General features: G+C 46.3%; 3 protein-coding genes across 10 annotated transcripts in view; all 3 read right to left on the bottom strand.

Annotated features, from left to right (window-relative positions):
- The window catches only part of HMOX1 (heme oxygenase 1), a 5,992-nt gene extending 350 nt beyond the window's left edge, over nt 1–5,642 (bottom strand). The window contains exons 1-5 of the mRNA XM_064654937.1: nt 5,596–5,642; nt 5,151–5,271; nt 2,323–2,814; nt 1,604–1,712; nt 1–379 (exon numbers count right to left, since the gene is read on the bottom strand). The exon at nt 1–379 is cut by the window's left edge and continues 350 nt beyond it. Of these exons, the coding sequence (XP_064511007.1) occupies nt 243–379; nt 1,604–1,712; nt 2,323–2,814; nt 5,151–5,271; nt 5,596–5,627 (891 nt within the window). The 5' untranslated portion in view covers nt 5,628–5,642 and the 3' untranslated portion in view covers nt 1–242. The remainder of the gene's footprint in view (nt 380–1,603; nt 1,713–2,322; nt 2,815–5,150; nt 5,272–5,595) is intronic.
- An 11,221-nt stretch (nt 5,643–16,863) lies between these two features.
- Nucleotides 16,864–38,099, bottom strand: TOM1 (target of myb1 membrane trafficking protein). Of its 2 annotated transcripts, none has more exons than XM_064654935.1 (15): nt 37,972–38,099; nt 30,480–30,564; nt 28,601–28,679; nt 28,292–28,441; nt 28,046–28,180; nt 27,678–27,824; nt 26,525–26,641; nt 25,951–26,084; nt 25,278–25,311; nt 24,597–24,705; nt 23,440–23,560; nt 20,965–21,040; nt 18,731–18,790; nt 18,369–18,405; nt 16,864–18,273 (listed from the first exon to the last, which is right to left on the bottom strand). In XM_064654935.1, the coding sequence occupies exons 1-15, from the start codon at nt 38,021–38,023 to the stop codon at nt 18,125–18,127; spliced, it is 1,485 nt and encodes a 494-aa protein (XP_064511005.1). In that variant the 5' UTR covers nt 38,024–38,099; the 3' UTR covers nt 16,864–18,124. The 2 variants fall into 2 exon arrangements, with proteins under 2 accessions (XP_064511005.1, XP_064511006.1); XM_064654936.1 differs by lacking the exon at nt 37,972–38,099 and adding an exon at nt 37,569–37,587.
- Nucleotides 38,100–39,120: 1,021 nt separating this feature from the next.
- HMGXB4 (HMG-box containing 4) lies at nt 39,121–53,815 on the bottom strand. 7 transcript variants are annotated; one of them, XM_064654927.1, is made up of 11 exons: nt 53,631–53,815; nt 51,515–51,620; nt 50,807–50,922; nt 49,409–49,484; nt 47,335–48,584; nt 46,088–46,169; nt 45,324–45,388; nt 44,922–45,027; nt 44,213–44,382; nt 43,157–43,279; nt 39,121–41,409 (listed from the first exon to the last, which is right to left on the bottom strand). In XM_064654927.1, exons 2-11 carry the CDS (start codon nt 51,543–51,545, stop codon nt 41,365–41,367), a joined length of 2,064 nt encoding a protein of 687 aa, XP_064510997.1. In that variant the 5' UTR covers nt 51,546–51,620; nt 53,631–53,815; the 3' UTR covers nt 39,121–41,364. The 7 variants fall into 7 exon arrangements, with proteins under 7 accessions (XP_064510997.1, XP_064510998.1, XP_064511000.1 ...); XM_064654928.1 differs by having other exon boundaries at nt 46,088–46,163; XM_064654930.1 differs by lacking the exon at nt 53,631–53,815 and adding an exon at nt 53,242–53,356.
- Nucleotides 53,816–69,703: the final 15,888 nt, after the last annotated feature.

Here is a 69,703-nt window from a genome sequence, read left to right as displayed (position 1 = left end):
TGTCGTAGTTTTTGGTGATAAAGTTAGTCTCTGAGAAGAGCTCACACCAAGCACAGGATAGACTTTGCCTGAACCCCCTTACAGCACTCTCTTTGATTTCTGGGGAGAAAAGTCTCCTAATATTAGTGGCAGAGCCAAGATCACAGTACCCAGTCAGGGAAAATTTCTCTCAAAAGGACTGGAGAAGGTGGATTAGTTCAGGGTGAGGGAAGGCACAAAGAGAAGGTGAAGGTCCTGCTCTTTCACATGGCAAATAAGCCCACAGCCACTGTCATGGCTAGGAAGCTGAGTGCCAGGATCCACCGCACCAGGGAAGTGGTGGGTGTCAGGTTTGTGTTTTTCCTGTTTGTCCTCTCAGTTTCTTTCCCGTGTGCTGGACCTAGATCAAATAGAGAGAAAAAGAAAATAAAGGCAAGTGAGAAGAGGTTGAGGCAAGAAGCTGCTGGCATGGCACACTTGCTCTCCACAGTGCCAGAGCAGACCTTGCTGGGGTTGTCAAGGGAAGAAGGAGTTCTTCCCTTAGGCCAGGAGAAACAGTGGCAGCAAGTTCTACTCTCCTGGTGAAGAAGGGAAGAAACAGACTTGACCTGGGAATCACAAGGGCTCACAACCCCTCTGCCTGAATGTGAGTACCAGCCTCTTCCTTTGACTCCTTACAGGCTTATAAACGCACTGCCCAGATCCATCAGACTCCTGATGTGTGCAGAGGACAACCAAATACTTAAGCCAGAATTTTAAAAGGCATTTTGTCTCCTACTTCTCATTAATTAATTAGGTGTCTAATAACCTTAAAGAGTCCTCAGCACTCCAGACAATTTTCCCAGTACAATTTCAGGATGAGATTCCTCATTCAATAGCAAACTTTTCTAAAAATTCTACTTTTATGACTGTGCTGGGAAAAGAACAGAGAACTTTTAGTGCCTTTCCCAAAAAAGTTGCTTTAAGCTTCATTATCTGGAAATGTACAAGGTGAGGTTTGCTTTTCATTCTTTGCTATGGGAAAACTGTGGTTCAATCCAGCGTGCACTGAAAAAAATCTCTCTCTTAGTTTCAGAATGGGTAGATAATAAGGGATTTTTTTATTTGACTTGCATGTCATCAGGGAAACCACTCTCCTCTGTAAACATCTGAGCTCGCTCCTTACTCAGTTACAAGCCTGACTTACAAGCTGATTGCATTTCACCATCCAGAACAATGCTCACTAGAAACCCAGCACACTCTCTGGAGGGTTTTCAGCAAATACTTCTGTGAGTATCACTGAACCACAGCTGATCTCCTGGGCCCAAAATTGATGCCTTTGCTTCTGTGAATTCAAGGACAGCTTTCCCTGTGGTGAATGAACCTTACATTTGTTAAAGTCTAAGAGGTGGAGAGGGGAGTCATTTTTTCTCTTTTTGGAGAGCCCACATGTGTCATCCTTGCTCTGTTATGTCTAGAAGAAGCTTTGCACATACCAGTGCCTCTCCTTCCACTACCTGCTGATGGCTGGAGGAGGCATGGGGCAAGCACCTCATGCTCATTTATCAGTGGCTTTTACAAACAGAGGAAGGGAGCCAAAGGAAATGAAGGAGCAATGTTAAGCACCTGCCCTTAAGTGTCTTACCGTGCTCATGTGATTTGTTGACATTCCTCGTGCGAAGAAGCTCTGCCTTTGGCTGCACAGGATGGCCATTCTGGCCCTTAGACACCAGCTCCTGCAGCGCCTCAAACACCTGAGAATAAGAAACACTGTCTCATTATGTGGCCTCCTCTTCTTCTTTCATGGACCCCTTGCCCCTTCCCCAGGCATTTTATGGACTAGAGGAAGACACAAGCCTTTGGTCCCAGTCTCCTGACACATTTTGCATAGAAAATAAGCTTCTTGTGGGGTCAAATCATGTCTTTCAAGCTCCGTGTTCGTATTACAGGTTCTCCCTGAAGCTTTCAGCTAAGGATAAGGTGATTGCCCATCTTCTGATGGGAAGGAAAGCAAGGTACCTGTGTGCCTGGTCAGTGTCCACAGGGGACCTGTGGAACTTTACTACATTGGTAGGACAGATAGGTGGTGATCCCTACTCCCAGTATCAGCCCTCATTCATATCTGGATACTGGCACATGGAAGAGGCTGGATTCAAACACTAAGGGAGGGAGAAGAGCTTTTCAGAGACCATACTTTTACTTGGCTCCCAGTAAAGCATGGCCATCCAGCTCTGACTAGCTTGCCCTAATTCACAACTTCTCATAAGCTCCCCAGAAGAAATACTGGCTTTGCATTTCCCCTCTAGCTATTTTATTGTTTGAGAGAGGGTGTGGGCTGGCAGGGCTGGATGGTTTTGTACGCACCTGTATATTTAGCAGGAATGCTTTCTTGGCCTCCTCCATGACTCTTTTCTTAGTGGCAAGGTCCATCTCGAGAGCATTCATGCGGGAGCGATAGAGCTGCTTGAACTTGGTGGCATTGGAGACTCCATCGAAGGTGAAAAAAGCCAGCCCTTCTCCAGTGCTGGGCAACTGGAGGGCCTTTTGGGCAATTTTTTTCAGCACTTGCCCCCCAGATAGGTCTCCCAAATACCGGGTGTAGGCATGGGCCACCAGGAGCTCTGGGTGGTTCTTGCCTACGTAGTGGAGCCTCTCGACATATTTCTGAGTAGCCTCGGGACATGGGATCTCTTCCCTCCAGTTGCTGCCATAGAAGTACTCCAAGTCTTCCTCCAGGGCAGCTTTCCGGTGCAGCTCCGCCGGAAAATACACAGGAGCATAAACTGGATTGTTCTTGTTACGTTCAATCTCTTCCTCCAGAGCAGAGTAGATGAAGTACAAGGATGCTGTAACCAGCTGAAAGAGAAGAAAGAGGATTAGCTACAGGTGCATCTATCTGTCTCCTTCAAGTCTATGGGACAAATCCTGCTAACAAAAAGGTACTCATGGGCACACCCAATGTGAGTCATGCACATATGTGATGTTGCAGATTTCCCATTTGGAAAACAGAGTTGCAAGGTGCAGGAAGCCACTGTTTAGCCCTTCCCCTTCTGCTTGAGGCAGCAATCAGGTAAGCCCTTTCTGGCAGATATTGGTCTTACTTGCTCTCAAAGTCACTGCCTTTGCCTTCACATTAAAGACCTTGCAGCTTGATGTAATGTAAACTGAGCCCTGTTTAATCATTTCTGGTCTATTCTCAGTCCCTTAGTCAATAGAGAGGGTATTCCCAAAGGTACATTTTCTGGTGCATTGTTCAAATTTGAATGCTTCAAAATGTGGCTTCCCTTTGTGGGGCCTTGTGAGACGATGACACACACTGTTTATTTTTCACCATATTCATCCTGTTGGCATCCTACCATCCTGGGAACTGAGGCACCACCACTCTGCTCATTCAGGCATGCAAGTGGGGTTGCCTCCTCGGTTGTCCCAGGGAGACAAGATAAAAGGGAGCTGGAAACACGGCCTGCCTCTGAAAGATGCCTTTGTGAAGGAATGCTGTGAGCCTGTGTTCTCCCCTCTATTTTGAAACCATTGTTATTGTTGTTTTTCCCAGCTTATGTGATACTTTCTTCTATCTGCCAGCTTTTCCACGTGGTCTAAGACAATCTAGCTGTGTTCTTTCCTTCCCAGGCATTCTGTTTTCAGAGGCTGTTACACCTACACCACCCCTTCCTTACACTGGGATCCCTTGCCAGCAGCAAAGGGTAAAAGATGAAGGTATTGCAGTACAAATGAGTCAGGTTGGATAGGGAGGATTACACTGCTTACAGGAGGGAAAGCAGTTTACTCTCTCAGAAAGCAGTCAGTTCTGCAGGGAGTTTCTATTTCAACTTTTCCCCACTGTGCCAGCAAATAGGACTTTGATAAGCACATGGGCAGTGACTTAGTTGTGGAAACAAATATTCACCATCTGGAGAGTCAGGTAGCAGGGCAGATACATGGGTTTGCCAAGAGAGTAAACAAAAATAGAGGTTTTTAAACAATAACCTGCTACCCAGCTTACTGGAAAAGAAACAAAATATGAGACCATTGCCTAACAAAGTAGGCAAAAATATAGGTCAACTGGTTGTTTTCAGAGGCAGGTAGTGGTTTAATGAGAAACATGGCTTTTGAAAACTGTCGTTAATTTTTAAAACCCATGTCCTATCTCACTTCCCCAACAACATATAAAACTCTTCTGAGAAACCAAGCTGTATTCCTGAAGGTCTGACTTTTTACAGTCTTGCCAGCCTGTCTCAAAGTTCACTGCCTAACCAATGCCACATTTCTAACAGCAGGGAGTCAGCACCTGAGATTAAATTTATGCTTGACTAAGTATTCTGAATGTCACCTGTCAGAAATAAGTAGTCTTTTTCCTACTCTTGTGGATTTATTTGCCAAGAAACAATTCAACAACAAAGTAATTAAGCCACAGGTCGGATCGCTAGCTGTTATTTGCAAGCCCATGCGTCACATCCTATAGCCTCTCAGGAATTTCTTGCCCAGGTGCTTGCTTTGGTTTTGCTCACGGCTTTGTTACGTGGCTCAGATCCCAGGAATTGTATCTAGCCAGGTTAGGCTAATATGTGGAAATGTTTCTCTTTTATCTTGAAAGAAGCAACAGGCTCCTGCCTGTTAGCAGACTTGGATTGCTCAAACTCAGTCTGCTTTTGAGTTATTGTTCATGATTTCAGCGCTGGTAGAACTCAAGTGACAATGCAAAGTTTAGTGCCAGAGATGATCCCACATCTTCACTTTCTCACCATTCCCTCATTATTTCTAGCTCTGCCTACAGTATTGCAAATATCATATGGTCTCTCTTTTTGGCATTTTGGCTGCTCAAGTATTTGCACAGTATCTCTATTAAACATCATTGCCAATAATTAACATGCAGGCATTTATGAAGAAAGAGAAAAGCAATTGCACTAATCCCATCAACCTCTTTGTCTTTTTTCTCCTGTTTCAGTTTGGCTGCCCATCCTGATATGCACAGTCCTGCCCTGCCTTCTGTGAGAGAAGCCAGTAAGATCTTAGGGTACTGGAGTTTGATGAAAAGCATGTTTTGCGTAGGAGATGCTGATACCAAACAGCTGTACTGTCCCCATTTTCCTTACCTATACTGTTCCCATCTTCCCCCCTTTAGTCCCCATTCAGCCCGTCTGATCTAACTGGTGAGGAAATCCCATCCCCAAGCAAATGCTGCTATGAAGTACCTTAAACTCATGGAGTGACACCTGCCCCTTTTGGAAATTCTTCATGAACGGTGTATTCTCTGCCTGCTCATGCACCTCCTTGGTAGCTTCCTTCAACAGTTCTGACAGGTCCTTGGACATGCTGGGAAAGAACACCAAAACAGATATTAATGCCGTCTCTCTCCTCTGGCAAAATGGATCTTAGCTCGCTAGGAAAAACGAGGGAGCCTGGGATGACAGAAAACGGAGCAGAGCATTCCCGAGAGCTGCGTATGGGAACCAGGGAGCACCAGCTTTCCAAACGCAGTCCCGGGCGAGGAAGACTGACAGACTCCATCCAGAGGTGAAAGCAGCAGCATGCCGTTCCCTGCAGAGCAGGAACAGGAACAGCATGCCTAAAAGCAACGGGAGAAACACAATATTCTTCTGGCAAAACATTTCCCTCTCGTTCCCGTCCCGCTCTCACCTTTCGGAGCTGTGTGTCTGGGAAGTTTCCATGTTTCTCCAGGTCGTTTCACTCCTCCCCTTCCCTGTTGTTGCTCGTGCTTCCCTCCTTCCCTTCTGCCCCCAGGACACTGAAGCTCTGAGCTGGGCAGCCCGGCTCCCGCATCCAGCTTTATACTGCCTGGCCACGTGAGCAGCTGAACGCTGACCTCAGTGTGAGTACAAACTTCTTGCAACACAACAGCACTTCCCTTCCCAGCCTGGCTGTCACCCTCTCCTGGCCTGCAGCCCCAAGGGACCAGAAGGAAGTCACCTGATGCATGCTGATAACTAAGCACAAAAGAAGGGGTTATCCAGCAACTTCTCCTTCGAGGGTGCCTGGCTCTGTAACCCTTTCAGTGCATTGCCCATGGCAGGCAGAGCCTGGGTGCAGCAAAAGGTGCTCATTGTCCTGGAGGCAGTGGGGTTGGACAAGGAGGGTGGATTTACAAGGCTGGGGCAGGGAGGGCAACCTTCTCACCCTACACCCCAATCTATCTGCTGGCTGCATCCTGCCTGGAGAGCTAATCCAGCACCCACCCTCATCTGCTCTAGCACAACTCGGGTATAAGCATCTTATTTCCTGTGGCTGTGCACATCTTCAGAGAGTCTTTCAGGTAACACAGCTGGCTGTGGGCCATGGGATGGGGAGCTCAGCACTACAGATTGGGGAGCACAGCAGGGACCCTGGGGGGACGTACCAGTCATGGACACCTGGGGTAGTCTGGGTGCTGTGGCACATGCATGCACCAGCTCTGGTCTGCAGGTGCCAGAACTGCCCTTGTGCGGTGCTGGGCACTAGGGAATAAACCCTGTCACTTTGCACGGGGCCAGCACAGGTGTGCCAGCACTGACGCACAGCGAAATTGGTTCCATGCTCTCTTGCTCATGGAAACAATACCGTCTGTTTTGTTTCACAACTGGGTCCTGTTGTCACCACAGCAGTGTGCAGGGCAATTTAGGGGAATAGCACTCCATCTCCTAGATACCCAGAAGGCTGAGGTAGCTGGTGGGCTGAAAAGATATCATACAAGGCTTGGGGGAAACTGAGGAAGTCTGATCTGCAGAGACTTTGAAAGGCAAATCATTTTCCCTGATCTGAAAAGAGAGAGTTGGACAAGGTGCTTCTGCCAGTAGCTGTCTGCTCTGCTGTTTTTTACTGATGGTCAGCGAAGCAACCAACAGATAAAGCTGGGCTCTCCTTTTCCACCTGTAGCTATGCTGGAAGCAGGGCTATCTGGGACAGGGCTAGCTATAGTTTGGAAAAGCACACATTTTGTGCTCAACCCAGAGAGCAAGGCACTTAGAGCCACCATTCCCCTTCTGCTGTGGGTGTGAGAAAGTCCTTGTTACAGTTGTGCAGGGGGTGGTGGGGAGGCAGAGCCTGGGCTGGAGGGAGAAGGACTGTGGCATCTGCTGTCCATCTGCCCTGTCTAGCCAGTCCTCTCTGTGGCTTTGCTGGTGGGTGCTGCCATTCAAGCCACACACCTCACCTGTCTCCCTGTCACTGCACCTATACCAGGTCACAGCAGGACTGGGTGCTGTAGGTTAAAAAGCTGTCCTGGAGAAAATATGCTTCCATGCTTTTTTTTTTTTTTTTACTCTGGCAGACATCTGGCATGCAGCGTTCAGGAAGGATTTCTCAGCATTTCCATCCTGACTCAGCCAGACTTTTCCTGTCTTGCTTTTGTCTTTTAAAGCAACAGTGCATACGAGCAAATGCTGTCCTGTCACGTTCCACTCTTACCCCCATGCCGTTGCAGACAACTTGTTGCTGACTTGCTTCTTTTCTCTAAGGTAAAATAAATGTATCAGGATGTCTAAATCTTTGAAGCAATTAGTGACAAAGCTCCAGAGAGAGGGCTCTTTTGTGGATTCCACGTGCAGAGCGTAGAGCAGCATGGCCAGTCTCTCCTGAAAATGTTGATGCCATTTTGCCACAGGGACAGCCCCAAAACAAATGTTTCCCTCTGGCATAACTTCTTAAAGCCACATTTTCTGTCCTTTTCAGTGAGTCCTATTCTGACGTGGGAAGCAGGAGTACAAATTGAACCTGTAGTTCTAATGCAGGAAAGTAGGAAATACATGAGAATTATATGAGAATAAGAATTATATTATGAGAATATATTATTCATTTTATGAAATACCATGAAAAAAATCCAACCCTCAAGCCCTGCCCCTCCTTTCACCTCTGTTCTGCAGCTCAGGTAATGCACCTAGTTCTTCCCTAAGAACTTTCTGGGTGCTGAAAGCCAATGTTTTTGTCCCCTGCCTGCCTGCCTGCCTTCTTCCAAGAGGTTGGATGCTTGGAGGCCTTATTAAAGGGTGTAGCCAAAGTCCTTCTCCCTTTCATCCAGGATTGTGTTAGGTGTGAATAAGAGTGGGGGAAGAAAGAGAGGGTGTCTAATCATGTTTTTGCCATTCCAGGTAGGTTTCCTGTCTTGTAACCATACTGCCCCAGGATGTGGAGCCAATGTACCTCCTCTGGATCTTGGGGCTTTACCTTTCCCTGGGTTAGTCACAAGAGATGCAGCTCACCTCTGCCATAAGCTTTTGCAAAGGTGCAGGCAAGAAAGCCATGCTACATAACTGATTTATGCTGTCTGATCTCTCACTGATCTGGGTTTCTTGGGATGGAACAGTTGCGAGACTGGGCCTAGCTCTCTGGAAAGGCCCAGATATCCTGCAGCAAGATGGAAGGAGAACTGAAAGTGGGGTATCATCATCTTTGCAAGTTGCTGCCCTGAGGCATTCCTGGCCCCATCCAGTGCTCTGCGACGTATTCTTCTGCTCTGCTGCTGTTTTGTGGTGGGGGAAGGTCAATGACATGGAGTGGGCCAATGTGCTAGCAGGGGTTTGCAAGGGACTGTCTCTTCCTCAAAGAGAACTTTGGAAGTCAACATGGAAGCGATGAACGGGGAAGGAGGTGTGTGCTTTTAGTGGAAGGAACAGAGTGGCTCCCAGATCACAGTGGGCAATGGGAAAGCAGAGGCCAGCCCATATTCAGGTGACTAGAAGATTTTGCTTAATATCACTGAAATGTCAGGGCTGTGGTCTCCATCATGCCTGGCATTAGTCCTGTCATCTGTTCTTCCAGTGAGCTGTGGCTGGGTGGTGCCAGGGCTACTCCTTGTGAGAGCACTACTGAAACTTCTCAGGAGATTTTTAACAAAGATGAATAAACTAACCTCAGGCAAAATATTTGTAATAGTTCCTACTGGACTTAAAAGCCTCTGTCTTCACATTCCAGGGCCTGAGGAAATGCTTAATCAAGAGATGGTAGATGAATGGTTAACAGCAACAGAAAGTTATTGAGGGATCAATGTTTCCATCTGGGATAGGGAACTGGGAATTTTCTCCTCTTTGTATATTAACAGCCTGTTCTGCCAGTAGATTTATGGTCAGAAATGCCTAGTTACACAGGCAGTCACGAGGTACAAAGTCATCTCTCCTCAGTCCCTTGTGGGTAGTGCTGGCAGGCAGCTCCCAGCAGCTCAGCTCAGCTCAGCTCAGCTTGGGTTCTGTGGGGAAAACCAGCCTTTGCCAACTCAGAAGGGTTAATGGGCTTTTTCAAACCGTGACACAGCAAAATGCAGCTGCCTGGCTTGCACTTGGAAAGCTGACTCAGACATCGGGATTTGCTGTGTCATGGCAGGGAAAAAAACTTGCTGGAGAAGGGAGTCAGTGCTGGAGTATTCAGGGATATTCTGTGGGTTAATTTGTGTTTGCCAAAGGGAGATTGCCTTTCTCAACCCTGCCCTGGCAGAACTGACTGTGCTCACTGCTGTTGGCATCCAAAATTCCCATCTAGATCAAAGACACAGGTGGAAAAAAGGAGATCAGGAGTCCAATGCACTGGAAATGCCCATGGAGAGCTCAGGCACTGCAGCTGTCCATGGGGCTGGCACTGCTAGTACCTTTGGAGGGTCCTATAGACAGGCATGGCTGTGCTGGGCAAAACCCACACATGGGAACCCCAGAGACCAACATAGTGGGAGATGGAGGTGCAGGCAGGTTTTTCAGGATAAATGAACCAGCATGATAAAAATAGGAAATGCAGATTACAGTACATATTTTTATAGATGTATGGATATATGTGTGCTGCATCACATGGGTGTCTCCAGCACATGGCTTTGAACAAGGAGAGAGCTCTAGGCTGTCAGGAAACAGAGTGGGGAGGAGGTGGAGGGAGAAAAGAGCAAGCCCCCTGCAAGGCATGTGCCTGACCAGAGTCAGGCAGCGACCTGAAGCATGCAGCAGGTCTCCAGGTTATGGGTACACTGGGCTGAAATTCTGGGGGAGGATGCATAGAGCCCACCACGCTTCTTAAAGTCTTGTGCCCTGCTTCACTGACCCTGTGCCCTGCTGGGTGTGTGCTTTGGGAGCCAAAAGGAGGTGTGGAAGGGAGCGGAGCAGAGTTAGCAAATAAAAATCCCATTTATGCAAATGTTTCAGTCAGTGCTGCCTCCTTTGTTTCAGTGCTACAACCATGTAAAACAAAGTGTGCCCTCACTGCGAGACAGAACAAACTGTGAAACTTTGGATTTGAAAAATCACACGTCGGCAGCAAGGAGGACCTTGTACCACACTGCTCCCATCCCTTTCTCAGGAAAGGGAGGAACTGGAGCTGGGAGCCAAGTTTGGCACAGAGAGTGACACCCAAACACCCCCCCACCAAGGTTACCAAACCACTCCTATGTGGTTCCCTACCCCTGAATACAGGAGGAGACATGTTGGACCACAGAGAGCTGAGACTGTTTCTGGAGATTTCTCCAATTGTCCCGAGAAGCAGGATCAGAGCCAAGAGCAGCAGCTGCAATCTCAGGGCGGCGCACAGGAACTGCCTGTAATAAACAGCCTCACGTGGACCCTGTTCCACTGTGACTCAGCAAAAGAGCCCCTCCGCCACAGCCCAAAACCTTTACTCAGCATTATGTGGTGTCCCAGCCTGACCCTGACTCAGCAGGACGCCCACACTGGGGAAAGGGCAAGTCAGCATTAGCGGGAGGAAGGCTGCGGGTTTGGGGGCTCATGCGAGAGTGAGGATTCCTGACGGAACATGGGGTGTCATCGGCAGCCACAAAATGTTTCCCTTTCAGATGTGCTTCCCAGAGCTGCTCCGGGTAGGCTGGGAAAGGTTGGAAAAGCAGGTGTCCCAGGCTGGGAAAGCTGCACGCTCTCTCTGACCTGGGGACATGGAGGATGGTGTGGCCATCTGCTCTGGGACCAGAAGAGTTCCTGCTCCATACAGGGGGGAATCAAGGCATGGGAACACTGTTCTCTGGGGTGCTGGATGGGCACCCAGCTTTTGCCTATGCTGGTGGAAAACAGCAAAACCAGGAACAATGTGTGGGAATGAGTTTATTTTAGAGGTTGGCATGTAGGATGTGCCAAATTTAAGTGACATATTCACGGCCACATAGGGTGTCTGTGGCATAGCCTGTGTCCCCTCCTTCCCTCTACCTTTTCCTTCACTCATTACCAAAGATTGCTCCAGAGCAGGCAAGCAGGACTGTATTTACCCCACTGAGCTGCTGTCAGTTTTGAGAGGGTTACAGCTACATGAGAACAAGGGAAAATAAGCCAAAGAAGGGTTAGAAAGGGGAGATATTTCTTCAAAGCCCTTAGTTTAGGGGAAGAGTGGGCTCAGCATTGGAGGTTGCTGTGCACCACAGACTGCAGCTGCTACTGCAAAAGAACAAGAACATTCCCCTTTTTGTGGAGGCCTTCCCTAGCATCTCAGGCACCAAGGAGTCAGGGCTGTTGGCTCTGCTGGGCAGAGATCCCTTTCTCCTGAGCAGTGTTTGGCATAGCCCGACCTCAGGGCTGTAGATGCAGCTCTTTAGCTAAAAAAACATTAACAAGAGCACAAGAGGCAACTTAGGGGTTGAATTTAAGTGTTCAGCTGCCTGGTGTGGTCTGGTGGAGGCTGGGAGGGACCAAAGGTGCTTGGCAAGTGGTGAGATTGAAGGTGCCTGTGATGGGGTGAGCCACCCCCTTATTGCTCTGCTGGAGCTGGTGGTTGATAGTGTGCATCGCTGCACAAAACATGTCCCTGCCCAGAGAGAGCGGAGATGAGCAGAGGGGCACTACTGGCAGAAGGTCACCCACACTCTGGCTATTTTTCTTTTCTCTCCTTTTTTTTTTTTCTTCCTATTTGGACTAAAGCTCTGCAAAAGAGCTCAGAGAAATTGGCACCTATCTCCCACTGAGACTGATCTGGTATTTAAGCTCTTTTTTTCTTTGGTCAAGGAGCTAAAAATACCACTGAAGTACCTCGCAGCAATTTTCTAAATACAGATTTTCCTACCACTCTGTGCTGGTGAAGGAGACTCCCCTAAAGCCGCAGGAAAGCCGTGTCCTTGCCTCACCCCACTGTCAAATTTGCTTTGTGCCTGATCCACAACTTTCTGTTAAGATTGGCCAGGAAAACACTGTGCCTGAATACCGGCACATGCAGCTTTTCTGTGCTGGGAGGGAATTACTGATCCCCCTGAGAAGATCCCTACTCTCTGGGGGTTTCCTTGCCAGGGCTGAGCTCCCAGCCTCATTATTGCAGAGTAAAACACCCCCCCACACCCTGACCAGGGGCTCCCGGCAAGGACCAAGTTCCAGCCCCACAGAATGGCTGCTGGAGACAGCACTGCAGAAAAACTGTACTCATGGGGAGTGATCCTGTCCACCCTCACCTGCCTCCATCCCTCTGATTGCTGGCAACCTGGCTGGGAAGGGTAAGAAAATCTGTCCCCTCATGCAGTCCCAAGCCCACTGTGTGCGCCACCACACAAGATTTTGCAACAATGGTGGTGGATAAAGAAGAGGAAGCTATTGCTTGGGAGCCTGTGCCACAGAGTCCCTATTCCCTTGCCCAGGTTTTGCTGGTCAGTGACACAAAGCAACAAGGACACTTGTTCACCCAACACGTGTCAGAGCTCTGGGCACCAGGCAGGATGCTCTGGGTACACTAAAAGCCAGGGGAGAGCAGGCGAGTCAATGAGAAATCTCCTCAGGGCTACCAAACACCCTGGTATCACCTTGGTTCAAGAGGCCACCTCTGTCTTCATGGTTTTTGAAGTATCTTCAGGAGAAACAGACTGGCTGCAGTACAACTCCTTGTGTTGCACTGGTGACCACTGGTCAATGACCACCTCCATTCCCTTGCTGGGGAGGAAGGAGCAGTGGAGCACATATTTTCCCTCTATATGTTTACAGTTTTTCGTATCCTTCTTCCTCCCCCCTTTTTTTTTTTCCAGCTCTTTTGTCTCTTCTTGTGCTTTCATTTGCTTATGCCCACTACACAGATAAAAATGAGTTACCTACAGAAATGTTTTCCTTCCTCACAACCCACCTCTCTGATGCCCACTGGGCTCCCAGCATAAGTCCTTTCTCAACATCTTCATCTGCCCTAAGCAGCACCACTAACAGTAATCTGAAGGGAAGAGGAAGTGGCTTTATTCTCATTTTGTGAAGGAAGGGGGAGTTTTGTTATCCAAAATAAGATTTGAGGAAGTTTTGACATGGCAGAGCAACATGAAAGTCCTGTGGAATGGAGAACAACCTTCCCAGTGTACTAGCTCGGGACACTTCTGTGGTGACTTGTGAGACAATGCTATGGGAAAACAGGATACATTTTTGTTAACTGCCTTTTAAAAAGAATCATATAGTATTTGGAGGTTAGTGGTTGGTAAAAGAGAAGCATGCAAGTTTTTGCCTCGATGAATGCAATGCTGGTATGGCAGATATCACAGTACCCAAACATCATGGAAATTCTCATTGACATTTAGCATATATTTACTTTTCAGAGATGTGGAGCCACTCTGGCCCAGTACAAGGAAGTTATGGCCTTCTTCACCTGGCATAGCAACAACTCTTCTGGGTCGTGCAAAATATCTGTCCAGGTCAAGATCCTTTCCAGTGTGGTTATTAATGGATGCTTAGACAGAGCATAAGCACTCCTTCCTGTCCCCCATGCAGCTGCAGCATGTGAGTGCCTGTTCTGGAGCAATCACTCTGTGAGTCCTCACTGGGCTGACAGTTGCAGCATAACACTTAAAATAAGGAAAAACTTCGTTTTGTTTTTGTTCCCAGGGGTGGTAGAGCCTGCTAAGCAGGTCACTGAGAAGGGAGAGGTTGTTCTCTGAATTTGGGAAGCCCAGGCTGGGTGTGCAAGGGACCACAGCCATCTGGTGGTCAGAGTGAGCAGGCAGCGCTGTTCTTTTTAAAATAGCAACATTAGAAAACACTTTTAAACAGGGAAAAGCATTTAAAGGTATTCTTTATACTGCTGTCATTTTATTTTTTTCAATCATAAGCAGTTTTGGCCAATGCAAAATGCCCAGCCTCTACTTAAAATGATCCCTTGCAGAACTAGCAGGTTTTTTTCCCCAAGTTCCTCCTCAAAAGAAACCTTGCAAAATAATTTGAGCTATTACTGGTGTAATCTATAAGAAGTACGACTGTACTAGTTTGGAATCTTTCTATGTCCTCATCCCCATTCTTCAAATTTTCAATTGCTTAAAAAAGAGATACATCATCCCTGTCAGATAAATCTCTGTGCTGGATGAAAAGCACCACAGTGGAAAGCGCCATGACTATGGCTGGCTGCATGGTGGGGAGAGGGCAGGCTCACCCAGAGGGCCACAAGCAGCCATCTAAATTTTCACCTGTTGGTCACTGATTCAAACTGACCCCACTTGACAGCCACCAAAAACCCTTCCCACCTGTTTGCCCTGTGATGAAAATAGCAGCGAGCCAATTTTCCCACATTCAAGTCTTCCTCAGGGATGATTCCCTCTTGACTTTGCCAGGTCCTGTGTCCACTTTCTAGGGAGCTAAAATCAAGGTCATGGTGGAAGAAAGAGTCTTTATCCTGAGGTGGGCTCAGGATATCCCAGAGGCAGTTTGGAGGAGCTTGAACTCCCCACACTCGGGATATACATTCAGGGATGTCTTAATTTCTCTTTTCAAGGAAGCTGCAAGCAATGCCCCCTACACAGAGGGAGCTGGAGGCACTGAGGGCTTTAAGCACTAGTTGAGGCATGAACCAGTGTTCAAAACAACACTGGTGTGAACAGGCCACTATCCTGCACAAATGTTGACTGGGCACCAGAAACCCTTTCTTCCCAGAAGGGCCTGGCAGCCTGAGTCCAGGCACTGGCAAGAGGGTTTGGACATCAGGGCGTTTGCTTCCTCTGGAGGCCTTTCTGGCCCTACAGTTATGAAACTCACCAGCCTGGGCTCCATCATAGCCCTGCTCTTACTTCCTCTCCTGCAGGTGCTCCAGCGGGAGAAGCTCAGTATTTTCCTCTTTTGCCTTTCTTCCTAGCTTGCATTTCCATTAACACAGGAGGGAAGCTGCAGGGGCTCTCAGACTCTCACATCTCAGCTCAGCCTTGTCTTGCAGGAGGGACCCGCCCTCGCAAGTCTCCAGCACTACGGGAATGCTGCACTGGCCTGTAGCTCATGGGCTCTCATTGAATCATAGAATGGTTTGTGTTAGAAGAGACCTTAAAGATCATCTCATTCCAACCCCCTGCCATGGACGGGGACACCTTCCACAAAACAAGTTTGATCAAAGCTCTATCCAACCTGGCTTTGAACATTTTCCGGGGATGGGGCACCCACAACTTCTCTGCGCAACCTGTTCCAGTGCCTTGCCACTCTCAGAGTAAAGAAATTCTTCCAAATATCCAATTGTAACTTACTCTCTTTAAATTTAAAGCCATTCCCCTTTGTCCTATCACTCACGGTCCCTTGACTTCGACTGTCCTCCAGAGGGCCACCCTCCCAGCACAGAGCCTTCAGTACAAGCTCTGTGTGCACTGACTGGGGTGGGGAGGGAGGTGCTTTCCAAGGATCTGAATTCAGCAAGGGTGACATCAGAGGCCAGACCCAGTGCTGCGTGGGTAAATTCAGCCTCTCCACACATATTTCACTACTAACATCTGCTGTGACAAGGATGATTTGTAGATTAAAAAAAAGAAAGGATACTTCAGGAAGCCTTGAGTGTGGTTAAAAAGGGACTAAAAATGCTAGAGGACTGCAGCTTTGCCAATCCCGTGTTTACCCTTGTCTGCCACATGAAACCCTCATGTAGTTGGTAAGGCATAAGCCTGTGTCTCTTCAGCTGTGCTCTTCAGAGAGAAAATGCTTTGTACACTTTGTTCAATCCAAGCTCTTCTTAGGTGTGGAGCATGGGGTCCTGGGCACGATGAAGTGCTGCTACAGAACTGGCTGAGGAAGGGAGAGTAGCTCAGAAGTGAAGCCACAACCATTCAGCTTCAGGCAGCCCCCAGCAGAGCCACTCGTGGACTCAGCAGCAAGATGGGGCAGGACAAGCAGCTTTCAGGCTCAGTAGGCTGGGCTTTCCGCTCCCCAATACCCAGAAGATAGCATGCACACCCTGGTTTGAGGACTGCTGCTCAAAGAGAGCTATATTAAATATGTAATAACACCTGGTTCAAAAAGGAGGAAGAGCTCTCCTGGGTCCTGCCAGAGGCATTGGGAATGCAATGGAATTGAAAATGGTGATTTGTTTTTCCAAGGGACAAACTATCCAAAGATAGTATGTGCTGTCTGTCTTGGAAAGATGAAAGAAGACACAAAGCCTCCTCTCGTCCCACAGCTGCTTACAGAGGAGGAAAAACAGCACCCTGATTATTCCGGCTGCAGCCCAGCTTCCTTGCAGCTCTGACCCTCAAGGCTCTGCCTGAGCTTGGTACAGCTGAAACTGAAGAGCAGGGATGGGGAGAGGGAGGTGCTGAGGTTTGGACAACTTCAGCTAATTTAACTCCTTCCCACAAGTATAGGGCTCAGATGACACTTTCAACCCATTCAACCTCCTTTTAAGAATGCGTCCCTCAGCTTCCACTCAGCTGCATGCTGGGGGATGGCATGGGGACAACTGAGAACGCCCTGTGGATACCAGAGGGCCCTTTCGTAGCAACTGTATTTCTTGCATGTCCTTATAAATGACTTATAGGCTGCAAGGTGGGTATTCAGATCAAGGCAGAGGGGGAAAGGAGAGGAGGTATCTCACCCTCTGGCTATTGTGAGATGGGCTGTAGTCACCGACCCAGGAGACTGTGGTAAAAAGCAGCAAGCACCTGCCATGGCTCCCAGCACCCTTGGTGCCTCCTCTCAGCATGAGTGTCCTTGCCTTTTCAAGGAAAGCAAATGTGGCTGCATGGTTTCACTCCTCCCCACAGGATCCTCCCCTCCCCACGCCGGCACTGACAGCACACACCATATCTTCAAGGGAGGCTCAAATCTTTGCTCCTTTAATGTGCAGTAAAAAAAGGCAACTCTCCCACGCTCAACAAGAAATCCCACGAGCAGGAGCCCTGGGCTTGGCACCCTCCTCCCTGGTTTTCATTTACAATCGGGCACCAGGTGTGGTTTGCTCTGAAGGGTTTTGCTCCCCATGTGCAAAGGAGCTCCTGGCTGCTCCAGGACTGCTTGGCTGGCATGGGATGATGGATGTCTCGCTTTGCCCCTGTTCTCACCAGCTGAGCAAGCTACTGCAGCAACAGCATGTTCCCCCCAGTGGTGTAACAGTGCCAATGTAAGGGCCTCCTGCTTTAGGGAACCCAGCTCTGCGATCCCAGAACACACAGCTACTCTGAAGGAGTCTATATGGAGAGACTCCCCACACCACGGCACGATGTGGTGGAAGGCATCAGTGGAAGTGAGAGAGGGGGGTAGGATCACATCGGGAGAAAAGTATAATAATGGGAGAATTAAATTAACTGCAGATGGTTTGCTGAAGGCACATCCTACCCCACGGGAGACAGCTCCTTCAGCCTGGGGTACCGCTCGCAGCTCAAGCCTTGTGTGCTGCCAAGGGCCTGGGTAACTGGCTGTCTTGCAATGGAAACGTCTGGACTGTGGGTAGGATTCTGGATAAACTGATGGGGAGGGGGAGGAAAGGAAGAGAAGGGGTTGTGAGTGGGAAGGTGTTGCATACCACAAGCACTTGTGCAAGAGAGATTAGAGCAACAGGTTCCCTCTATCAATAGTGTTCTTCCTTGGCCACCAGTAATGCTTCACATCCCTGTGCTTTCCAGTCTAATTCTGCCGAGCAGAGGGCTGGATATCCATTCTAGGGAAGGGGGGAGGGAAGAGGCAGGCAGGAATGATTTCAGCAGCAGACTGCAGCCTCTCCTTTTTCTTGGGCAAGATCTCTAACTATGTCATCGGAGAGTAGGATGGGGAGCTTCTTCCAGAGCTTCTTCTGCTTTGCCCACACTGTACCAAAAAGAGAAAAGCCCACTGAACTCCCACATTCTCTAGCAGCTTTGAAACCCCCCTTCACAAGTCTATTGTGTGATATCCCTAAACACAACAAAGATTATCTGAAGTCTGAAAGCAGCTTAATAATAAAAACAACTCAAAGGTAAAAGAGGAAGAGAATGGAGGAAGGGGACAGAGTCCTTCCTCTGCTGGCCCCTGGTTGGAGGCAAGCAAAACCGCACACACAGCCTCTTGCTCCACAGCACACCGGTCCATAGCATTCACAAAGCAAACATAGCATCATCTTCCTTTGCTTGCTTCCGATGATGGCTGGCAGTTGGAGGGGAGACAGATGTCCCTGCTGAGGAGCTGGACAAAGTGGGTAGGCGGTCCGCAACTTTCGCTCGCTCTTCCAGAAATTTGTCAAACTCTACAGAAAGAGAAGAGCAGAGCATTAGTAAAGAATGGAAGAGCCAACATGCTGCCAGGAACAGTTAGAGAAAAGGGATAGCTGGCATATCTTACCTTCACTGGTGACACCTTTTGCATCCTCTGATTCTCCCTAGAGAAGAATGAGAAGGGCACGGTTACAAGGAAGGTAGATAAAGATGTCTCACAGATGTGATTCTTTGCACAGAGAGAGACAAGGTAGTTCTCCCCCCACTTCTGCAGTACAGATATGTTAGAGTGGCCCTGATCCTCAGTTCATTTGCTATACCTTCCAGAAGGCTAATTATACTGTTGCCCTGTGTCCTTGGCTTCTCCTTCCCTCCTCTCTCTGAGCAGCCTGTGCCACACGTTCAGCAATGTTGTCCACCACCTGAAGTCCAGCCCTGCAGACAACTCTGTCAGGACAGCTGGCTCCAGGAAAGCAGCCCCTCACTTACCACATCAGTAGAGAGCCACTTTTCTATGTCTTCCATGAAATTGGCTTGAGGAACTGGCACCTAGGACAGAAGGAAAAAGGATGATGAGGCCAAGAAAAGAGAGGATGTTCCAGGAAATCCACTATGCAAAATGAAAGCCCAACCCAGAGGCTCACCCTCTCACTCCACTGTTCAGTCAGCTGAGGCCCTTCCAAATCCAGCCAGTGCCACTGCAAAGCTCTCCCAGCTACCAGTGTCACTGCTCACCTGCTTCCTGTCCCCCATCCATGGCCAGACATGCATAGTTTCCAGGGTACATGCCATTAAAAGCCTCTGTGGTTTGGCAGTTGGCTTTGGGGTATTAGGACCACACCAGACTTTCCATTTTGGTGAGGTCTCACTAGGTGGAAGTTGACTGCTTTTGTTATGCAGCCAGAGGACAAGAGATGTGTGTTTCTCCACACCTCTTCCCTTCTAAAAACTAGTGACAGTCTGATGTCAAAGTCTGCAATGCTGAAGATATCGTACGTGCCAGGTTTGGCACCACAATAAGGGGGAAAGAATCCTGCCAAGAACTGATTCCCTGGTAGGATCATGAAGCATAGCAGGATTTGGCATCACACCAAACTACTGAGAGAGATTCATCAAAGAGAGAGTCATCTCCAATAAAAGTAAATTTTACTTTCAGTAGGGATGAGGTTATCTGAGAATAATTCATGTCCCTGGTCAATTTAAGCAGCAAAGAGACATATTACTAGTGGACAATGATAACCTGGAAGGAAAACAAGTCTGATCCTTTTCTCCATTCAGGAGCTCCCGAACAAAGCTGAGCAAGAAGCAGCCCTTGCTAAAGGCTCCACAAGCAGAAGCATGAGAGTATTTGTGGTAACTTATTTATTAGTCTTCTAATATGTACAGCTCCCTTGCCCTCTGGAAAACACCAAGACCAAGAAAAAGAACACCACCTTCTTACCAAGGACAGGCCGATTTCCCTAAACCAGGGAGCAAGTGCAGATAGTTACCACAGCTAGCAGATGGATAAATGGGGATGGAAGAGGATGTGTGAGATTAGGGAAGTTTCGAAGTGAACTGGCTTTGCCTACCCAGAGAGAAACTCTTTGGAGTAGAAGTGCATTCAAGCCAAGGGGACAGCATGTGGGGAAACTTCTTAAAGCAGACATCAGTCTGGGCAGTGCCCATTACAGGAAGACAGGCTAAGAAGCTTCAGACCTGGGAGCTGTCAAAGCCTCCATGTGCCTGAGGGAATGTAATTGTAGGAATTCCTGCTACTAAAAGACCAAATTCAACAGCCTGAAAGCTCAAACACTCAAGCTACAGGAGGAGGCCTTGAACAGTAAAAGTCACAAGTGTTTTCCTCCAAATGGGGCAGCTCCTGCTAAGCAGGAGAGGCTACAAGGGGAATGAATGGCAGTAGCCTCCCTCATGATGCCACCAGCTAGTGCCTCTGCCCCAGATACCCACCTCAAAACAGACCATCCTCTAGCTCAGAGTGGCACGTGCTCTCTTGGCCTCAGAGCTCCTAGGATTTTTTCCTACAGACATGTTTACTTGAGGCTGACACTCTGCCTGCTTCCTTCCCAACTCTGGTCTCCACCACTGGCCCAGGCCAGGGTTGCCCCATTTCAGTTTGCAATCTCTGCTGATGTCTGCTGTGCATCCTCATGTGCTGTGCCAGCACCACTTCTACTTCAGCAGCCCCAGCCTCCTTCCTCCCTGCTGGCCCTCCACGATCTCAGATCTCACCATTCCTTGCCGCATCATCCATTTAGTCAGCTGGGCTCCATCACTAGAGGCACCAGACTCCCCCTGGATGAGAGAGAGCCTGCATTGCAGAGTATGAAGGAGAGGGGAGGCAGTGGGTTTAGGGTGGGGGAAAGAACACATTGTACTGGTGGCCTACTTCTCTGATTGCAGAGAGAGGGCAACTGGACTTGGACACCTGCTTAAGATGAATAAAACATACATTTCCAGGTGGGAATTTCCCTGCAGATATAGGGAGGACATCCTGTGACTGACTGAGTCAACCCTAGACTTTCCATAGTTTCCCACCTCAGGGGTTTAAAGAATGAGGTATGTAGCCCAGGTAGGACATGCAGGTTGGTGGAGACTGAACGTTATCATTGGTAATGTAAAACACTTGATTTTTTCCAAACAGACAGAACATTTATTGCATTGGTGAGCAAGGAGGATACTCTTATTCCTGGCAATACACTAAAAGCTCTGTGGCCACTTACTGTTCCTGTGTTCTGCTGCCGGGCATCCAGGGCACCAGCGAGTCCTTTGGTGGCTTGGGGATCTTCGTACTTTACCCTGAAAGCATGAAATTAGATAACACAGAGGCCATTGAGATGCCTGAGAGTGAAGAGCAGAAACTCCTAAACATATATTCAGTTCTTCTGACGGCACAGCTTTTCATCTCTTGCCATTCTGCTCCCAAGAGCTTCTAGAAAGGTGAGCAAAACCCCTATTAAAGGTATAGCTCACCACAAAACAGACTAATCTACTCACTGCAACATTATTATGGGATACCACAGGACAACTGTGGCACATGACAGGAGGATGACAAGGTATTATATGAAACCAAGATACAGACTTACAGAGGTAGGTGCATCAACCACAATGCTTACCTTCTTTGGGGTTGACTATAAAGAGAGAAAACTAACACAGACTGACCAGAATATTACAGCTACTTTAGAAAGGATTTGAGCAACAAGCCCCTACATACTCACCTACCTTCATAGACACAAACACAGCTCAAAAACATCTCTTTAACTGATACAACTCAAGAACTGATGGTGGCAGAGGCTCACTGACCCATGCTACATAGGTGAGACTGGATGATCAGAAGATCCTAGTATTGCTTCATGGTCTCCAAGTGCACCATTACAGCAACCTCTTTCCACATGCAGATACTCCTCACCCATAAACTCCCTCATTCCATTTCTCTAGGCTGCCAGCACACATGATAATGCCACATGTCCCCATTTGATCCATGCAGAGTGGGGAAAATGCTCCATCCATGCTAGGAGAATGGAACCTTTCACAGAAACTCTCCACAAGTCACCTCTGCAGCTGCTCCTGGGCCCCTTTCCGCAGATCCAGCAGACCATCAAGTGGAGCTGTTTTTGTTGGGGGCCAGGGGCTTGGGCCACCGCTGCTCAAATTTCTCAAAGAAGTGCTCATCTGTGAAGGGGCCGCTGTGGACAATGGCATCCAGGATGAAGTACAGTGCTGCTATCATGCCGCTGATGAGGAAGAATGGCAGGAAAGGCTTGAAGTGTTTCAAGCACTGCTTCACTGAGGCACACATGAAGCATGGGGGGTCAGGAACAAACCCCAATGGCTTTGCGTATGTCTCCTGCCAGCATGTCCTGTTTGGGAGCTGTAGGGCAATGGGTCTGTTCAGGTGGAGGGAGGCACTGAGAGCTGATGCTGATGAGCGAAATGTGAAGCCTGAGCTAGTAGAGATTACTTGGCAGGAGTGCAAGTGCAGGCAGATGAAGGGCAGTGAGGAATAAATAGAAGATGTCTTGTTAGTTGTGCCTCAGCCTGTTAAGGATTGCGCCACAGCAAAGAGGATACAATTTCACCCCTGTGCAGATCTCCCCCAGCCTCCAGCACTCAGCACATGCCAGTGGCTCAGATTTCAGCCCCAGATCAGGTGCTGTTGGCACGATTGTTTTTGTGCTGTACTGCCTCTGCCCTCAGGCAGCACATCCCACCATAAAAGTGATGGGGAAACCCATGGACAAAACACATGAAGTCATGTGTAGGCCACAGGTTTCCCCACCACTTTTATCAGAAGCAGTATGAAGCAGAGGAATAGAAGGAGATGTCCTTAAGAGACCTTGACATGTATATAAGAGACCTTAACTTGCTACTGCCCAGCTGCAGAACAAGGCACCCCAGTGGGTGCAGGAATGCAGGAGCACAGGTCTTTGAGGGCTGGAGACAGCCATTTGCCTGTGGGCTCTACTGCTTGGTAGCTGATGGAGAGCAGGGAATGACTGACAGGAAAGCAGTGTGAGATCAGCTAGTCTCTCAAACCCAAGGGATCTGGTCAGCACAGCCATTGTCAGCTCCTCCAGAACAAGGATTCAGGAATACATTTTGCAGTGGAGAACACCACTTCAGCCAGTACTATGGAGACCCAGCTCTTAGTGCTTTATACCAGGAGGTCTCTAACATACTATGGTGGAAGAAACATCAGTCACACTTGCCAACAGGGAAGCTGAGGCACAGAGCAGTGCCCTGCCCTGCCACAACTGACCGCATTCTTCCCGCACTCCAGTTCAATACTCTGCCTGTTAGGCTGCATTGGTATTTAGCAATTCCCAAATTCAACATCACCCCAGTCAGGGCACATGAGTTCAGAGACAGACATGAAAACTCAGCCAGTCCCACTCCACACCTTCATCTCCAGACACTGAATCTCCTGAGAACATGTGGAACCACAGTGCTCATATATAGGGACCACTTCCTTCTCTCCATACCCAGGAGGATACTGTGAAGGAGAGATGATGTAGCAGAAAAAAGGACTGGGAGCACAGAGCTCATCCTACAAACACCGTGCATCCAAAGAGTGCATTTCTGTTGCATCCTACTGTCTCCCAGGAACTGCTGTTGGTTGGGGTCATGGCCCCAGTTGCCTTGAGTCCTCCTTCCTTTACAAGAAGGCAGGACAGGACAGAGTGGGCTGCTGCACTCACCCTCGGCGCTGCTCAGCCAGCGAGCTGCCACGGGTCAGGGCAAACATGTCAAAGTCTTCTTCCAGCTTGCCAGAGGTGTCGAGGGAGTGCAGCCCCGCACTTACGCTGCTCGAGCCCAGGTCTGTGGGAGAAAGAAGGGTGAACAGGCAGCTCAGAGCAGTAAATGAAGGGCTGTGGGCTTGGATAGTGCTAGATGGAAAGCTGTCATCAGAACAGGTTAAGCTGTTCTAGGTCCACTCCTCTATCCTGCCCCTCAGCTACAGCACAGGCTACGTGTGCATGTAGTGTTGTGAGTGAAGTAAAAGCAGCAGTTTCTTTGCCGGCTCAGTAGACATTTTTGGCTCAGTCTCAGGCAGAAGCATCATCATCAATTTACTGAACTGATGCTGAAGGCTAGATGTTCCCAATCATTTTAGACAGCTTGGGAGGGAATTGCTCCATAACCTGTGGAAGACCTGTGCTTCTGGGCAAGCACCTCTGAGACAGATGAGTGGATTTTCATGATTCAGGCATCATCTGAAAAAAACCTGACTTGAAAAATATCTCAACTGGCTTGTCTGTAAAAACGGTGTTGCCAATTTTCGGTAGCTGCATCCAAGCTGTATTGAATGTGCTCCCAGGCAATGAGAGCTTCAGGCAGTGTTATGTAGGCTGTTGGTATATCTTGAAGAACCCTCAGGACCTCTAAGGCTTTTTGAGTAAACAATCTGTCAAATCCTGAGTCCTGAGCCCAAGATGCTCATGGCTGCCTTCACAGCATAGTTTCAGCTGATTTTCTTCTTCTAGACCTTAGAGGTCAACCTGACACCACACAGCATGAGAGGCAACTAGGAAATGCTGCCAGGCATGCAGAAGGGGCAATTTCATTCCCTACCCTGCTGGAAGGCCTAGTCCTTAGCCACAGACTAATGCTGAGGTCCTTCTTAAGTCATGTCTACCTCCTGCACAATGTGAGGTGTGGATGCCAAGACATATGCTTGAGTGCCTTGGGGCATATACAAGTTTCTTCATGGGTTTATTAGTTGAAAACACACACCATTTCCCTAGGTTACTCTGTGAATATGATTATATAATTCTGGGAGATGATTCAAGGGTAGGAAGGGATTCCCAGTGCAGCAGAGGAGAAAGACTGAGGGGAAAAGTGCATGGAAACATACTCATTCCAGCCAGCTGAGAGGAAAGGTTGTTGGTGACTTCAGCCTGTTTTAATGCAGAAGGAGTACTGGGTCCCAGATCAATCAGGCTGTTCTCTGTCTCATTTGGTGCCTTTGAAGGAAGAAAAAAGAAAATGGTGGAGAGTTTCTGAAGCTTGGACACCCTGGCCCTACAATCCTAGCTCATTAATACTGGAGAGGAAAGCCCTTCTATACCCATCGAAAGATGCCAGTTGTGAAGCCTTTGCTTGTGAGAAGGGGGACAGTGATCAGAGAACTGGCTGGGAATAGTGTCCCAGGGCTGGCCTCAGTAGCCAGCCCTGGGACACATCCCAGCTCTGCTGGATGTCAGTAAGTAGGGTAGATGCTGGTTCAGAGGACAGGGCAGTGCTCAGAGAAGGCTCATATAGGAATTGGTCCTCCCAAAACTCAGTACTGGAAAACCATAACTGCTGTTGCTCTGCTCTTGGTCTTTGGGTGAGGGGAAGACTCCCATGGGCAGGGAGGGCAAGGCTAGCAGTGGGAACCAGAGTGTCCTGCACACCAGGGGGTCTGGTGCAGCTTGGCTGGGAGAGCAAAGCCAGTCTGGGGGGCCAGACTGAACCTCTCTCCAATTCAGCAGGACCTGGCTGGACCTGTGGGATGCAGTCCAAGCTGCACAGAGGGGAAGTTGCTCTGAGTTACCTTGACAGGCTGTCCTGTCCGGAGGCGCTCAAACCTGCAAGAAAAATGACAGGATGCATTTCAATAGCATGTGCTTATTCACCCACAGATTTCTTATAAGGCTTGGCACAGCCTCTCCCTTCCTGCATAATAGGAAGAGGGCAACATGGTTCAGGGCCTAATTTCCTCTCAAGACTGAAGACCCACACAGTTGATGTCTTCTGAGAGAGAAAGCTCCTTGTGATCTTCCAGAGCTACTCCTAACCAAAATGCTTTAAACATAGCTCTCCATACAGACACAGGGCCTAAATTCCCTAGACTTCATCCTAGCAAAGAGATGTGTTTGATAAAATGGTAGGGAAAAAAATGGGGTGCTGATCCCACCTGGGTAATTTCTGTCCCCATCTGCCTCAGAGCCAGAAAACCAGCTCTTTCCATGCAGTTCCTTCTTCTTCTTCTGGGTTATGCCACCAGGGCATCTTTATATCCCATGAGTAACTTACACAGCAGTCTTGAAGGGACAGGAATTAGTCAGAAAAACTGAGAACTGGCTTTGTTATCAAAGAGGGAAGATACAGACTGATACATCTTGAGTATTATACTTATGGGCAGATCAAAAGGGTGGGATAGGCAGCCTTCAAGGGGCAGTAAACTCTTGTGGGAGAGCAGGGCAGAGAAGGGAGGAGAGAGGTACCTTTCATGGCGCAGAAACACGTTATTGAGGTTGTCATTGATGAGAAGCAGCTCCTCAGTGAGTTGCTCATGGAGGACACGGGGAATCAGCTCCAGTACACGCTGCTGCATGGCTCTGCATGTCCGATTCAGCTCCTGTTCAAAGCAAGGGGAAGTCACCACACAGCTCACGCTAAGGCTGAGCACTCACAGGTTTGGGAGTCTGACTGGAACAGACAGACTCCAGAGGCTACTGGGGATCTATCAGGAACTGTTTGTTGATGGGCAACAAATATTGGTGTGAGAGGTAAATTGAGTCTGGGCTCTACATGGAATAATTGTATGCTTTTTATATAACACATTGCCCAGAAAGAAAGGCCCTCAGGGACAAGTCCCCATGTGAGATGATTCCAGCCTCAGTAGTGCTATTTCCCTCCACCTACCCTGTGTCTCCCTTATCCCATTACTCCCTGATAAGCCCCACATTAAATTGTCCAGTTGTTCCCCATGCCTGGCAGGCATCATGCCTCAGTCCATCAAGTCATTGCTAAATTTTGCTGCATGTGCCAGCCCTCCCCCCTGCCAGCGTTCCTTACTTGCAGCAGCTCCAGGTCAGAAGGCTCAGCCTGGGATGGCACCAGCTCCGTCAACATCTCTGACATGACTTTTGTGTTCCCATTCACCACTTCCAGCTCACTGCGCAGCTTCCCGATCTGCAAAAGGAAGTGAAGTGACAGCTCCACCTGGGAAGACTGGGGAGGTAGCTGAGGTAACTCTGAATGGCAGTAAATAGCACCATGTTTGTACGTGTGTTCACAGAGCCGAAGGGAACAGCCACTGGAGAATTCATTTGTCACCACTGTCGCCACTCAGTTAAGCTCTCGGGAGCTCCCAGCAGAAAGAATCTCCATTACTTACCATTGAGTTCATTTGCTGGTAACAGATGCCAGGCCTTCACCTGGCACCTTTGGCTACTAGCCCAGCCTTGACTTTTAGTAGCCAACACAGGCTGCTGTTGTGATTCAAATCTCTCTCCAGCTAGCAGCTCCTGTGTGGCAGCCACTTAAATGGTTTAATTTCCAAAGCAGTGTAAGAGAGGGAAAAAATTAATTCCCATTCAACAGGAGAGCCTCAGCTAAGTGTGCAGTTGAAGCTTTATCCCTCTGGTTTCACAAGCTGCTAATGAGCCTCTTTAGAAGAGTTTCTACCCTCTGTTCTGCAAGAGAATGCAACACACTGACAGCTGGAGGTTTGGTGCTGAACATGGTGTCATATGAAGTCAGAGTGAGGAAGGAGAAAAGAGGATGGGGAAACAAGTGAGGAAGCCCTAGCCTTCAGAAACCACAGAGCCAGACAAGGTTGATTTGTATAAAGTAAGCAGTGAGGCAAAATAAACAAAGATGATAAGGAGATATCTACTGAGCAAGCTTTTGCTGAACTGCATTATAAAGACTTCACTCTAAACCTCAATATCTCTAGTCCCCACTTCCCTATAGCCAGAACTTCCCTCTACCTGCAGGCAGCCCTGTCTTTGGAAAACATAACCACTCCATGATTGTGGTGTCCCAGCTCATCGATGTGACCACAGTGGAGCTCTGGGGAGTTCTTGAGAGTCTGTGCTTTAGAAGAACGGCTCTTGAAGACAGAGGCTGGGGAAGGACCAGGACAGCAGTCCCAGAATAGTGTTTGTGAAACAGCCCCCAAACACAGGGAGAGTCAGGAATGTCACAGGGCTTGTGTCCAACTCACCTGCTCTGGTGTGGGTGTGATGGGTGCGTCGCTGGATGAGCCTCTTCCAGTGGGCAAGGTGACAGGGTGGAGGATGGACTCTATCTGCTGAGGGGAGTTGACTGCAGGTGAGTTCTGTCCGGATTGGGAGTCAGTGCTATACACAGTCTACAGACAGAGGTGGGAAAAGTGACAGAGAACATGTTAGACACTCACACCTGACATTAGAGGAGAAATGTTGATGGCATCTGCTTTCAACAGTTCTTGGCTGTCCTGGAGATTCTCACTCTCCAAAAGCCCTCTAAATGCAAGACAGAGTCCTTAAAGCCCCCTCATAGCTCCAGAATGGCAGCTGCCCAACATTCTTCTCTTCAGCAATGCTCCCATACCCTCTGTGGTGTGTGGATGGGTGACAGCATGTCCAGATCAGTCATGGGGAACTCTAGGCCCTTCCGTCTCAGGTCTTCATAGACAGCAACGACACCAGTCAAGTCTGGTGAGCTACGGAAGGCATCTGCCCAGGACTGGGGAGAAGGAGACAGCACAGCCCATCATCAATACAATACTCTTCTGTACAAAAACCTAAAGACAAACACTCTCTGAACTGGTGCAGATGCTCACAGTTCTTGGCTCACCTGTATGAGGGTCAGCACCTTGTCGTGCACTATGGCAGGTGGGTTGTTCTTCGGCAGGATTGTTCTCACCAGGACACCTTCTACAAAATCCTGGCTGGACACAAGGACATGGAAGCGATGGCCGCAGTTTTTGACACATGTCTCCAGGACCTTCAAAGGCAATGAATCAGTTGCTATAGCCTTCTCTGCCTACATGTGTTTATTTGCCTTGTTGGCTTTAGGTACACGTGTCTTTTCAGTACATGTGCTAAAGCTCGTGTTCAGCACTCAGCTTTACAGCAGAGCCGAGAAAGAGCCCTGACCACTCACCGTCAAAGCCAGCATAACTTCATGGAAGTTCTTGTTCCCTACAATTCTCTTCTTAATGGCTCGGAAGGCATCTTTGGGCCTGAGGGAGAAATGAGATGAAGAAAGATCATCAGAAGGTTGAGCCCCACCTACAGCAAGGCCAAGCAAAACAGCCAGTGGCTCTGGATGCCTCATACTATGCAGGTGTCCTTCCCCATCAGGTTTTCAGGGTGGCTTGAAGCAATGACTGGTAAAGCAGCTTAAACTGGTAAACCCATGCCTGTGGTTCTGCAAGAGTAGTGGGGCCCTGCTAATCATGAAATCATTTAGGTTGGAAAAGACCTTTTAAGATCATCGAGTCCAACAGCAAACCTAACATTGCCAAGTCCATCACTAAACCATGTCCCTGAGTGCTGTACCTGAAATTGGAGGCCTCTGTGCTGATGTCTGCAACAACTCAAGGTGCTCAGGACACAACAGAGAACAGAGTAAAAGCAATGCTAGAAACACACAGCTTGGGGATAGAGCAAAATCCCATGGCAGAGAGACTGAAAAGGAGAATGTCACTGAAAAGCTTGGCATGGGTTAGAAACAGGAAGGAGCGAGCAAGCTACAGCAATTCCTCTGTTGCTCAGAGAGAAGCTGTTTAACAACATTTCCCTGGAGAAAAGGAGACTAAAAAGCTGCAGGGGAGATTCAGTGGCAAAATCTTGCCTATATTGCAGGTGGGAAAGAGAGCAGCAGCACAGCAGGGCCCCCTTAACCATTCTCAGAGGGGAGAAACACCATGGTCTCAGACCACTCATCTTGAGAGGGCACAAATGAATCAATATGCTCTAGTAGAGCACAGGAAGTGAGGCTGAGCTGGAAGAGCAGCACTGCTAGGGAGAAGAGTGGCGGGGAGACACTGAGGCAGTGAGGAGGGAAGGAGTGTATTGGCCCATGGGGCAGCATGGTGTCAATGGATGGGCATTAGCAGAGCAGTGGGAGAGCCTGTCATCTCAGAAGGATGCAGCTGTGTTATCAGGTGCCAAAACCTGAAAAAAGTGGCCACAGTTCAGGACTGAAAACTGTGGACAGAGACAGGTGTATTTGCACCATGGGAATAGCATGAAAAAGAAGTGGTGACAGATCTGTGAGTAGAGATGTTTGACTTTGTTTTCATACAACTGTGAAGCTGAAAACTGGGCTTGCTAATCCTCTGTCAACATCACTGTGGGGTAGGACAGCAGGAGTGAAACCTACATGTTTTATTCCATGTAGCACCTTCTTTTTTACATGCTGCTCTTGACATCTCCACTGTGAGAAGGAGCAGTCTCCCTTGAATTCATTGCCAAATCCCCAGGTCCAGAGTTAACAAGTCTGGCAGATTTATGAACATCTCCCTGCAGGGAGAGGGAGACAAGGGCTCCCCCACCCACTTTGTGTGAGTCTGAGTGACTGTACATGAAAATACCTGAGCAGCAAACCCCAGCAGGACTTGCACAGTGAGAGGACTGAAGAGCAGCTCTTCTCCTCAGTCACCAGCCTGCAGATTTTTGCATTCCCAGAGGAAAGAAAGAGAGCGGTATGAAGAAGGAATAAACCAAAGTGGAAGAATTACAAATATGCCTTTGGGACATGGGAGACAGCCTGGATTGAATCAAGATTCTCTGGGGACCCTGAAGGCCTGTTTGAATGGCTCCCAGCACTCACTAAGATTATACAGAAGCATCTAACAAATGCTGTGGCAGATTGGCTGTGTCTCTAGGCCTCCTAGCAGAGTCTTGTCTAAGGGACTGTTGGGAAGCCTAGCTTATTATCTCCACCAAGGTATGCTACCACTGCAGCCTAGGCATGTAGTGTTACAGGGTGTGCTGGGACCGGCTGCTGGATATGGACCCTTGCCAGCTCTCCTTACCCTTCTTCAGTCTCGTTAATGATGTCACAGATCTCCATGTTGAGAGCCCAGTCCTCGCTCCGCAGGGACCCATCGGTAGCTCTCTCTGGAAAACAGAAACCAGAACAGGGTAGGGCTAAGAGCAGCTCTGGCACTCTCACGGGCTGCTGTTAAGCTCTCTCCGCAGATCCTGGCCTCTTCCTCGCTGGATTCCACTACAATATGCAAGGAGGCAAACCCAGCTGCAAATCCCGAGTCACCAAGTGCTGCCCACTAGATGTCAGCACCGCAGAGCACATGGCTGGCTGGTGCTGGAATGGGTGGGTGCACCCGTGCCACCCATGCTACCGACACACACATTGTGTGATCCCTGGAGAGAAGGGAAGAGGCTCAGCATGACTTCAGCTCCACAGCTGGGGAAAAGGGAGCTTATTTGCTTTGTTACTGCAAGGCCAGAAACTGTCAGTTTGGTTCATTCACACTGTCATGGCTCTAAAGTCACTCTTGGTTTGTACCACTTAAGGAGACAAAAGAATCAACCCCCCCTTTTTTTTTTTGTACACCAGGCCTATAAAAATAAATAAGCAAACATAAACAACCAAAGCAGGGCTCTCTCTTGTTTAACATTTACACCTCTCCCCTGAACTTCTGGCCTCTGGGGAGTGTGGGCAGAAGCAAACTGCAGGCTGAAGTCAAAGCAATATTGTTTCAGCTTTGATTGTGTTCCCTTTAATTAGGAATTCCTTAGTCAGCCTTGATGTTATTTATTCAAGGCAGAGATTTGGGAAATGAGCAGCTATTACTGAGAGCACCAGTGTCTCCACCCTGTAATCAGCCATGTCTCCGTCCTGGCCACGCCACTGACTGATGCCTTCAGGGACACCACCAGCGGCTGGGGGAAAGAGAACTGCCAGCAGGGCCAGCAGGACCCAGGCACTCTCAAGACCACGGGGAAACACAGAGACGCAGCAAATGGCAAGCAGAGGACAAGAACCATCCTTCCCAGCTCTCCCATCCTACAAAACACTTGACTTAGAGAACTAAAACTGGCCAGACTGGTTTAGCACTTACCAAGTGCTCTTCAAGAGAGCTCAGACCCAACAGAAGTGCTTGCATTTTCAAAACTGCTGTCCCTGCAAAATCTGGGGTTGTCCCTTGCTGCTGTGGGTCCTCTATCCCTTTGGAGAGCCCTTTTCTCTGCAGAGCTGCCTTTTTCTCCTTTTGACCCAGAAGCTAATGATCCCTGTGCAGGAATGAAATTAAATGCCCATTCACACAGTAATGAGATAAGGCCATCACACAGGAAGACTTTTTTTAACTCCTGCCAGGGTAAGCACATCCATCATGTTTTGCGATGTCCTGTTTCTTAAGGGTCAGGCTCAGAGCTATTCGCAGCACTGTGCAAGGCAGCCTCTTATACATGTGAACCTCCCACAGATTGCACACCACAGTGTGAAGTTATCTGCACATTATCACTATGCAGCCACCACCTTTTCTGTTGGCTGCAGAATGTATTGATTACACTGTGATTATGCTGATTACATTGTGGCCGTAGCCAGATGGAAAAGGGCAGACAAGGGAAGGAGAGTGGCAGAATGTTCTTGATGTTCTTCCACCTTTCTGAAGGTCTGGCTACTACTGTAATATGCATGAGGCTCCTTGATTCAGGTGATCTTTTGTCACTTTGAGTACTAATTTTACATAGGAATCCTGATCTCTGGCAGATCCAAGCTTCCTCAGTGAGGCATAGGAGGTAGCATCACATTGGGTGATTTGGTAGAGAATATATCCAGGGCAATGGGCATGTCTGGTGCACCAGGGCATATACCAGTCAATAGGTGAAGCTGTGGTAACATGTGGGGGAAAATATTTTCCATTGGGGCATCTTTAGGATCAGGACTCAGTAATATCAGAGCTCCAGGTTTCCTCCTGCCCTGGGACACCACAAAGCCAGCCTTGCCGGCAGGCAGATTCCAGCTTAGGTCAGTCTGATGGTTTTGGCACACATGGTCACAAAGCCACCCTTCACTTGTGCTCTCCTCTGGCGTTCCCTGCTCACAACACACCGTGGTTTGAACAAGCCAGAAGTTTCTCTGTACTGTTTGCTGCTGCTGGCAATGAATCACACAAATCCATCATATAGGGGTTGCTCTGCTGAAAGGGAAGTCTACATCCTCTCTTCTCACAATCTTCTCACTGCACATGGAAGGAAAGACCCACAACTCAGGAACAGGGCTGAGCCTGCTTGGAAGCTCTGAGCTACAGAAGAAACCAAGGACAAAATAAAAACTGCCTTTAACCATCAAGTCCTTGCTGTTCAAATCTCCCCAGCACTCCTCATTCTCACTGGCATTGTACATAAACATGAACTGAATCTGCAAACACCTTTCCCTTGCTTCCCAATGTTTGGTGGCACTCTGTAACCTGCTCCCCACCACTCCTTTTCCTCTAAACACACCAATCCTGCCAAGGTCGAGCAGTAGGTTTGCTTTTCAGACACGAATGCAAATAAACCATGCATGCTCTGGCCACTTATGACAAAACTTGGTTTCCTCAGAAGTGACACACACTGCCTTGCTGTTGGTTCACAATGCTGTGGTCATCCTGCTACCATCCCCCTTGTTCATACAGTCATCAAGGAAGAACTGCAGGAAAGCAGTAAACCTGTTATAAATGCAATTTGGCTTATAAAATAAAAAGCTGGAAGAGCAGTATTAGGGTATATGGAAAACAAGAATGTGACCCTGAGGCAATTCCATGGACAAAGTACTTGAATTCACCCAGTACAGATAAGGTCTGGCCTATCTGGCCTTGGGAGAGCTGGAGCTAATGCCCTTTTAATCCTCCTTGCTCTCTTCCAAGCTCTAAGGGACTGCCCAAGCCTAATAAGATATGCTGGGGTTTTCTCTGAAATCCTGAACTTTATCCTTTTCCTAAAGCCTGCAGAAGGGAAGGAAACAAAGTCTAATTCATTAGTCACATGAAGGATCAGAGTGGCTGGCCCCATTTCATGAGCTGTAATTAGCACATGAGCTGTCTGCCCCTCATGAAATCTGAGACCTGGATGGCTGAGGGCAGCGACAAGTCCCTAAAAACAGGGAGCACAGGAGGCAGGCCACAAGCACATGCCCAGCACTTTGCCTGGTGGGACTCATCAGGTAGCATCTCCTTCTGTGTGCTAACAGCTGAGCCTGACCTGCAGCGGAGAATTCCCCCTGGCAGAGATTATCTATGAATGCTGTCTCCCTCCAAGCCCCAAACCAACTGGCTGTTGAATGTACAGGAGGCCCCTTCACGGGGCTGCTTCAAAGCCACATTGTTTTGGCAGCCAGTCCAGTTCCCTGGGTGTGACAGCATTAGGGTTTGTCTGATTCCAGTCTGCTGCCTCACAAATTACTCAGAATGACCCAGCACCACTGAGGACTGTGGTACGGGTTGAGCCAGAGCATCGACTCTTTTCCTGCCTGGCATTTGATGTGCTCCTACTGATTGCAACTGGGTTATAAAAGCTATTTGGAATCATCAGATAGAAAAGAACTCTGAGCTAAATATAACTGACCACCTTGCTTTGTGCCATGAGTAAATTTCACAACTTTGTTTCTTTTCAAGTTTATTGTCTCTGCCTTCATGCATGGCAGGGGAGAGCCCATTGTTAAGTCTGGCAATCCCACCCAACCGTCCCTGCAGCAGCATACCATCACTGCAGTCCATAGTGTGGGGAAGTACAGGAGCCAGGGACAGAAGATTCTGCGTGGGCTCCTGTCCCCTTTGCTCCCCATCCCAGATCTGAAGCACCCATAACCAAACAGGCGCCGTTCAGAAACCCTTTCCCTGTGATATGCTTTGCCATAGCAGGTCAGAAACTGTGTGCCTCTCCAAGTCAAGCTCTTAAATAGTGCTCCCTACAGTCATCAGTCTTGCTGGCTTTAAGTTCCTCAGCAAAGCATCAAGCACCTTCTCACCCATTTCAACAGGCATTTGAGGGCACCAACATTCTGTTGCACAAGACAGCATAGGTTCAACATAAAGCAACACAACAGTCCTTTCTCCCAACCTCCCTTCAGTTCATAAAGCCCCTGGCCCAAATCAGTACCCTGTACAAAGTGTCCTTGCTAAGCCTCATGCTTTCACTTCCCTTGAGGGAACTTCAGCTCTGTCAGGACTCCACCATTTAGCTGTATCACTCCTCCAAAGACTGAGGGGACAAAATGCTTTCTAGAGAGAACAGAGATACGGCTCCAAACCAAACTCCAGGACAGTGATGGACACAGACTATGCTGACACAGAGCTGTGGGTTTTTGGGTCTCTGAACTCCTGCTCCTTTCCTGCGAATCAGCTCAAACTCTCAGGGATCAACTGACTCTTCAACTGCTGCCTTTTCCCCTTCTCCACACAAAGGGGGCACAGAAGACAAGGTAACGCTTTTTTGAGAAGCACAGCCTTGCAGGGCCCCACCTGGCTCCAACAGGAGACTGTTACTGACAACAGCTCCCAAGGCCCCAACTCACAGAGGGGTGCAGGGACACCTGCAAGGTGGGATCCAAATGGCTGTGGAGATTTTTCTAGCATATTATGTTGTATCTGCCCTTCTTCCTCACCCATGAGCCTCTCTTACTTTACACTCTCAACTTTTACTGATTCTCATGCTTAAAACGACTTCCAACCACAAAAAAATCCTTTTCATCTCCGTGCTACACCGTTACTCCTCTCCCTTGCCTGCCCTCACGCACTGAAATAACCTGTCTCTGTCCCTTTCAGTATTGCTATAATTACTAGTTATTTCAAACTTCGAGGTGAGGAGAGAGCATTGATGGTTTCCTCTCCACTCTCTCACTCAGAGGGAATTCACCTGCTTGAAATTAGATTTTCCATTCTGAAAGTGAAAAAAAGCTTCTCTTAGTTCTTAGATGGAGGTGCAGTGGATTTCCCTTTTGAGGGGGGATTCCAAACTACAATCCTTCATCACTCTGGAAAATTTCCCACTGGTCAGAAGTACTGTGTTTAAAAACCCACTCATAAAACAAAAACAAATAATGAAAAAACAAACAAGCAAGTCTGTATTCCTCTTACTTGGGAAGAGACATCACAAACAAAAACAGGACAGAGGCAACTTTTGTGACTAAATCTCAGAACTGTGAGTAAGAAACTAGAAAACCTACTCCTCTGCAACTGACTCATTCTGTGACACATCACTGAGATTATCTCAGCACTGGATTCCTAGTCAGCAAAATAAGTAGGTCTTACTAGATTAACATTAATGAAGGAATTTGAGAACGTCGCTGCAGTGTGCCACAGAGGATTTTTTTATATTCCTTAGCCTTCATCTAAAGCTATTTTAGACCTCATAAGCTATATCAAGCGTACATGACTTTGCCTAAGTAATTTACAAGGACGCAGCATTAGCTTTTTGCAGACAGCCCAAAGCAGCAGCACTATGCAGGTTTGGTGATCAGGCTCATGGGTTGGACACAAAGCTGCCACGGACCTACCAAACAAGTTTGGGTAAGTCATGTTCGCGTCTCAAATTAAACAGGGCAGATAGCATTTATCCATGTCCCCAGGATGTTGATAGGCAATGTTCAAAAGGAGAAAACATTCATATTTTCAGCCACCAGCCCTTTCAAGTCCTTCAGCCTGAGTTCCTTACACATATGCTGTAATTCCTCCAACCCTTTGGACTCAGATAACCCCAAACCCCAGTAACTAAGATCTCCTTACTATCGTACCTCTGCTACTAAGGATTCTCAACTCTTCTTTGACAACACTCTTGAAATACCTTTTTTCCTTCTTATTGGCTGTTGGTTTGTTGCTTGGGAATCCCTTCTTTAATTGAAGCAAAGCCCAGAGGGACCACAATCTGGTTACTATACTGACGAGAAGATCTGGAGGGCAACAAGGGATCTGTGACATCTTCAGATTGCCTCTACCCAAGCACAAGGACATATTTGATACAGTCACTGAGAGAACAAAGAGCATTTATTTGGGAAAGGGCAGGAGACAGCTTTTCCTGGAACGCGTGATGGAACATGTGACGTTCTTCTGGGGAGATGCTGAAGATCTTCTGGAGGTTTTTGATAACAGAATGATCCCTGATGATCCTTCCCCCATCTTGCTGTAGCACATCTCACATACGTGTCCCAACACCAGAGCGGCACATCGCAGTGCCGCCACCCCACTTTTGGGCAGCGCTTAGGGCAGCCTCTAAAATAAGCAGTGCCTACAAAAGCATTACTTAGGAGCAGCTGCTTGCTCCCTTCCTGCCCCAGCCACAACAGCCCATTCACCCATGTGAGCTCACCAAAAACAACTGAACCCAGGACCAGATGTTCACAGTGAAGAGCAAAGGTCTGAAGGGTGACAAACAGCAAGAATGGAAGTGCATAAACTGACAAATGGAGAGTTTAGTTGGGCATCAATGTTCAAGTGCAAATTGAAGGCCCTTAGGCAATACAGCATGGGAGGAATGGGAGGAATAATTCATTCTAATTATTTTAAGAACTGCTCAAAGAACTGATTTTAAGAATCTCTGTTCCAACGCCAGTGCAGCTGTTGATGGTCTTGTTCTAACTGTGGCATCGCTGCTCCGCTTTCTCAGACCACATCCTTCTCCCACGTTCCCCGAGCTGCCCTGAGTGCAGGGACTGCGGGAGACCGGAGGTCACAGCGTGGGCGCCGTGTTAATTGCCAGAGTTGGTGCTCAGTGCCCTGAGCCGGCCCGTGCCGCAGGGACCTGCTCTCCACAGCCATGACGCTTGTCCCACAACTCAGCGCGGGGAGGCTCGGGGCAGCCGCCCTGGGTGCCCAGCGCGCATGACCTTTGAGTGCAGGACGCTGGTCCAAGTGGGTGAGCCGCACGTCACAGGGACAGCCCAACCTGGAGCTGCTGTCCCTGCAGCCCCCTCTGTCCCCTCTGTCCCCTCTGTCCTCACTGTCCCCTCTGTCCCCACTGTCCCCTCTGTCCTCACTGTCCCCTCTGTCCTCACTGTTCCCTCTGTCCCTTCAGCCCCCGAGGGCGACCCTCGCGCCACGGCGGGTCACGCGCCCCTTCCCGTCCGGGCCGCGATAGGCCGCCGCAGCTGGAGCCCAGCCAATCAGCGGCTCCCACCGTACCCCCGGCGTGGCCCCGCCCCTGCTGCGAAGCCCCCGAAGAGGCGCGGGCGGGAATGGCCCCGAGCCAATCACGGGCCTTGGCGGCCCCGGGGGGCGTGGTCCGGACCCCCGGCTCGCGGCCCCTTTAAGCGAGCAAACTTCACCCCGAGACCCCCTTGCGCCCGGATTGGCTGGCGGGGCCCCCGGCGGAGCCGCCTCGGGCTGTGCGCTCGCTATTGGCCGGCAGTGCCCGTCAGTCAGAGAGGAGATCTGCTCTGATTGGTCAGTGCCGGCTCGGTCCCGCCGCGGGGGCGGGGCCCGGCGCTTCCCCGAGGAAGGGTCGGTCGGGCGCCCCCGGGGCGGCGGGGGCGGGCGGGGCCGCGGGGCCGCGCGGGGGCTCGGGGGGCGCGGGCGCGAGTCTCACCGATGCGCTGCCCCACGGGGGAGCTGAAGGGGTTCCCCAGCAGAAAGTCCATCGCCGCCGCCGCCGCGCCGCGATCAGCTGACGCCGCCGCCGCCGCCGCTCACGTGACCCGCGCGCCGGCCGGGGCGGGCCCGCTGGGCCCCGCTGTGACGCCGCCGCCCGGGAGGGGCCCCGGGCCGGCCCCGCCGAGCTACGGGCTGAGCGAGGCACGGAGCCACCGTGCGGAGGGGCGGCGGCTGCCAGGACAGGGGTCCTGCCGGCCCGTAGCCTCGGCCCGCGGGAACCGAGGGGCTCCCGCCGCCGGCAGCCTCCGCGGGCTGCAGCCTCCGTGGCCTCTGCAGCCACACCGAGTTCGTGCAGAACACCCAGAGCGGTGCCCGAGTCGTGGAACGCCTGTAGCGATGGGGTTTTAGTTTTCCACGGCCTGGTGTGGGAGCACACTCGTAGGAATTGGGAAGAAACTCTTTACTGTGAGGGTGGGGAGGCACTGGGAACAGGTTGCTCAGGAAAGTGGTGGATGCCCTATCCCTGGAACTGTTCAAGGTTGGATGGGGCTTTGAGCAGCCTGGTTTAGTGGAAGGTGTCCCTGCCCATGGCAGGGTGCTGGAATGATGACCTTTAAGGTCCCTTGCAACTCAAACCATCCTGTGGCCCCGTAGATGTTGGTTAGTAAGGCACAGTGTTCTGTGACCTGCTCCTGGCCTAATACCGCACCCTGCCCAAGCCGCGGCTGCAATCAACCAACACCCATACCCGGAAAATGAGGACATGTTAACAACCAGCACAAATCCTGCTCTAACGCTGCCACACCTGACATCCCATGGAACACACTCAAGTCCCAGGTATTGGTCTCATCTGACACTACAAACCTGAATGGAGGTGAGGCAGCAGGGAAGAGGAATGCCCCAATGCTATCCGTGGTACTCAATGGCTTGTCTCCCTTCAGAAAGAAGGGCCAAATGGCCGGGGTCTTTCAGCGATGATTAGGGTGACCTGTGCTGCTGCAAACAGTACAGCTTGCCTGCAAACTGAGTGAGCTTAGCAAGGATAGGGTTGGATGTGCTTTGCTGGGAAACACTAGATACGAGTAGTAACAACAGCTGCAGAAAGCAGTGCATGCCAGAAATGAACGACAATACTCCAAATGTTAAAAAAAATTATATTGTAAGTACAGTACAAAAAAAGTTTCTGCGTATAATTGTAATGTAATCGGGACCAAACAGCAAAGAAATAACAAAAATATAAAAACTGCTAAGTCTTGCCAAAGTTTTCCCTATAGTACCAAATACCACAAGATACAGATTATACAAAGTGTACAAATTTTAATAAAAATACAATACACCAGGGTTGTGTGTGTTTTTCACTCTTCAAGAGTTTTTCGTTGTACAGACAACAAAGCTAAAGCTATCCCCTTCTGTTTCTTCGAGAGCAGATCTATCCCTTCACCACAATGCTCTCAACTGTAAAGGGCTGGAAAAAAAGTTATTTTGTGCCGCTCCCAGCAGCAGATGGTTCTGTATGGGCTAGGATCCCTCCTGGGACCTTCCTAATTCTAGGCTCACTGGGATTTGTCATATGTTGCTAAAACGTGTGTTCTGGTCCAGTGGTCTGAGAACCTTTTGCCTCCTCCACTAACTGACTGACAAAACCTCTCACTGCGCTGAGAAAAACTCTGTAAGAGAGAGACTACCTTGTACACAGGCACATCTGGGGAATACATAGTGAAGAGGTATTGGGAGAAAAACCCTCCTGCACACCCAAGGATTTAATTTACTTCCGATTTGGGGCTCAGCCAGAATGAGGGACAGTTCACTTTCAACTATCCTGAAAAACAGAAGCTAGACTTACTTGGATGTAAAAAATGGCTGTTCTGTAATTTTAAAACTTTCTTGTTACAGAGGTGGAAAGGTTTGAGTCAAACATTTCAGTTTTTCTACCTTCTTTCACAAGATGGCCTGTTTTTACAAACACTTAGAATCTTCCTGGTGTTTTCCCACATATAGCTGATTCCTGCAGGAACAGGTGAGGCAAAGTTGATTCCTATTTTCCACACACTGTTGGCTGAGGGAGGGATTTTTGCTTTTAAATTATGTATATATATATATACACACACACACACAGAAATATACAGGATAAATTAAAATCTGTTACAGATATCGGTAAAAGTTAAATACATGTGATATGAACACCACATAAACATACAAGACAGACAAAAGTCTAAACAGGAATCAAGTCGTCTTCTGCATCTCCTCTTCTACAGGAGCAGAAAACCAAACTCCAAGTATGTGTCTGGAAGGAAGAGGAACCGGTCCAATCAACCCACATGTGCCTTACTCAGCCGTAGCTGCTTCAAACTGGTCAGCAGTCACTGCCTTGCAGCAGCACCACAGCTCTTTCAATAGTGCTGGTGAAAGGGATGGGGGGTGAGCAATCTCATAAAACAGGTGCAAGATGGGCAGAAGCAATCCAAGTTTTTCCCATCTGCTTCTGCGCTCCTCTCCATCAGAGCAGGCTGACCATGCCCTGGAAAAAGCCAGCAAGAGGTTCATTCTCTCAAGCAAATGCAGTTGGTTGATACATTGTGCTAATGATGATTTGGGTATGAGTCCACAAGAAAAAATTAAACTTGTTGACATCTTCTACTTCCCTTCAAATGCCAGCTACCAGACCAGCCAGCTGACACTGACAACTTTCAGTTATTATTGACTGAGGAGCGAGGGTTGGAGGAAGCGACCAAGAGGCAAAGACCTCTGTATCTTTAATCAGCTATCCAGCTTTCCCCTCAAGCAGTGGATTTTAAACTGAAAAAGAGTTACAAATACGGCTGGTGAAGAATTCAGTTCTATTCCTTGGTCCAAAATATATTATCATCTCTATCTGCCCATAGAATATCAGAATACTTTAGGCTGGCAGGGGTATCAGGAGGTCATCTGGTCCATCTCCCTGCTTAAAGAAAGTCCAGCTAGAGGAAGCTGCTCATTCAATTTTTGAAATCCTCAAGAATGGAGAGTCAAGAACCCCTCTGGGCCAACTGTTTCAATGACCTTTCTCATGGTGACAGCTTTCTTCTTTACATCGAGAAGTCCATTCTCTGCCTGCTTCCCCCACTAAAGGATCTGAAATTAAGGCAAGTATCTCAAAAGTGCTCTGAATTCTTCATACAAAGTACTTTCAGACTGGAGGACGTTTCACCCACTGACACAAAAGGGTTTTCTCAGCTTAATTTCACAACTTTTCATAAAATAGAAGTCAAATAGTTACAATCCTATGTATATACTATACACATATAAAACTTAAAAAGCCTCCACATGGAGCCCTTCAGGAGCGCCGCGTAGTGCATATGTACACAAATCAGTTACGCAGAGGTTGAGTACATCCCAGGATCCTTTCCCATCAAAGTCCAGGCATGATGTAGGCAATGTTGTCTAGTGTGTTTGACTGGGAAAAGAAATTCAGTATTTTTTTAGTGTCAGGCAATAACTCCAAATCCTTAAAAATTACACGGATGAGGGTAATAAGCATATTCACTTGTCTTACAAGTTATCATATGATTGGACAACCAAATCTGCCTATCGACCACTAGGCTTATTTTCACATTTTTGGAAATGGAGGTTAACTAAACATAAAGGTAGCCTCAGTGTTTTTAAGCACCTGGAAACACTGAAAATGCTTGAGGCTTTCCCCAAGTGACTTCCTCCTTATGGATTCCATACTCTTATCTCTGCAAGCCACAGTAACCACATCACATCAACCATAGAAAAACCAGTGATGAAGGACTTGAGCAAGGTGATCAAAGTTGTAGCATACAGAAAAAAATTACTTGACTTTACAGTCATAATTTCTCTATGAAATTCTGTAGTGTAAAAGTAAAGAGAAAAAGCCTTAAACGCACCCCAAAAAGGGTGTCAGATGGGGAAAAAAAGTGCTCATCAGTTTTTCTTGCAAAACATAACACAATTCTCAGAGTAAGAATCTTTCCATGCACCTCAGAAAAAAAGTCCCCAGCTCTATGTTTCTTCAAGTGCAGTATTTCAGTAAGCTCAAGCCTGTGGCTGGATAGCTGAAGGCCTTGGAACACCACCTTTTAATTGGAGGAGCTAGAGCTGTACCAGTTGTGATTCTAGAAGTTAACAATGCCACCTACTGCCTGAAAGATAAAATGCATTCTACACGCAACACAACTGCTGAATTTTATCCATTTTTGTTATGAATCTGACAGTAAAAATCAGAATTATTTATTTATTATCAACTCCTGAACACCAGTTTTCAGAATTGAAGGGTAGGTGCTTTAATTCACCTAAAGCTCCACTGCTCCTTATAACAATAAGTTGATCACGTTTCCAATAGACCCACCATTAGTCACGTGGTGTCGTTGCACTTGGCAAGCAAGAAGGAAAAAAGCATATGATTTTTCCATGGCTTAGGATGGGAACATCCCACTGATTCAGCTTTTGTGCAGAGAGCCAGTTTGTGGGAGCTCACAGCCTAAGCTGTCAACTTTGTTCCTGTTGTTAACAGTCTGCTCTCAGAATGAATCAATGTTTAGGCTGCCCTATTATGACATGCCAATTCATAACCCATTTTTGTTGTTCTCTCTGCCAGATTTGTTTTTAGTCTCTCAACTTTTGCAGACTGTATATTTTTGATCTTTGCTTCTATCCTTTGCTGCTTTATTCATGTCTCCTGTTGGGGATATGACTCCCGATTCCTTTATGCTGCTGCCATCTGAATCTGTCACATCAGGCTACATAGATGCCACAAGCTGTTGCTAAATCAGGGCTCAATACTAAGTGCAATTTAAAGTGGAAAAGAACTTGTAGCTATGCAGTTCCTTAAAACAGGGACTATTTTTCTTTCCTCAGAGAAGGTTTCAGCCACATGTAAAAGACCCTACACCATCAGATGGGGAATACTGACATCACAAACTATTTTTTATGCTTCTAAAGGAAAAATAGCTTGTGTGATACAGAGCAGCTAGAAGGGGGGGTTTACGTTTACAGAAAATCAAAACTTTGAAAAATACTGGTATATGTACTGGCACTTTGATTCACACGGATTGACTCATCACTAAAACAGAACCTACCCACGCTGCAATTAATGCTACAAATATTAGGTCAGTTGCCAGTGGTAGATAAAAAGTTACACAGTATCATACAATGGTAACATATAACCACAGGGAACTCACCAAAACGTGCCTCGGGCAGCCATTCAGCTCAGGCAGTTGTGTGGTCAGACATGCCAATGGGCCCAAAGCACAGATGATTGAATCTAGAAGTACTGACAAACTTCCTGAAACAGCCACCATTCCCTGGTAGTAAAGAAAAAAAATTGGATGGGGATGAGTGGTGGAACTGATGGTTTTCTCAACAGTATCAATCCTCATGCAGATACAGTATCTTCAGCTCCTCTAGTCCACTTTCACTATTTACACAGTAACAAAACTGTGCCTTGTGCTTCACAGGGAGACTGCTGGGTCAAAAAATTTAAGTATTCAGTAGGCAACATATTGATAAAAGAAAAAGGTAGGGAACAAAAGAAAAGGTCAGAAGGTTGTGAGTTGCATAAAACACTGAATTCCCCAAATTTTTGTAATGAACTCTGCCATTTCATACCATCTATTTTGTTAACCACATGAGTCCTAATGACAAAAATTTTTGATTTATGAAGTTTAAAGAAATGCTATGTCTGTAACAAATGCTTTAGTCATTGATATACTTTCAGGAAGGGGAATTTTGTGCCTTTCTGTACTCTGGTTGTTCCTCTGAAAATTACCTCAGTCATCTCAAAAACAAAATGCTTGTTTTTATCAGCAGTGAAATAAATGTTCTTGCAAGCACAGTGCGATGAGATGATCACGCTACCCATAAAATTCAGTGGTATTATTTGAGACAAATATGTGTTCTGCTTAGAGTCTGGGCTGAGTTCTGAAAGTGCATGTGTGTATGCGCATTCATGGAATCACTATGATTTACCAGTAGGAAACCATTAAAATATGACATCTTCTATGTTACTAGGTAAGTTGAAACAATAGTAGCCCCTGTCCAAAGCACTGGCAATATGATACTGCCAGAAAACTACCATAAACAGCAATGCATCAAAAAAACATGGCACACCACCTCCAGTTTCTCTTCCTAAATGAAAATCATTGGTTAAACTTCTAAATTAAATAAAATAATCATCCCCCACAATCCAATGTGTAGATCACAGGACATCACGGTGACACTGCTGGTTACAGACTCACCTCTGTTTCCTGCAGTCTGTGTCCAATGAGGCTCAGGGATTCACCCAGCAGCTGTAAGTGTGCAGCTACATCAATAGGATCTGTCTCAGGGGCTTTGGCTGGTGAGGAAGGCACCACCACGGTGCTTGTGGGGGATTTCTTATGAGGGGAAATCACTCCTGTTGGAGAAGCTGGAAACATGCAAATTAAAATTCCATATTCATTTCTTTCACTGTTTTACTTACAAGCCTATTTACTTAGTAAAGTTCAAATCTCAAAGGCATGAGATGCTTAAAGAGTTCTGTGGACCCAATCCTGTGGTATTTGGAGTCAAAGCTTTTTTTTCACATGTACAAAGCATCTACCTCAGCTGAATGCCATTGGGGAGATTTGGTATCAGTGATGCCAAACCAAGAACAATCAATTTTCCTCTAGCAGCAAAATTAATCCCACTACAACTTCCTTTCTGCCTTTTCTTATTTTACATTTCAATCCCTATAGTGCTAAAAACAATGCCGTTCTATGAATTAGACAAGGAAATCTGTATGAAAAATCATTCTCGCTCTCACAAAAAAATTGATTTGAGTAGTATGGTGATTTAAAGGTCAAACCTTGTGAGAAAGCTGATAGGGATGTGAAGCAGGTAAGGACGTTTGCTCCTTATTCCACTGGTAACACTATCTTCCCTGACCAAGAAAAACGATGAGGGCAAATAAAGTGCAACAATTACCTTTCATTTTTGGTGCACCATCTGAAGATGATGCCTTTCTCTTCACAGTAGTGGCCTCTGCTTTATTCTGCTTGTGTTGGAGATACTGAGCTTTCTGTTTCCAGATCTGTAGTTATCGTGGTAAGAAAAGAGAGATTCATAACATTAGGTAATTCTGCTACCTGATGCCAGGACCTGGAGGCAGAATGATGTCATGTAGCTAACAGGTGAAGCAATACCATGAGATGAAAATGAAGGCTTTCATGTTTGCAAGGACAAGGTTTCCATACTTTCCATCTTTACATACTTTGGGGACATAGGTAGCATATTTCAAGGTATGGTGGCAATGGTGCCAGCACATTCTGATCTAAGCACCTAGTTTACAGAAATCATTTTACAGAAACATCTCACACACACACCCACCAGTTTGTCCTTCTCAGGTAGCTGCTTCCACACTTCTGCCAGTTTTTTACTTAGCTCTCCAAAATCTGGCAGAAAGAAAGAAGAAAAATGTTTAAAACAAATTAGATCGTAAAATCAAGGAGAGAACATAGGAAACTTACAGGCCCATCCATACACATTTAGGAAGCAAGCCACTGCACAACTGGAACTCTCCACGCTGTCCTGAAAATGAGTGCCAGTGTGCATTCCCATTAGTGTTTAAAATCAAAAAAAAAAGCTGATACCAGGAATATGAAGTGACAGTGTATTTGCAGGACAGTGACACAATAAAGGTAACTCTCTAAGTAAAGAAAGAAAGAGCTAGCAATTTCTTTATCCAGACTCACAGCTTGGTTAAAATGTAATTATAATACAATCACAAAATCTTTTAGGAAGACATTTTTTACAGACATTTGGAATGGGCTGCCCAGGGAGGTGGTGGAGTCACCATCCCTGGAGGTTTTTAAGATAAGACTGGATGTGGCACTTAGTGCCATGATCTAGTAACTATGGTGGTGTTGGATCAAGGGTTGGACTTGATGATCTCTGAGGTCTTTTCCAACCCGGCTGATTCTATGATTCTATGAAAATCCACTCCTGTCCCCTTTTCCACCTCTTACTCTAAGTTGACAGATTCTTTGCATTGTCAAAAGTAAGGGGTTGGTCTGAAACACAGATGATATGTTCTCCTAATTAATCCGACTGGTGTATAAGCAAGAGAAGAGAAGGCTCAATTATTTTCTTACCTATTCCAGGGTGCTCAGACACAATAGTTGTACGATACTCTTTACAAAACACTTGATAGGCAGACATGTTTTTCTTCTTTGGCTAGTCAGAAGAAGAAAGGAAACAAAGAGTTTTAATCCTGATGAGACCTTCTCCAATTTAATAAGAATTTGGCATTTATTGAAGACCTAAAGAAAAGTATGACACTTAAATCAGGAACCTTAAAAAGCAGTGTTTTACATGTTCTGGCTGAATTTAGTGTTTATGAAAGCACAGGAATCAGCCAGAACCAGTGTTAGTACATGGCTTATCTTACAAAGTTCAACAGCAACCTGCTATTCTAATTTCAGGATCAACATACCACTCTGTTAATGTAGCTCAGTTTTAAAACTTAAAATAAAAACCACTATTTGTTGTACTATTCACAGTACCTATTATAGATCTGTCAAAACAATTCGGTTCTCATGATAATATTTTGTTCCATTTCTTGCATCCTTACAAAGTATTTCAAATTGGCAGAAAACAGACTGTGTAAGTACATTGACAGCAGAAGTTTTGCAGTTGCCAAGCTATTATCAAGGAAAACTTCCCAAATAGAATAGGATAATGCCTGAACAGATTTGGGCTCTGTCTGCCCATTTCCTCATACAAAGCAACATTTCTCTATCTGAGCATGCAGAAACTGCTTTTGCACATTTATAAACTTACACAGCTAGTTACATAATTTGCAAACTTGTTTGTATGCTAGTTACCATTTCTGCTACTCATTTCTTTACACAGTAACCATGGAAAACTGAATTTATAAGTACAGGACAAAACTGGGAACATGGTAGTCTATAAGAATTATAATTTCATTGAATACAGGAGTAAATGGGTAAATATCTTCACTTTTCACGTACAGGAACTGTGATGATGGACTAGATTACTAGTCCAAAAGTCTGCCTGGCAATAGCTTGAACCAGTCATGTTAGAAAATGATGCAGCTGTGCTTGATACCTGACCTGTACAAAGCAAAATTAAGTATAACCTTTCCAGAGAACCTCTATCGGCTAAAGACTACCTGTGCCACAAACCCAAACCAACATATGTTCCTTTTGCTACAAACAGAAATCACAGTGGCTGACAATTTTCCAAACATGCTTCAGTGAAACCATTGATAGTGGTATTAGTTATCCTTCTGTTTCAGTTTAACATGCCTTTGTAATGGAATGCCTAATCCACCATTACCCACCACCCAATTTCTCTTTTCCCTCCAATTTTTCCTTACTTTTTCTCTTTCTCTTTCCTTTTCCTTTTCTCTTTCCTTGTCTTTTTCTCTTTCCTTTTCCTTCTCTCTTTCCTTTTCTTTTTCTCTTTCCTTCTCTCTTTCCTTTTCTTTTTCTCTTTCTTTTTCTCTTTCTTTTTCCTTTTCCTTGTCTCTGTCCTTTTCCTTGTCTCTCTCCTTTTCTTTGTCTCTCTCCTTTTCTTTGTCTCTCTCCTTTTCTTTGTCTCTCTCCTTTTCTTTGTCTCTCTCCTTTTCTTTGTCTCTCTCCTTTTCTTTGTCTCTCTCCTTTTCTTTGTCTCTTTCCTTCTCCTTTTCCCATTTTTCAGCTTTGTCTTTCTCCTTGTCTTCCTTTTTCCTCCTTTTCTCACCTTGACCATCTGAGTGAAAAACAGCAGGAGGAGGTGGAGGAACAACATAGGGGGTACTGGGAGGTGGTGGTGACACCCTTACTTCTGCTACCGCCACAGGAGAATGCCCAGAACTCTTTTTAGACTTAGAGTGCTTCTTCTCTCTGTGTTTCTCCTTGTCCTTTTTTTTCTTACTTTTTTTTGATTTCTTCTTCTTCTTGATTTCCCGGTAGGAGTCATCTATCACTAGCTCTCCAGCCTCCAACTCTCCACCAGAAGAAGAACCAGATTCTGGTGGCGCTTCCGTACCTGGAATCTCATACTCGCTTCCGTGGCCCTCTGAATGAAGGGAGGTGTCAGCACCAAAACTCTCAGAAGGCGGATGTGAGTCAGAAGGTGGTTTGTGCTTCTTTCGGGATGACTTCAGGAAGCTCTGCAGTTCATGACCCAGCAGAAATGAGCCTTGCTCATCTCGAGCTGATTTCTTTGAAGATTTCTTTGCAGCTGCTGGTGTTGAAGAGTAGGATAAAGCATCATCATCTGCTGCACTACTTTTCTCTTTTGGTGAGAGGATGAGCTTCATCTTCAAGCCATCAGGTTCACGAAGAGTAAGTGTCTCTGTGTTCACATAGAGAGGTTTCATTTTTTTAGATTTGTGGGAGCTGCCATCGTCCACTGAGTGTTCCCCACTGCTCCCACTCAGCTTTTTCTTGGTGTGCTCCTTTCTGCTTTCAGAATGGCCAGAGGAAGAATGAGATGATTTTTCAGAGGTCCTCTTTGAAGACTTTGAGCTTGTGGCCAAAGGTGAGGTGATAGCCTTGAGTAAATCCATGGTTGGATCAGCTGAGGATGGGCTAGAAGCTGCTTTTTTCTTCTTCTTTGATGGTAGATCCAGAGGTGAAACACCTGAAAAAGATGAAGAGAAATGTACATCAAGATGACTCCCTTAAAGACGGCAAAGAAGGGAAGTGGGGATCCTGCAAGACTTACAATTTACAATTAACAGCTAACAGATTTACAGCCTGGCTTAAACAGAACATGTCTCAAGACTGCAGCCAGCTCAGCATGGTCTTACTGGTACAATTCAGAGGCTGTAACACCCGAGCTGGTGTTAAAAAAAATTAAGGCAGGAAGATAGTAGGAAAGTTCCGGAAGTTTTGTCAAACTCTATTCTATTGTGAAGTAACTTATTTTGATAGAAATATATCTTACTGAGCCTGAAATTACACCTTGAGTGCAAGGTTTTCATGTCATTTTTAGCTAATGTGAGACCAATTAATTGAAAATATGAGCTTTTTCATTCTCTAGACAGATTTTCATGAAATTTGAACTTGGCTTTCTCCTATTGTGCCAAAAACAAAATTCTAAACATGTTAAGCATTTGTGAGGTGAACTGTCATCTTCTGGCCAACTTACTGTGAGAATAACTGAGCAGAGAAGCAAATGCCAAATGGGAAGGCAAGGGTTAGAAAGCTACAGCTTGTCAATGAAAAGGGGGTGGAAGATCTCTACCCCCAACAATGGCAACTTGTTAAGTTAGACTCTGAAAATATAATTCCCTAATCTTCTGCTGTCTGGTGCTGATCAGCATCGGGTTTCCGAATACTTGTTCTAGACAGGTTGACTCCCCATAAAATGCTAACCATAAAGCTTCATGACACTGGTTTAAGAGCATCCTTTCCTCAAAGTCATGATCTGTTAGCCCCTTCCCTGCCTGATTACTATTTTACCTCTGTAGCAGAACTCATCGGAGGAGTGCTTTTTCTTCTTTTTGTGAGGTTCTGTCCCCGGAAAAAACTCACTGTCCTGGAATAAGAAGAAGAAAGTTGCTGACAAAAAAGAGGGAAATAATATGAGATTCACACGGACTATTAACATAGATAATAATTCGTAGGAGATATCAAGAGTTATCTGTACTACTGTAACATCAAAGAACCCTAGGTATGAGCCAGTATCATCATTCTGGGTGCTGAAAGGAAACATGCTCTGTCCCCAAGAGCACCCAGTGTAGGTTTAAAGTAAAACAAAACTCAAGTTATGAGGAGGTGGGAGAATACAAAAAATGGTATTAGTCAGGATTGGTTTCAGCACATCAGTCACCAGATCAGCATCAAGCTTTCTGTAAGCACTGCAGCACAACAGGGCTTCAAGCAAATTGAAAGACAGATCTCTAGATGGAGGTCCCCCCAAAGTGAGAGGAGTAATGCACAAGAAAACTTGAAAAAGCACATTTGAAAATGTTAAGAAATGGGCAGTGAAAGCTAGCTGTTGGAGATTAGCTGATGAGTTGATAAAAGACAAACATCTACCTCTTAATAAAGCTAAGAAATAACTAAGCATGCATACACTGTCAAGCCATGAAAATGGAGGTGAGCAGTTCATGTTTAATATGCTGAATAAGATAAAAGAACTGACAGGAGGTACGAAGAGATGACAACTAGAATGGGCCAAAAATATGTCCTTAATATGTCATGTCCCCTAATTATTATTTGTGTCTTGACCAATTTACGATCCAAAACTGAAGCTCCTCTGCAGAATTCATCTGCATGGTAAAAGGATTTTAAATTAGAACTTGTTTTCCTGATTAAAAAAAATCACAAGGTAGTCACCTTTGAACTAACAGCAGAACTTTTAGCTCAAAGAGGAATGTTTTGCAGAAACTTAAGTTGCCACTATGTGATTTCAAAAGTTAAGGCCCCAAAGACGCGAACAGGGCAAGTTCATATCTCTCAAGAGCTATTGTTTCAGGCTATCTGCAGAATCAGGAAAACAACAGTGCATCAGTTAACATTATACCCATCCTTTCTTGGCTACTAATACAACCATAAATTCCAAATTATTTTTATGTGCGTAAGAAGTTATTCATGGAATCTCATGACTTGCAAGGTTCTATATCAAGACTAGGACAACATCCTACTACCAGAAAAATCAGAATCAGTTGTAACTGAGATTGACTCCCTCCTTTTCCCCAGGAAAGTTACTGAACAATACAGGACATGATTAGCTGCTCTTGCTGCCTTCTACATGCATTTCTAAATTTAAAAAAAAAAAAAGAACAAGAAACCCATTCCATCACCAGCTTTACACACATCCTTACACCTTCAACTTTTCCTCTGAGGATTTCCTACCTGAGTTGCTACCTCGTCTTCCTCTTGCAGCAGATCCTTGTAAGAGCGCTTCTTCTCTCGCTGTATCCTGCTGGTTGCCAGCCCGTCATCAACACCTCGGTGACTCTCTAGGAACTCTGTCGTTTACGTGAAATGGGAAAAAAGGAAGAAATGAAATACTCCATTAAGGAATGATAGGTGTGTGGACCATGCACAAAATAAGCGAACAGCAGATGTTGGCACTGAGTGATGCACAAAACTCAACAAGCACAGGGGCCTAAAGGGGCCTGTACTGTCTGACCACAGAGATGGGGCTCGGTGCTCTAACACTCTAACACAATCACTCCAGATTTAATTTGTAACTCTTGTATATTCCTTCCTAAAGACAAGTGGACCTAGAAATGTTACCATGACTAAACTTATCATTACTGCTGGTCCCCGGTTCCATTGACCTGGCAGGGAAAAGAAAGGCTGCAGTGGCAGAGTTTCCAATCAGGGTGTCTGCACAAGAAAATACCACCCATTTTTCTCAAGTTCTGATCCCAGTACTTCACACCTGAAAGTCAAGGGCTTGGGATCCTCCAGTAACTTGGCCAGGTTAAATTTAAGAGCTCCACAGCACACTAGCTTCCGTTCCCACTCTGACTGCATGGCCTGGCAAGGCTGCAGAGGGAGGGCACCCTTTTTTTTTTTTTTGCAAATCTCTCTGAGATTATGAAGCAGTCATACCTTCTTTCTTCTTGGCGCCATCATAAGCCATGGTGGTCCGGCAGGAGCCTGTGAATGAGTTGCCACGTCTGGGCTCCTTCCCCCGTTCCCATCTATAGGAAAAGGTCTGAGAAACAGAGAATGAAAATAACTCTCCCATAAAGAAGAATCACTATGTAAATTGGGAAACTTTCTCTGAACAAAGTGAAGATTCTCTGGAAGACAGTGTGAAAGGAGTCTACCTCTTGATGGGTTTTTGTTTATTATTCAGGCTTGACAGATTTTTTTTTAAAGTGAAATGGATGTTGTATTATTTTCAAGATAGAAAAAGACCACCTCTTCCTTATAAAATGTCCAAATCACTGAAGTAATTTCTTTACAAAAATAGAAGAAGGTGAGAAGGCAAATGAATTTGATTTTCGTGACACACAAAACTGTACCCAAACTGTGTCAAAGCCATTTTTTTGTCAGGAGCCATTGTAGCAAAGATTAGGATGTTTAAAAAGAGATTTCAAACCCTTGAATATCAGATAAAGTGAGGGAAAAGAAGGGATCAGGCAGAAATCATTATATTACAAAAACCAATAATTTAAAATCATTTTAACTAAAGGATCACACGTTTTGTAGTAAAGGTGTGCATCCTTTTGATATGTTTCCCAATGCTACCACTGCAGCCATTCTCAATGCCAGCCTGGGAGAGGGGATGGAAGAGAGCACTCCTTTTCACTAGGCCTTCTCCAGCACCCTAACCTCTGCCAGCCCACAGGTTTCAGGCCTCCTCTAACTGAGTCACCCTGTTCCACAGTTATTGGCATATAAAATGACACTACCATTATGGAATAGCCACACACTGGATTTCGCAGAGCAAACAACTTTTGTTCTTCAGTCAGTGACCAGCTTAGCAAGAAAAGATCAACTTTCTGCTCGTAGGTGATTAAACCAATCACACCCAACTGACTCTGTGTGTTTGTATGTATGTGCACACGTGTAAACACTCAACGATGAAGACCATGCAGCTTGTTCATTCCAGCTGTCACGGTAACTGTGCCACACTGAAGTTACATTGGAATGCTTGGGGAGCAGGGAATTTGTGCTTGTACATCCCTGCACACGCCTCAGTTTTACAGACAACTGGCTGATGTACAATGTACAACATATCCATTTCTATAGTGGTTACTCAAGTGATATAACAAAGTCACAATTGAATCAAGCATGAGGGTACACAGGAATTGTTTCTGCTTAAATTCATAGGCATACACGTTATTTCTTCAGCTTTTGGGAAACCATCCATCACAAGATGCCAAGTCAGTATTCCAACCCCTATCCATTGCCGGTAGCAAGCACAGCAATTCTGCCAACACACAAGAGCTCTGCACATGTATATGCACTAGAGCACTACACTTTGCAATAAAAAAAGGCATCTTGCTACTTGTGGGCTCAAGATCTCGAACCAGATGTTGTCAACATCTGGTGATGTTCATCTGTCAAACAGACTTCTGTGGGAAGGCACACAATATTAAAGCGTTATGCTCAAGAGGGAAAGGGCCTAATACAGATACTGCTCAGCAAAACAAAGCCGGAGACAGTCATTCATGAATGGATGACCCGGAGAAACTGGGATTTCTTTGCAGCTACATGCATACCTTTTACTCTATTTTCAATCTCACCTGCTTAGCAACAAAGGTTGGTAGATACTGCTCAGAGGGGCTCACCACCCAGACCTCCCACCCAGCAAACACAAAACGTACCCTTAACTAGTTTCATCCTATAAATCCTAATTAGGTTCCCCTGCTTCGAATTCCTCGGTGTCAGCAATGACCGCACAGGCTCGGTGGGGAAGCTCTCCCTCCACGTCTCCCGTTCCTTAACGCACACGCCCGGGGGATCGAGCTCCAGCCTTGCTGTCCTGCATCTCCGGGGCCCCGCACTTCGCTCCCGCCGCCGACAGACCGCGGGAAGCGGCTGCCTCGCCTCATTTCCCGCCGGCGTTCCCAGCTCCCAGCCGGGGCCGAGGGACAACCGGCACCGGTCCCTCCGAGGGCACCGGCCCGGCCGCGCATGCGCCCCAGCACCCCCCGGGCCGGTCCCCGCCGCCGCCTCCGTTCAAAGCGGGCTCGGCTGCCCCGCGCCCCCTCACCCGAGCACGCTCCAGCCTCGCGCCAGCCCGCGGCTCCGCTCGCTCTGCGGCAGGCCCGGGCGTGCCCCGGCCGCGGGGCGGCCTCACTGGCGACACGGCCCGGCGGCGCCGAGCCGCGGGCGCAGGGTGGGCACGGTCTGCAGCCGCCTCACTCGGCCTCGCCGCTTCCCGCCGCGCCGGCAGCTGCCGCCGCCATCTTGGACTGGGAGACAAGGGGCCGCAGCCAGGGCCGATCGGCCGAGCGCCGAGTGCCTCCAACGCGGCGCCCGCGGGGTGTGGGAGAGGGCGGGGCGTGGCCTTGCCGAGCGCATCGATGGCTGGGTGGGAGTCGCACATCCCCTGGGAGCCTGGGACGCACGGGCGGGACACGCGCCGGGCTCCTCAGCACAGTCCCGGTTCTCACCCCGACCAGCACCTGTGGAGCCCACACCCACCTTCCCCCTGGCTTTGGCGCAACCTCCTCCTCGCGTGTGTGCGTCCCGGCACAGCTTCCCCGTTCTCATCGTCCCTGTCTGTAGGAGACTGACCTGGCTGGGCTTGCAGCCTGGCTTAGTTGTTGGCTGCTCGTGCCTGCAGCGGTGGGTCAATGGGAAAGGGTGAAATCCTGTTATTAAACGCTTACTGAGCCAGCGCTTCCATGAGATTAGTCACGCACGCACATGAACGGGCACATCTCCCGCAAGGCCATCTGATTGCCCGAGGAGCTGAGTGGATCCACGGCACAGGTGGAGAGTCAGGACCAGCCGGGGCAGAGAGAAGCGCGTCTGAACAGTACACTCGGGGCTGCTGCCGTGAAGGCATCACGCAACCCACACATCCATTCTGATCAACTGTACAAAGGTAGCAGGCAAGAGAAAGGCAAGTTACCCTCAGCATCTTCTAAAGGGCTCGTTAATTACTGCAAAGGATTCAAGACAGAGGTAAAAAAGCTCGAGAAACAGCCAAGTCAGAAAAGACAAGCCTTTTCCCCACTAGGTTAGCCTTTATCTACTCTGACCTCTTGGGAGGTTCAACTTTACCTCATCATCTCCACTGATGCAGGAGTTTTTTTTACCTCATCACCTCCACTGATGCAGGAGTTTTTTTTATTTAGATGCCGGCAGATAGTCGCATGATTCTTTGTCAGATGCTGCTCACAGTCACACGCTGTCTGCAGACTACAATTCCCAGCCATGCCTGAGGTTAAACCTGACCCATCACAGACACGCAGTTCTCCAGCCCTTACAGATCTGCCTTCTGGTCCTGCTGATGCTTCTGTGTCCTGACAAGTACATAATGATGACAGTAATTATTTGCAGTCCAGTAGGGCCTAGAGGGATTTGAAGAGAACAGAGGTCAGTGCCTGTTATGCTGTGTAAAAGTGTAGTTTGATCCAAAGTGGGAGGTACAGCCTGTATACACAGATCAACGTCTGCAAGTGCAGCAGCTGTAACACATCAGAGTAAAAACTACCAGCCCTTAGGCTGAGCACAAAGCCTATGCAGATGTTCTCACACATGTACACACGTGTGCCTGCTGCTGGTAAAGCTCACTAAAATCACTCCTTGTCCTCCAACTCATAACCCAGGGAGGAATCACCCAGGTGGACAAGTCCCTCTGCAAATTTATGACCAGGATCTTGCCCGAGTTGATCCTGACGTGACCTGCTCCTTGTCTGATTGTTGATGATAATTGTTTTTAGGGATCCCAGTGATGGATTCATACCCCATTTGACAATGCACAACACAACAAAAACACAGTTCCTGTGTTTTTACAGTCTTCAGCTTTCTCACTCGTATTACACACGGTACAAAAACATCTACAGATGTAACAGAAACATCAGTTAACTCCTGGGAGCACTTGGCCTGTGGGTCAGGTGGAGGCAGAATGGGAGCAAGTTAGAAGCAGCTGGTAGCATGGTTGGGAGAGGCCAAGTGCAACCCAAAGGAACAGGGATTCAGATTGCTTTCAAAATGGAAAGCTTAAATTAGCCTGGTATTTGATGATAGCAAGCATTTGGTAATGATAGCTAGTAAAATGTAAGGATGGTATGTTTAATATTCTGCACCCTAGAATGAGAAGGCATTTGAGCTCCCCTGCAGTTTAATGTTTTTAGTGCTGGATGGTTCACAGGTATTAGATTGTGTCAGTAACTGTATGTGGAGGAGAGAGAATGAATTTGCAGGTGAATTTGCAAAAATGAGCATATAGCAGGATACTTACACAATAAAGCCACTGAAGCACCAATCATTCAGACTTCCCCTGGTGAGATCTTTCAATGCTCCTTTCCTCCCCCAGAACAAACATAATAATAATAATAATAATAGTAATAATGACAACAATAACATGTAGTTCCTCCTACTGCACTTTTCATCAGTGAAGAAATGCTCAGAAAAATTCATTGCAATCATATCCATTCTTCAGAGCTGATAAAGGGAACCGACCAGCACAAACAATTGGCATTTCTTGGGTGCTATCAGACAGCTTAGCCTTTCCGTTTTCTAGAAAATCCAGGAATCCCTTTAGAGTGTACACCTAGATTAAATAGGTCAGGTGGGGAAAATGTCAGAATGCTGATAGCAAATTTAAGAGAGTCACAACCCCTTCAAATCCTTAACAGTTGACAGAATTTTTTCTTTGTAGTCTGGAATATAAGAGGTCATAACGAGTGAATCAGAAAATCAAACAGTCCCCATAGGTTTTAAGACCTGAAGTGCAGCTTCAGTCAATCTCAGACTGTTGTATGAATATTGCTTATTCCTTTTGCTCAGAGTATCTTGCATTCTTTTTCCCTATATCCCAGGGAGAGAAACTGCACAATGGTACATGATATGTTCCCTCAGGTGTCTTCTTGTCTGTGAGATATATATTGTATAACGTGCTCTTGCCAGTGCAGAACATTTTAGGATGTATGTATAGTTTCCTGTGCTTAATGCAAGATTAGTTCTGTGCAAAGGGCTTACCGCTCATGAAGCCTCCCTATATGGTCTTGCTTTCCCCACATTTTATCCACCATATATCCTTCTCTGCTTATTTTCTCCTGACTGAACAACAGTCCAAGCTTCTAGGATTAGTAACTCTTTTTTGTTTCATTGGTTTTTGGTACTTAGTTCTGTGGTGTCTCAAGTACAATGAGTATAAGAGGAGCACAAGCTTACAACCAAGTTATGTACTTAAATACAGCACTCAGAACTGGATGAACAATTATCAACTTTCCCTGGCATAGTTTGTAACTCATAAATCTCTTTCCACTTCTGTCCCATTTTTCCATATTTTTTTCCTAGATTTCAAGATGATTTGGCATTAACTGAAATGGGGCTCAGATTAAAACCTCTGATCCCACCTATCCATGAAAAGCCTGCTTTGTTTTACACAGACATAGGAAGAGAAGAGAGTTACTCTTCTCTGTGCACATTACAAGACTTCTATGTCACCAGCTACCAAGCTGCTCTTAAAAAGGAAGGACAGCTTGTTACAATGAAATAGGTTCTATGAAAACTAGATACATTTTAAAAGGCTTATGGCTATGAATATGGAGGAAGTGACCACGATGTTGCAGTGGACTTTAGGTGTAATGGACCTTGCTTGCTTGCTTGCCAGTTGTCTCAGCCATATAGTTTTCCTTATTCTTATTTATAAAGACGACTGGTGACTCCTGTTTGAATACAAGAACTTGCTTCCTTAGAGAAGCAAAACTTCAAAAGATTTGTTATGTGCATTGTTTCAGTGTCGAGGCTTTACTTAAATTACTTCCCATTTGTCTTTGTTTCCTTGCAGGATGCATTCATTTTCGTGCCTCTTCATCTTTCAGTATAGTCATTAATGAAACCACAAGGGTGTGTGCATTCATTTGTAATGTGAATACAACAGCCTGAATGTTCCCCAGAGCCACAGCATCTGTCACAATGGGGACAACACCTTCTCCCCCTGCTCCTGGTGCTGCGCTCTCTGTATTCATATTTGGAGAGAGTTAAGGTGAGAAGGGAAGTGAATGTCCATCTGGTAAGGAAAAAGTATGGTGAGTTACAGTAGGATTAGTGGGGTCCAGAGTGGGTATGATTAGGCAAAGGGAAAAGGACCATACCAGGGTGATATGCGTAGAGGAAAAGCTAAATGCAGGCAATCAGTCAGCATTGAATTTGCCTCTTTTCACTGATTTTTATCTCTCCCTTCTTGCCACCTGCCAAGGAGGTAGAATGGTTTAATCTGAGTTTCACAGGGATGTGCAAGGCCTATTGCGCTGCTTTCAGCACTGAGCTCTCCCTCCATGCCTGGTCCCTGGAGACCTTGCTGGTCTCTACTGACTGTAATTCCTCACAACCCTGGTCTCTTAAAACATCAGGCATTCAGCTTTATCTGTATCCTTGATTGTCATTTTCCCTTTTTTCCTTGAATCTGTTGATTTATTTAATTTCCTCCTCTCATACCTTATTCCATAATAGCTCTCTTCTGTACAGGTCAGACTGACACTGCTCTACAGTGTGGCATGATCCTTCACTGTAGGAAAAAAGCCTGTTACTCTGTGGTGGTTCATTTCTGCAGTTTCCTGTTTATGACAGACCCACAGCGTCGACATCTGTCCTGTACTGTGTAGCAGAAATTACTGTATTACAAAAATTTGTCTTCAAATAATGTGGATGGGTCATGGCTATTTTTGTGGACCAAGCCTGCATATTGCTTCTGCTTCTGGCTACAGATGCCATAGCTGGAGATCAGAACAGAAGAGGAGAAGATTTCGCTGTTTCCTGAACAGCTGGAAAGTGGCAGTGGAGTTTGCAGAGGCTGGCAATGGGACAGTACTGCCTGCAGAATTCTTGAGATGCCAGCTGGTGTAATTCCAGCCTTGTCACCGTGGTGTGCCATGGTCTATGGAGCTGCTGCAAAAATATGGGCAAGAGGTGACATGTGGAAAGGACTCCGGACTCACTAAGTTTTGAGGCACAGCAAAAGCAGTAAGATGTACTGGTGTGAAGACTGGGTAAGGAATAACAAAAAGTACCTTGTACACCCACATGCATTGCAGAGTGGTGTGTGTTGGGAGAAACTGGTGGTGTTGCAGGACATTTTATATGTTTTATGTGACAGGTACTTTGCGATGCTTTCAGAGTCACTGGACAGGACAACATGATCTGGGTCATCAAGTGCTGTTTCCTGCTATTGCAGGCCCACTGTCATTCAATCCTATTGTAAACTGATCATCTTTATCTTAAAAGTAATCTCATTCCCCCACAATGCTCAGTGGGAGACTGTTCCAGAACCTCTTTTGTCTGATGGTTAGGGACCATCTCCTGATTACCAGCCTAAATGTATTCATAGTTAACTTGCATTGAGTTGTTCTTGTGTCAACATCTTATTTTTGCTAATATAATTATTGTCTCTTGTTGCTGTTTCTGCTCAGAAGTATTTATAGAGAGCTGTCATACCTCCACTCATCTCTCATTTTGCTAGGCTAAACAAGGCATGCTTTCCTAGCTCCCTCCTAACTAGTGGCCTCCTCCTTCCTCTCCCCATGCTGGCAGCCTTGCTCTGTGCTTGCTTATGTTGAATTCTTCCCTGAAGCTGGATGTGTGGTAATGGACACAGCTTGAGCAGAGATCTCATTAGGGTATTATACAACAACTCTAATACTTCCCTCTGTCCAAAGGAACTTTTTTTTTTGTGAGACAGAAGAGTTGAGTACTTTCTTAAAACCTTTGGATGCAACTTTCTGATAAGATGTTAAAAATCCAGCAAAAGTCTACCTGCATTATAATTTTCCCTGTAGTCACAGAAGGATGTGACAAACAAAGAACACATGTAGCTTATTCCTGGCCTGTTGGGGACCAGAGCAGGGCCTACTCAGCTCTAGGTTTACTCTATGTCTGCAACACATGTCATATGGAGGACGGACTGTTGTTGCCTGTAGGTAGCACTCCATGATAGCACCTTGCAGGTTGAGCCACCACTATTATGCTGGAGGCATTTGTATTTATGTTGGTACCAGTTCTGACTGTCTGAAAAATTAACTGTTTGCTGTATTATGCCAGACAGATCATATGACTTGTATTATTTGCAAGTAGAATATGGAAAGAAATTACAGAGGTAGAAACATGGGAGATTTTTATAACATTTATTAAAGGGAAGATATTTATCCTGGTAATTTGGCTTATATGTGCAAGGGCACACATCAGAAACCTTCAGAAGAAGTTGAGGTGCTTCAAGATGAACTGGAGTGGAAGCTCTTTCAGCTCATTGCTCACTGCACCGTGCAATATTTTGAAATTTCTTCTTTTCTTTCATTAATTGCTGTCCAGATGGAAGTTGAGGGTTTTCAGCGTTGTCTGGGGATGCTGAAGCTGTGACAGCCTGAGAAACAGTTTTGACCAGCCTCCCAGTGATTCTCAAATACTTGCTGTGTGCCTGGGCTGTGCTCTGATCACTTGTACACTATACAAGGAGGATAAACTATTCTCCCAAGAAGGGCTGGTTCCAAATGAGGCACGTAAGTCTGCGTGCCCCACATTTGTTTTGATGAGAAACCTGGGGAAGAGTTTGGTGGGTTTTAGTTATGATTTCAGACTGTGAGAGTGCCAAAAAAAAAAAAAAAAGAAAAAAAAAGAAGAAAGCTGTTGTTTGTTTCTATGCAGGAGATGCAACACTTAGTGTACTTAAGTAGAGAGAAGTAGAGAGATTGTATCAGTGTGTATCCCAGTCATAACTCATTTCTCTTTTTAACAGTACCAGCCTGGTGAGGCTATTGAGTACCTGTGCTGCACTTGGAGCACAGAAAGAATGGGATGTTTTGTCGTGCTAAATTCAATTCACGGTTAAATGTCTCAGGTAATGGAAGCTTTTACCACCTCACTTGAGAGCATTGTATTGTCTGCTAGATTTCATAAGCAAGGAGTTTTTTATTTAGTTGAGCTGCTTGCTTTTTCTGAAGAAATAAATGGCCAAATAAAAAACAAATCTGAAAACCTCCCCCACTGAGTCTATTTCAGTTGTTGCTGGTTTTTTTCACATTTTCCTTCTTGAAATGCATTAGTTTCCAGTTGAAGGAACCTGAAGAAAAGATGATTATTACCAAGAAATTTGCAAATTAGCACAGCTCAAAACACCCCCACAGCAGTGTTCTAGTAAAATGAGTAAGGCTGGGCTAAAACCTCTATAGATTTATTTGGATCATTCTATATTTGGATTTAGCAATCCTATTACTGAGCTGAAATTCAGGACTCTTTAGACACATTTGTCCTGGAAACAGCACTGGTAAATTACAAGCTCTGATATGTGGGAGGATGAGGACAGTGTCTCAGATCTAACAAGGAGAAAAGCAACAGACATTCTTCCATTTCTATTAAGTGCGTTTGCATATTTTCAACACATTCAGCAAATGAATAGTTTCTGTGGATGGACAAAATTGGTGGTTAAAGAGAAGCAAAATGTATAGGATGTGGAATATTGCAGTGCTATTATGCAAATCGATGCTATGCCTTCAGCCAGAGTTTTCAGTTCAATTTAGAACTACTCCAAAGGAGAAGAAGAGGGCATTTGAGTCAAACCACTGGGATGAGACTGGTCATGGGAAAACTCTATAAAGAAAGATTGAAACATTTATGAAAAGATGGAGAAGGGATGGGAAATGGACACCACGTAAGGTAGAGTACAGGAGAAGATATGACCACTAATCACTGGGGGTTTTTTGTGAAACAACAAGAAAGGAGAGCTTAGTGGAGAGACAGAAGACTGATAAAAGGACTGCCTTCCATGACAAAAGGAGGCGATGGGAATCCCTGCTTTCATGTTTCTTGGAGTACAGGAACACAGTTTTAAACAAGGATATAAATTTTTGTGTTAATTCTCGTGTTAATTCTGTAGTTGCAAATGCATTTTTATTTAAACTCTTGCATTCTGGAAAGCAGAGCCCTGCCATATTCCAGAACAGAAGTAATATTTGGATTCTGAGAAGTTGTCAAGAAATGCTCCCGGGAGACAAATGATCACATAAATGTCAAATGCAGCATTTCTTAAATGTTCCTGCTCTGGTCACTGCTAGCAATAATGTCTCAGCAATATCTTTTGGGCTGAACGTGGATCTACACGACGTTATGTTCATTATGTGCTGAAGACATCCAGCACTGAATTTTTCACCGTATTCCTCTCTTTACAGTTCACAGTTATGTATGTATTATCCTGCACTGCTAAGCTAGTGCTACCTGCCAAGATTCACAGCATCTTTCCTTGAGCTCAAATGGTTACAAAATCACCAGATGGCAGCAGAGTCATTTCTGGTCTCCTCTTGCCCTAAATCCTGGTCATAGCTGCATGCTCTGGGGTGCACCTTGTAGCCAGAGTTCCCAGCTTTGCGGGGTATTCAAAGGCAGCTATACCTACTGAGAAAGTACTTGCCTCTTCCTGAGCAAGAGGTTTATGTTCTCCATTTTGTGCCTCCACAAAGGCTGGGTTTTAATGGATGATTCCTTATTTTTTCTCCAGATTCCTTGTTTTTCTCCAGAATTGCCCTAATTTGTAGCTTGCAGACACTGGTATATACACATGCTAATGGCTGTGTTCTTATGGTAGTTATATCCTCCAAGGTAATGCAAGGTAACTAATTTAGCTTTGGCTAAGAGAAGAGACTGTCTCTGGGCAGCAGAGGTTGAGTCCGTGGCTCAGGTATGAAACTGGATAGTAGGAATTTGTTGATGGCACTATTTGCTGTCATTCCACTGTTGTAGTTGGCTTTGCTCAGTAAAATGATAAAAGCAAAATGCTAAGAGGAGAGGAATACACTGGAGAATAAAAAGATGCAGAATAATTTTGGTCTGGAGCAATCCTCAACTTTCCCAATTCTGGAATTTCCTGTGCAAAGGAATAATTTCCAGGCAGTTTCCCAGCTACAACCATTAGACTCTGAGGTTCCATAGCAGTGTGATGGATTTGTGCACAGGCATGAAAGCAGCCTGACTGGCCATGTCAAGTGTTGTTTTGCCTGCTTTCCCAAGAAACCTCACTGAACCTGAGCAGTCTTCAGGAACGCTTCAGATGTCAGTGTCAAAACCAGGAGAAAGTTTCCTCTGGTGGTCAAGATCTGGTCTTTGTGGGTTCAATAGCTCCCTCCCTGCCTGCTTCAATGACAAGCTGAGCTCTAGGGCAGGAGGAAGAAGGAAAGGTTATTGTGATTCCTCTGGCTTGTTTTTTTTAACAGAAAATCCCCCTCCCCCCCCCCCAACTAAAAAAAGGAGCCCACACTTTTATTCCTCCTAGATGAGCTCTTTTCAATGAAGTTTTGCTTCTGGAAATGGACCAAGACAACTGTGTTCAAACCTACCAGAAAAGACATGGCTCTCATCACAGACTTCAAGACCCCTTTTACCAAACTCCCACAAAATCAAAAAGTGCTTCTGTGCTCTGCAAAAGGCAGATAGAGGCTTCTAAGCTAAGGGTCATCAAGCATGTTCCTGGACGAAGGATCTTCCAAGGTCACCTCTGTAATTTACAAATTTTTTTTAATTGATGGGGGCTGGTGCATCTGGAAACTCTGACAAGGTAAAGGGCTTAATTCTTATTCCCACAAGTGTTCCTATCACAATTTGGTTATGGAAAGAATTCCTCAAATTGGTTCTACTCCACACATTTTAAAAGCCTTTTTTTACATGGCCAGAGCTGTGGAAAAGTAGTAAGTAGAAGAAGAGACCATTTTATGTGGTTGCACACCCAAACACTCACACTTTTGGAGCTGCAAATTTTCACTTTGTCATTGTCCCTCCAACTTCACTTTCTCCATGCTGTTCTTCAGCAGGAGTTGGAAATTTGAAATAGATTTAAAGCAAAAATACATGCTCTCTTTTATTATGAGCATATTTCAAGGGGAAAACGGATTACACTTTTATTGGTCTGAATGCATTCAATTGTAGCAACTTTTATTATTTTGAAACAAAGTTTTGTTATTCAAACAAAAGCCTAAGTGGTACCCACTATGCCAACTCTAAGCTTTTTCCTATAGCTCATTTTTAAAATAGCCTTTAGGATTTACTTGACTAAATCAAACCTCAGGAAGGAGAAGCTTGCAGGGGGGGAAATCATTGCATTAGAGGTGATAAAATGAGAAATGAGAGAGACGAACATCAGTGCAAACTCATCAGCATTAGAATAAACTCAGAAATAGACATTCTTCATTTCCATAATGCTGTCAGCTGCCACTACAGAGACAGGGATCTATTACCTCTGTTTATACTGCTGCTAACTTGATTTATAGCAATTTATTCTATAAAAGTAGACAGTAACTTGACTGGCTGGGAAAAAAAAATCCCCTTTGTGCTGAAAATAAAAATGGTAATGCAAATAATAGATTTCTGAAAGTAATTTGAATGGCCAGTTGAAACACAAGGTGAGGTAGACATATTTTTAGCAAATCTCAGCACGAATTACCTACCTTCATATGCACATTTGCATATGGATCGATAAAGGGCAGACATGGGACATTTACTTAGTAAGATTGGATGGGCCCAGGTTAGTTCACCACTTGCAGTCTTCTTTACTTTGCTTTGGCTGCATGGGGGGGTTGAAGCAAGAAATGGGCAGAATGCCCTCAGGGCTGAAATCAGGTGCCTATTCATGATCAGCATTGTGAGAAAAGCTTTATTGCAGCAAAAATGGGCAGCTCATGTAATTTCTGTCCAGATGGTGGAGAAAAGAAACACCAAGCTTTTCACAGCTTTCAGGCTAAGGAAGTATCCATTAGATATTCTGCAGGCAGACATGTGTGTCCTGATTTTGCTCCAAACCAGCAGACACGAACCCTAAGCTGGAGGCTCGTGTTAATCCCCATCCCAGAACATCATGTCTTAGCTTGGAGTCAGCCCTGTGCTCACCACCGCTCTTCCATGTTGGGTCTGGAGCTGACTGCATCCTGTCGGATTGGCTACAGAACAAGTTAACACCGATTTGCAAGATACCATGAAGACATACCTAGAGATGGTGGGATCTCAGCCCTTTGGGTGAGATTGCACCACAGCTTCTTAAAGCCCAAGGCCTAGCTCAGGTAACCTGTCCTGCTCTTAGGCAGTGGTCCTCACTCTGTTCATTCTCCGAGCAGGAGTCTGGACCTTCTCTGTAGCAAACAAGCCTCTTGGTGAGAAGCTTGCTCTTCTTAAGTACCTTTCAGGTCCCCTTAGAAATAGTTTCTGAGTCTCTAGGGCTCCATAAACCAGAGGCAGAAAAGCATAGCTCTGGAATGTCTAAGGGGTATAACCATCAGCCTTCAGGTAAACATGTGCTTAAATGCTTTGCTGATCAGAGAGAAACTGCTGAACTGAGGCCTTGGGAGCTGCCTTGTGACCACGATTGTTCAATTTATGACAAGAAGTTGATCTTCAAATCGAGGTGGAACTTTTTCCTGTTGCAGCATAACCTGTTTTTGCAGGTGAAAGAACAGGGAGGCTAGGACTGACAATAGTTTTTGGCAATCTGTGCTCAGAACTAAAATATATGGGAGCAGAGCAAAATTAGGAGTACTGTCATTGCTGTGCAGATACTACCATGTTTGAATAAAACAGGCGACAAGGTGAGCTGCGTGGATCAGGCCACAAAAGGAGAAACAGCCAGATCTGACACATCTGATGGTGAGTCTAGGTGGAAAGAGTCATGAGAAGTTTGCAGGGTGCTTGTCTGCCAGCTTTCTGTCTCCAGAGAGTGCTGGTCCAAAAGAATCTCACATCTCATGACATTGCCATGAGCAGAAAGGAAGCCCCTATCACATTTTGCACCACACTGATCCTGCTGGTTCAGTGGCGTTCCCAGTGGCATCCCTGGTGTTTCCAGGGTTAACAGATGTGGTTGTCCTCATGTAGATGTTGCTTCAGAACTGTGAGGACTCCCATGATAGCCCATGTTCCTCAGCCCAGCTTTGCTCATGCCTTACACAACTTAGAGGCCTCCAATGTGCTTTCCCCTGAGCAGCTGCAGGCTACCACCACATGCTCACCTCCCACAGCTGTGGAAATTTCTGGGGTCTATGCTGCTGTGCAGGGGCAGCTTGAAGGAGGACTGGCAGAATCCCTTGGCCTCCCAAACAGCCACTGTATGTACTCCCTACAGCATGCCAACTCACAGAGCGTGCACAGAGCACCCACATGAGTCCCATCTGAAGACTCACAATGTGGATGGTGGGAAAGGCCAGTCCTGAGGATGAGCTTGCAGGCTGGTGTCTCCTTCTTTGCCCATGTCGGTGCCTTGGGATCAAACCAGTAATTGAACTACTGTGTTGATGCCTGCACTGCTTCAGTTGTGAGCTTAGTACAAATCGCTGGTAAAACAAAGCTGGATCATGATCAAAAACAGACTAGTTCTCTCTGCTTCAGGCCCTGGGGCCCTTAATTTGTGGCTATGGAGGCTTATCCAGCTGCTAGTCACAAACTCTTCCTGCTGTGGGACTATGCTGTATTATGTCACTCAAAGGGAAAAGAGGGGACAAGGGAAGTGTTGAATTCAGAAGGACTGTTGATTTAATATTTTAAAGCTTTACACAATACTCAGGCAGGGGTCTGTGTAGAATCCTCACTCTAACTGAGAGTTTAGATTAAGAAAAACAAGCTGTTGATTCTTTGGCTCAGGTCTTGGGTTGTGCAAACCAACAGGGCATTGATTTATAAAAGGTGAGAGTCCAGGACAGTCTGGAAAATATGAGTAAGCATACAAAAAGATTTATAAGAGTGCAAAAGGATAATGTTTCTGGTCCTTATTGGTTTCTAGCTGCTTAGATATCACCCATTTCAGTGGGTGTCAGAGGATTAATAACTTTGAGAATCTGCCATCTTAACACATCATTTAAAACATCCTAATGGGGTTAAAAGAGCACAGAAAAATTTTCTGAGGTTTTGCATACCTCAGCACCTGTTACAGTCTTTCCAAATTCATACAGTCAAGCAGACAACACTGGCATGTGCAACAGTGTTGTGAGAAGGAAGGGAAATGTCATGGTGCATGGTAAAAAGTGACAGGTCTAAGACAGTGCTTTATGAAACAGGATGCAAGGTTGGTTGTTTGAACAAGGAACTAGACAGAGAGTGAGGAGTGACACTGAAGTAGTGAGTGTTGAAGTGCGAAGGAGCAACATGAGTGTCAAGTTGAAATCTTCTTACTGTACCAACACAAAAAAAATAATTGTCTATGATTTCAAGCCTAATTGCTGCTCCTTGAGGGCCTCAGTATAGCAGTTTATTATTGATGTAAAAGCAAAAGCTTCCTAGAAAACATGGTTGAACAAAATTTTGAACTTGAAAAGCTTTGATCATAGGGATGATTTGTGTCTACTTCAACCCAGCTTACTTAATGTATAGAATAACTCATGGCAGCATCTTTAATAGTAATAATTTACAAAGCTGTACTTACTTCATTTGACCGCCCATCAGGGAGAAATTAAGAGTCAGTTAGCAGTGCAATGAAATGCATTCAAATGCAACACGTACCACATGAGTCAGCCATGCTGCAAGTTATAAAGAACATCACACATTGAATTTGAATAGCTGCATTGTCAGGTCTGCAGAACTCCAGGAAGTTTGTCTTCAAGTGCTCTCCTGCTCTGAAAAGCAGGGTCTAAAAAGCTCACTCTGTGGCTCCATGTTTATTCCATTGTTCTAGTCCTTGTCAGATCACAGTGCTTAAAAGAGATCGTAGAATCAGAGTGGTTTGTGTTAGAAGGGACCCTAAAGCTCATCTTGTTCCAACTCCCCTGCCATGGACTTACCTTCCACTAGGCCAGGTTGCTCAAAGCCTCATCCAGCCTGGCCTTGAACAATTCCAGAGATGAGGCATCCACAACTTCTCTGGAAAACCTATTCCTGTGCCTCACAGTAATTCGTTCCTAATATCTAATATATTTGCACTCTCTTTCAGTTTAAAGCCATTACCCCTTGTAGTATCACTACATACCCTTGTAAAAAGTCCCTCTTCATCTCTCCTGTAGCCCCCTTTAAGTACTTAAAGGCTGCAAAAAGGTCTCCCCACAGCCAATTCTCCAAACTGAACGACCCCAACTCTCTCAGCCTGTCTTCATAGGAGAGGTGCTCCAGCCCTCTTCATAGGAGAGGAGCTCTACATGGCCTCCTCCGGACTCACTCCAACAGGTCCATGTCCTTATTACATTGAGGGTTCCATAACTGGATGCAGCACTCCAGATGGGGTCTCACAAGAGTGGAGTAGAATCCTCTCCCACAACCTGCTGGCCACAATGCTTTTGATGCAGCCCAGGATATGGTTGGCTTCCTGGGTTGCAAGTGCACACTGCCATGGAGGGATGCTTCCTTCTATTCAAGCAAGATGCTTTTTTCCTTCTATTTCTCAGCTCAGGATGGGATCAGAGAAGAAAGAAAGATTGTTCTTCCATGTCAACTCAAAGAGGGCAAGTGATATATGAATGATTTAATCTCATTATGTTTTCCACTACACTTGATTTTCTCACCAAGTAACACTGCTACTGGAGCATTCACCTCAGAATTTGCTTTTTATTGAAGCTAGCTTTACCTTTTCTGCCTGGTGTCATTTAGTTTAAGTTGCATTTCAAGGTAAGGCAGCTCACAGATCAGTTGGTCAGCTGTGGTATGGCCTCCTTCTTTTGGTGTCTATTCTCAAAGGTCTGTCCAGTCTCAGACTCCTGGGGATGGATGAAAAATGCCATCAGACAGCAAAAGGTCTGATGAAAGGGTCTGAATCAAAATCCCTGGCTTACAGATGAGAAGGGAGCCAAATGAAGTGAGACATGGGGTATTGAACACATCTGTCAGAAACATCTGTGAGAAAAGCTGAGCACAGTCTTCACTGCGATATGATGCTCATTCCTTTTCAGTAGTTGCCGACTGGGTCTCCTGGGTCTTATCTAGCTTTCCTAAATAGCTGACTCCTACCCTTCCTCTTCTACTTTTATGCAGTTTTTCCTCTTGTTTCAGGAGGCAGGCACAGATGGACACAGATGCTGAGACTTAGGCCCTTATGCTCAAAAGAGGGATCTCCAGGAGGTAGGGGACAGAAAAGACCTGGCAGGAGGAAAGGCACTGGGAGGTGTGAGCCTCCCAGCACAGTGACCTTAGGGTTTGTGCTTTTTGGGGTGATATGTTCTACCTCACAGTCTTATGGTTGGGGTATCCTCAGGAGTCTCTTCCTTTAATCTCTATGAGCACTGAGCTCACTCTCAAAGGCTTTTTTTCAGCTGTGCTATTCAAGAGTCTCTCTCCACCACTCAGAAAGATTTTGTTCACTGGCTTATTGGGACATAACAGTCTCTGACCCTCTTTGTCCAACCTGGCTGGTCCTACAATCAACCCCTTCAGAATTCACTCTAGTAAAGGCAGCAGGACTGGAACCTGATGGGTTTATTAGCCTTTTTTATTAGATTTGTTTCCATGGGAAAGCAAAGTAACAAGTGCAGATCCAGTGAATTATCCACCTGAAGACATGACTTATAATACTTATGCATCTAGTTTCTCCTGACACGCCTGTGGGTCTCATGGTCTGCTCTGTAGACAGTCTTCTAGGAAATGCTGATAACAAGCAGTCTTTGCTTTTCCCAACGTGCTTGTTTGTTTTCTTCCTAATCCACTGTACAGCAAGGACATGATCTCATGTGGGGTCCTATCTACAGTATCTTAACAGAAAAAACTACGCTTCCTGTTTTAATTAACAGTGAGCTTGGCTTTCCCTTCCAAAACCCAAGGATGAATTTTCCTTAGCTGTAGCTGCACAGCTTTTGCTGACTTAGAGATCAGACAGGAATAGGTGCTTCCTACATGATAGGAAGCACCCAGCTTCCTTCAGGGTTCCCACAGGTAACATCATGGGGAGAGAATAGAATGAACTGCTTAAATCCCTCCATAACATGTAAGGGAGAGGAATTAACTCAGACATAAACAGTGCCTTCAGATACAAGCTACTTCTCTGAGAGCTGAGCAGAGGCTTTCTATGGGAACCCCTTAGGAGGCACTCCATCACATGCTTCCCTTCCAAAGCAAGCAGTCACGTGGTGAACCCTCTAGCAAGAGACAGTGATACAGCTTAAACTAACCTACTTAACCACCTCAACAGCCTTAAGCAGGTTGTCCTGGCTATTGGCACTGCTCTGACAC

This window comes from Pseudopipra pipra, chromosome 5, assembly GCF_036250125.1.
Source record: "Pseudopipra pipra isolate bDixPip1 chromosome 5, bDixPip1.hap1, whole genome shotgun sequence".
Classification (NCBI taxonomy): Eukaryota; Metazoa; Chordata; class Aves; order Passeriformes; family Pipridae; genus Pseudopipra; species Pseudopipra pipra.
This window is presented reverse-complemented; position numbering and strand designations above follow the sequence as displayed.

Excerpts from the sequence above, each read along its gene's own strand:
- HMGXB4 (XM_064654929.1), bottom strand. The coding sequence starts at position 51,653 with ATGGGAGAGTTATTTTCATTCTCTGTTTCTCAGACCTTTTCCTATAGA. Across the intron at positions 48,585-49,408 it reads CGATGAGTTCTGCTACAGAG|GTGTTTCACCTCTGGATCTA; the intron begins GTAAAATAGTAA and ends CATCTTTTTCAG. Across the intron at positions 46,170-47,334 it reads AGGAAAGAGAAAGAGAAAAA|CCAAAGAAGAAAAACATGTC; the intron begins GTAAGGAAAAAT and ends TCTTCTGACTAG.
- TOM1 (XM_064654935.1), bottom strand. The coding sequence starts at position 38,023 with ATGGACTTTCTGCTGGGGAACCCCTTCAGCTCCCCCGTGGGGCAGCGC. Across the intron at positions 26,642-27,677 it reads TCACACCCACACCAGAGCAG|ATCGGGAAGCTGCGCAGTGA; the intron begins GTGAGTTGGACA and ends TTCCTTTTGCAG. Across the intron at positions 18,274-18,368 it reads AAAAGGTGTCACCAGTGAAG|AGTTTGACAAATTTCTGGAA; the intron begins GTAAGATATGCC and ends CTCTTTCTGTAG.